This window comes from Eimeria tenella, genomic scaffold (genome assembly GCF_000499545.2).
Source record: "Eimeria tenella Houghton genomic scaffold, Eth_scaff27, whole genome shotgun sequence".
Classification (NCBI taxonomy): Eukaryota; Apicomplexa; class Conoidasida; order Eucoccidiorida; family Eimeriidae; genus Eimeria; species Eimeria tenella.
The window spans coordinates 261,424-333,512 of NW_013542574.1; the positions used below are offsets into that span (position 1 = coordinate 261,424).

Genomic DNA, 72,089 nt, shown 5'->3' on the forward strand with positions numbered 1-72,089 from the left:
TGCGGTCAGATGTCGGTTTTGTGATTGATACCGTTCGCAGACAACAGGTTTCACGTTGTTGCCATCCTCGCAGTATCAAGAGAGATGTGAAATCTAACAGCGCAGCGGGTAGTCCCCATCACTTTCCGGCAGAGAGTACGGCGTGCATTCTACACGTGATAGTTTCTGAATGTGCCCGATAAATAGAATTGTTGCATGCCTCAAAGCTTATATCATCTACAAAATCGACACCTAAGCGCTTGCCCCTTGTACAGAGAGACGTGAAGTCTAACAAAGAACTAGTTACTTCCCATCCCTCTATGGCAGAAATCCGGCCGGGACGTTTACCAGCGAAAGCTTTTAAATATGCCAGGGCATTAAGATGCTGCTATTTGTGGGCGCTGTGTTCCCCGTGTTGGTGTCAATGTATGGCGGTTAGCAAAACACGAGAATCCCGCGTTAACGGCGATGCTTGCCTGTTGTGTATACCTAGTGGCAATTGCTTTACACAAGCAGCCTCCCACACAATTATAATGGTGGTTTTGTCGTGCGTCTGTGTAGTTTGACTCTAGCATTGCAGAATAGGGGCGCATACCTGCACAAAGCATTGTGGTCTCACAGGACACAGCTGAACCGACGAAAGGTAGGTAAAGGCACGGTCGCATATTTCTTCGTATGTAAACGCGTTGATGTCAAATCCCGTCGGAAGATACACATATCAAAAGACGGATGCGGGTAACATGCAGTCAGTATGTTGCGCCATGCACTTGCTGTCCATTTTACGGTTAGAACTAGATGCTTCTTTTACGTATCGAAATAACTGCAGTTGGATTCCTGGCTGCTGCACGAAGAGAGCATCGAGAGTAAACGAGTCAGGCTTTCGTGTAGAAGTGAAAAAGCGCGTAATGCGGAAACCGTTATGCTGACATTTATCTGTGAGCAGAGAGTACGCCGCTGAGGCATTGCTTGTGCTGCCTGAACTGTCTTCCCTGAGTCAACTAGCTACAAGCAGTTGCACTATACCGCAGCATTAGCATACAGGTTTGACTGCACAGCGATTAAAGGCACTAGCTTCTCCGATGGAGTACAATTATTTCTTTTTGTTTAGCACTAACTCCACTCGCAGGACAGACGCCCATCTGCCATTAGTAAGGTCCTCTTTTTCATTTGGCGCGACTGCGTAGTTCGGGCTTTGTAGTTTTGGCATGATATGCGTACAGAGCGGAGAAGAGTCATCGTGCGCGCTATAGAACCAAAGCACTTTGGAAGAGCGATGGAATGTGATCTTCCACTAAAACATGTGTAGAAGTGCGTTTCCTGCTTATACACACTGGATGCGCCCTCTTGCGTTTTGCAGACAGTGCGTAGCTGAGTACTTGTTTCTGTGGTCTAAATGTTTCCTCGGGATTCCGAAAGCTACATGGATTTGCATATCGGCTGCAATGTGTAGGGATTCACAAGCGTGTTCTGCTGAATATATGCATATATCTGCATGTTATTCACGGCGAGCTACTAATGTCCAGCGATTTTATCTCTTTATGTTCCAATTCAGGTCTACAGCGCAGATAAGCAACCTGTTCTATGTAGGTTCTCCCAGGTATCGAGGTGATAGGGATTGTATCGTCTCGATGGCCATGATGCAGACGCCCGCCACTATATAATGTGATTTGCGCACGAGATGATCTGCAAAGCAACGGAAAATACGTTTTGCAGGAAACGGGTAAGTATGGCAGGCCCAGCGCGTCCTTATTAGGGTTCACACAAAATGTTCAGATTGAAAGAATGAAAGAATGCGGCAAAATATTTTCTTTAGTTTTTCGTTTTCTAGCAGACCCCTCCACATCGAACAGAGCTTGTAAAGAACCGGTAATTACAAGATGTGGTCTTCGTTGTGCGGCTTGCACAAACTGAGAAGCCGAAAAATGTCACTCCAGAGGGTTTTTGATGCAAAAGGCTGGGAGGCTGCAAGTGCAGATAGCTGGAGAAGCTGGGAAAATTCATTTCCCGCGCCTTGGTCATACTGAGTGCTACAGTCATATTCTTGCTTTTTGAGATAAGCTTAAGTTCTTCTTTGTCTGGTGTACTATTTCAGCACTATTTGTAGAAAAAAAACGATAGTGAGGAATGAGGGATCGTGCGTGCGCATCCGCCTGAGGCTACGCCTGGGAAGCTATGAGAGTTGCGTGTAGATCACCACATTTCCAGCTTGCAGTGGGGGTCTGTTCGTACTGCGTCACATACTGCAGGAATTACAATGCCCCATTACATTATGGCCCCATGACAAGCCTCATATTTTCGTGGATAGCAAGTGCGCACAAAGTATTTCATAACGTTCAAGAACATTGGCATCATTTTACGTGTGAATGGTATTTTGAATCGTTTGCTCGCAGAACACACGAAAAGACATTTCCTGCGGCAAATCACAAATCTCTCCAGCAATCAAGAATCATGCGCAGGCTGTGCGGGCGATGAGCAAACGAGATTGTGCTTTTCTTTCGTGCACGTTTCCTGACATATACATCAGGTACCAGAGCACCGCAGCTCTCAAAGATCACCATGGGACAACGCTGAGAAGTATACAGATGGTACGCGTGGACTACCTGCGACTCTGCTTGACTGCTAATTAAAACTAGAGGGACATTATTTCCGTGGCACGTTGGTAGGATTACGCCGGAGCAGTTCATAGGGGCTGACTTGCGCCGGTGAACATAACTTATGCGGGACCCTTGTGGCAAGGCGAGACGAGAAAATAGAGGAAGGTACGTGCAATAAAGATAGTGAGCTTCTACAACAACAGATCCTTTCCAAGACAAATCATTTTGGTATGCAACTAAAGAAGCTTCAGCACTGAACAAGCTGCTCTGGCATAAAAGAACTTGTTCGGGGCTTTCTCATGGAATAGGCACTTCAAAGCAAGGAACGTTTTGGCCTGACAAGGCAAAACATTTCTGGAACAAAGCAGTGCTGGACTCAGCACGAAGAGGTACATGTGGTGCATTCAGGCTGAGTCATAGCTAAAATACCTGGCCTGGTGTTCTACTTAGCAGCCTTTTAGACAGACTTTTGGACAAATAATTTGCCTTCAGGGTGTTTGTGGTGCATCCGAATGCTGTCACAGGATGTATGAATGTACTTTGAACACCCGTAACTCGCTGTTTTACAGGGCAAGCAGCTTTAAAAAGGAATGAATGGAATTCACAACTTCACAAATCCCAGCATGCTGCACTCAACTTTACCATGGAAGCCCAGGCAGTGAGCAACGCCACGAATGTGGGCACACCGTCGTTTGGAGGTGAGATACTGAAGAAAACAATCCAGTTGGTTCCGTTAGGCTCGATTACCACAGGTTGTATGTCGTTTGTGTGTGTCTTTAATTGTTACACTGAAGTCTGGAATTAAAATTGTTCGAATCAATCAAAATTCAAAAAAATCAAATTTGTTGAAGGGATTTAACAGAACCCGGGAAGAAGAAAAATGCACCAAATGGGCACGCAAGGCAGCAGGCCTTCAACACGTATGTCACCCACAGGAGTGCAGCGGGAGCTACTTACTAGGAATACAAGGCTTGCAGCACAGAAAAAACGGGTTTCCATGTCTTAGATTGGTTATATAAATAACGACTGGCTAGTGTGGGCGGAAAATGAGTAGCATTTAAACCCACTGGCATTTTGGGGTTTTCACAATTCCAGTGGGAGTTGCACACAGGATTTGCACTGCGTCGTCGGTAAAAAGGTATATTTCGTTGACATATAGTCAGAGCCTCTGTTCTCTCCTGATCTTGTCCAGTATCTTGGTTCCTTTTCACTAAAAGCAGTAGAGCGTAGTGTACTCCTCCCTTTATCGCAGAATGTGCGGTCGACCACTCGAAATGATACCCCAAATATTTTTTTTTCATAACGCTGGAGTAGAAAAACTCGATTCACGACAAGGAATTCGCTGTAAGTATTGCTGGATTGTGCAAGGGTGAAAGCCACTCAGGTGCGTCGCAAATTTTGACCAGTGCAGTGCTTTATTAGTTGTTCAGATCACATTAAGCAGAGATCCGTTGATTCATTACAGTTCATTACAGTCTGGAAATCATAACATAGAGTCTGGATTTTCAGTGGTGAAAAAATTCCGTCCGGATAGCAAGTGAGAAATCGCGTTTAACATGAAGACCACTGGAGTTGAAGCTGGCAAGGGATACACAACTAACACTAGCAGGTGACATTGAGAATAGCTTAAGCGCATATTTCGCCTTTTTGATGGTTTGTGGCAATACACTTCTCCGGCATCCATATTGCGCCCCAAAGTAATTCGGGCGCTAATATACGTGCATGACATAGTGAAACGTTGTCATGCAAGAAGCCGTCCGGGTTGCTTTGCGCTGAGTCCTGGAAATGACTCAGGGCGTAAGATACGATTTACGTGCATTCAGCACATGACTGACGCTGGCCAGAGCTACGACGTTTCGCTGCTAGCACGGACTTTGCTTCCAAAGTCTTGGTGCTACGCAACACTATTGACGTTGCGCATAGGTGTCGGCGTGGTGCAAAAAGTATTGTTATAACTGCTATCGCTTCTCTTTTGCCCCGATATCTTGTGTCTCCGCTACGCTTACGTAATGACGAAGATTATTTGGTTTTTTTTCTTGGAAACATCTTTAAGGGTTTGTCAAGCTCTTTGGTACAATATGTAAAGATTCCTATTGAATCCTATTTTCAGTGCAATGGGTGCGTTCTTTTGTGAGAACTACATGGCCCTTCGGAGGCCCTTGCTGCAAAAGGATGTGAGCTACTGAGACCCTATTATTTACTAAAATAGAGGCCTGGCTACAAACCAACATTTCGAAATGTACGTACGAGGAAAACTGTCTTTCGTTTCATCTCTCTGCCACTACAAAATATGCAGTTTTGAATAATGCTGGCTCCCGCTGGGATAATGCAAGGCAGCTGGTATCTATGTATTATTTCTTGCAGCTTGTACGCATTTGCTCATGCAGTGTTGGATGAGCACCCACTTACTCAGCTACAATTGCAGAACTGCCAGCCGAAAATGTCAGAACTCCGTGCATGATTGCTTTATCTTTCTTTAATCTTCGGAGAATGCGCCGCGGATTTGGCCAGCCTAACACTCGATCGCTTCATAAATTGTTCATATGCCGTGCCTATCCTCAGGATGTGGGTTGCAAAGCCGAAAGTGGGTTTTGGGCCTCGCAGACGGGCTTGAAGCTGCGGCAAAGTATGACAGTAACTTTGTTTTTCTCAACGGGAGCGTATCTTAGTGTTTCCGATGGAAAATTATGAATATCTTAGAAAGTAGGAACGCCTTGCTCTGTTCAGTCTGGTCAAGTCCCCTATGCGCGGTTCGTGCCTAGGCACGAGTTTAGGACCTGATGAGCTTGAGAAGAAGTGTTTTCTTCTATTCTCAAGATGGTGCGGCCAAACGTCCTTCAAAGAAAGGCAGCGAAATTGTGAATAGGAGGACTGAAGTAGTGGAACTGCTTTCGCCAGTCATGGCTAGGCTCGCTTGGGCATTGTGAATGGTTTCACAGGAGAATTGCCCATGCGTAGAGAGTGCGTGTGGTAATTAGGTTATGTTATGCCTGTCTCCATCTTCTTCCAACTTGCAAGTTATTCTGTGCAAAAATCAACCAGCCTGGCTGCCGGTTGCTTCAGAAATTGATGCTTGCCGCACCACAATGCGCAGAGAGTGTGGATTTGAGTTGCAAAGGCCTTTGCGGACAACCCGTGCCACATATTGAAATGTGATAGGCCCTGAATAACCATTTGCGCTACTCACTCATGCCAGGTCTCAAAAGTCAGTGGGTCTCTAATACGTAATTCTGGCAAAGTTTCCAAGTGCGCAGCTAGTAGGCATCCCCATCACTCCTGTATCTCGTAGATATGCGCTGTGAATTTGATGAATTGTAGAAAGGGCCTTTTGTCCACAGAAAGGGAGACGAATTGTCGGCGGCAAAGTTTGAAAGAAATTCGAAAAGACTGGCTTGTGCACGTGTGTGCATGGACTTCCTTCAATACAGAAGGCCATGAAATTACACACCTGAGAACATCGAAGTGGTGAACTTTGCAGGACGGGCAGCAAACGCGTCGCGCTTTTACAGCTCAAGGTGTCACGTATCATTAGCATGTTCTTTGCAGGTTCTGCATTTTCCGATTGCATGGCGAAATGAAGCTAGGCGCCAAAAACTCATTGGTAGAGTCTTCAATGCAACATTTCAATCACGTTCCATAATCTTAAGCAACTGTTGCAGACAGAGCAACAGGACGACACTCAGTTATAGTGTACAGATGCAGCGAAGTGAATTTTGATGCAGGGAGTGAATTCTGATGCAGGGAGCGAGTTTACAGTCCCAAAAACACATGCTTGTGTTTTCGATACACGCTCTACAGCATTAAGCAATTGCTCGTTTGGTACTGCGGAAGAAGAAATGCATGTGACGGAGAGGCATTGTTACCCATGTACACATCCTAAAGCCCTCGACAGGTTGTTCCTGTACGACTGCCGTGGCATGCATTGCTCTTAGGCCTTGAGGAAATTATGGAATCTTGCGACTATTTGTTGACGCACGTGGTGATTCTCGCAGGCCGTGAGTATTGAGCTTTAAATCTTCTTTTCAATTACTGCCTTGCAAAGCAGCGGAGCACTGAAAAAATTCCGGATTCGAGAAATGGTGTTGATGTTCCAGGAAACAGCACACGCTGCAGATGGTGAGTGCGCACAAACAAAAGCCGCTTTGGTCCACTTGTGACTCAGTACTTTTTTGGGGGGGACTTACGCAGTTGGCTTCAAATATATTTATCGTCGCAGATGCTCTTTATCACGCCATAGTTTGTAAGCGTGCACTAACCACAGATAAAGCGTTTACCATTTTCTAGTTTGTTTCCGCACCGTTGATTTGTACATGTTTGCGTGAAACGTCACATTAGATGGCAAACTGCATTGCCCTGCCCCAAGACAACTCGCTACGGCTGTTGCAGTGTCTCTGCTTATATGCATTCCCAGCCTCAGTGTCCAGAGAGTTACATTCACGTTTGCGGTTGCTCGCAGCTTGTCAAACCTACAGCAATATGCGATGTAACAAGGGATGCAGGATGTGCGTTCGTAGTGCGGCGAAAAGTGTTTTCATCCAGTCTAAAATTCCACGCATCGACAAAAGTAACTAAAGAGTGCAGTTACTTGGCCGACGTGCACGGCTCAAGTATTTTCCACTTTTCAAAGATCAGAAACTAGAGCAGCTTCTCTAACGTCTCACTATTGCAGATAGGAGCGCACATGCAGAGCCGCAACATCAGGCAAAGTACCAAACACAAAGGTGCAGCAAACTGTTGAAGCAATAGCTACACATTTTCGCCCGAAACGCTCTATTACTGGAGCTTCTCTTTACACGGAGTGACCCGCTGCGTTTGGATTATGAAAGACATGGTTTATTCTCAAGAAATGTAACGGACTAAGCGAGTATGCAATTACCCAAAAATCAAGTTCCCACAGCAGTCAGGTGTAATCCAACAGCACCAAGAATGCGTGGCAGAATTCTTGAAGTCCCTTTGCTTCACTGTTAAGAGTACTCAGGCGTTGCAGACCATTCGCTCAATGTTGACATTATTCGTCAGTTTTAACTCATCAGAAGTCAGCAAGCGCCCTTACAGATGCAAGATGATAGTCAGCTGCAGTGTTTGGCGCCTCTGTAGTGCTGTGTTTGGGCAACAAACTACCAATGGAGCAGGGGGTGTGTACCGCTACTCTGATGAGGCAGGAAAGTTGTGTCGAAAGGTGTGCTGCCGTTACAATTACTAAGGAAATTTTCCAACGGCTGAGAGTCGAAGAGCAGCGGGGCCAAAACTAGACATTTTTTTTCACGGTGAGCAACCGCGGATTCTATTATGACCAGCACAGGATTCATAGTTTCAAATCTTGTCAGTTCACATCAGGCTGCACACGTTTATCATGAGCCTTCGCTCAGGCAAATATTGTGCTCGAAGCGCAGCCTTGGAGTCATCAAACCAGAAAGGCTGCCAAGCCCCCTCAAAGAACAGGTTGAGATTCTCACTGGGATGAAGCAGTGCAGAGATGCACTGTGCAAGAGGTGAGCCGCCGCTGAAGTTACGGGAGTCAATAGAGCAACTGGTGAATTGAGCTCTCTTTAGCCGCTATAATACGGTGCTCCACACCTTAAGTTCATCCTGGTTTATGGCCTAAACGTAAGGTGAATAAATTGCCTCCGCATGTAGACAAGGGAGCCACGCCGATGTCTTGGGATGAAATGCGAGCCTTCACGAAATGATTCAGACAAATGCTCAGTAACACTACAGAGCAATAGAGTTGAGGCACCCAAGCGGATTGTGAGATCATATACCACTGCATTTTTGTAGCCTCAAGATACTCTTACCATTTCCGCGTGCGATGCTCTTCCTGTAATACTTCCACTCAAACCTTTGGATACTCGAGGGAATATACTATAGTTGCGTGCACCAGTAGTGACTGGAGACTTGGCGTGGCTCACAAAGTTGCATGGCAGCAATGCGCTGCGCACGTTTTAACTACCATGTTCCCATTTTCACGGTGTATGATTACCCATTGGCACTACAAACCGCACAGTGCAGCACAAAAACAGTTGTTTGCGGACATGCTAGTAGCAGAGCAAAAGAACAATGTACACGCAAAGGTTGAGAGAATCATGCTGTGAAGGAAATGAATGCCTGTCGAGCTTGAAATAATCTCACTATCATTTTTCCATAGCCTACGAACCCGAAGATATGCAAAAAAATGTGCCAAAGGCAGAAGCTAGATTGAAGGAGCGTAGGTTTAGTATGAAAACGATTTTATTGAGTAAACGAGTTGGCGCGGCGCTGGCACTCAAAGTAAACGCTTACCACGTAGTAAGACGGATTCGAAATTATCACTTAATCTTTCAGCAGATTGTCATGCACTTTACGAAAGGGGCTTTTTCGGTGTGAAATGGGCTTGTCGAATGTATGCCTTAAAATTCGGTTTCGGTGCCCTGGTGAAGGCCAAAACAAGTAGCGTAGAGCACCTCCAAAAAGTTAAAATAAACAGTCTAGAAATGTTATCACCAAAATATGTTTGCACAAATCCCGGAGAGACTGATTTCAGACAACCGAATCTATATTGTCGGAAATCAGCAAGTAAGCCACATTACAGTGGCGACTCACAATGCGCACAATAGGGTAACTACGGCGACAAAAAGAAAGTTGGGCTTAATTTTGAATTTAATAGTCTGCTTACGTCTTCACTGCGGGCGTTGCGGACCACCGAAAAGAGACAGTGCTTAGTATGTGTCTTCCAAGGCAGCAAGACAGCCAGCTGCGGCTGCTTGTGAAGTCAATTAGTTCAACGCACTAATGTCGAAATGACGGAGTGCTGCTCAATGTACAACGCAGCTGGCGCATCGTTTTAGAGTGTCGACGAACCCGCATTATCAACGGCAAATGCGTATTTGTTGACACGTTGTCGTCGGCCCCTGATAAATAGCCCCAAAAAATGCGTTGACCACATTCCCTGTTGCTACACGAACTACTTGAGTTGGATCTCTTGGGCTCGCATTATAGAAAGTATGCTACATGTGTCTTTGTAGTTTTTTCAGCATGGTCCAAATGAACGTCGGGTCGTGAGGTGTGCGTAAGGTAGCAGAAAGCGCATCTACCACGAACTGTTTGTTTGTCTACATCCGGAAAAAAACACTTGCTGATCTGATACAATGAGTGCAAAACATGCTGCAGGCGCGTACCCAAACTCTTGTTTCCCCGCAGTGCAGTGTTCGTCAATGTCAGAACATCACTTGTATTTTTCGTAGTTTGCAATACGAAAAAAGCCCTGTCAATCAACATCGGACCTGCACAAAAATGCATTTTCTGTAAGGTGGCTGCGCCAATGTCTTCCGCAAACGCAAAAGAATCGTGGCGCATACTCCATCAAAAAAAATGCACTATGTATGTGAATTCCAACTTCTTAAGTTGGGTGACTGCGAGAAGTTTGAACGCAGCGTTGCCACCGGGCACAATAACTGTTGCACTGTCTCGAACAGTTGGTAGCTCCTCACGGACATGGCAAATGCTAGCAAGATGACAATATCACTGGAGTGGCTAGTGGGTGTGCGGTGCGCGTCCTGCCAGTACGGGTAAAGCGCAAAGTACGTGCGTGCGTGTGACATTCATGATTTCCGTGGTATGTCGCGTTCATGCACAGGCGCTTTGTGTTTTTCAGTGTCAAAACACCACAGTTGCGTCCTTTACCGTTTTCATGTGGGAAAAATATTTTCCAGTCAACATCGGACCCTGCAGCACTGCAGAAATTGCGTTTCTTCTGTGGAAGATGCCATGAATGCCTTGCAAGGAAAGGCGTCGCAAAGCATACCGCAGCGGAGGCTCTGATGAGCTATGATGTAATGTGCTTTCAAACAGGCACACGAATTTTCGCAGCGTCTCCGCAACCCACATATGCACTAGACGGAGGACTGCCGGCGGATGTTTAGACAATATGTAGTTCTTCGCGTAGCTCTGACTGTTTTGTATCGTTGTTGTCTAGTTTTGTCGAGAAATGCCGTCCAAGACACTGCCACCCAAGCACCTTTTATGCGCGGTTTCTGAACCCTGACCAAAAGTACGCTGGGTTTTGCTGGGCTCTTGCGGCACTGTGTTAGCTTTCGTGCTGTAGTACTGGCTCTGTGCAACTCCAGTTAGAGTGATATGGGGAGCCCTAAGTCAGATGAATGAGCGTCTTTGCCCTCTAGGCGCGGTGCGAAGGCCGTCAAAGCTCACGACTAGCAAATTGTATAGTGGACTTTGCGTGCAGCGAACACGCCGTGTACCACTTGACGTGCATGCTTAAAAGGCTACAAAAAGGCGCCTATATCAAACGCAATTCCTTCAGGAACGCCAATAATGAATTGTGCTGTCAAGGAACAAGGGGCAGCGCACAACATGTTGCGCTGTTCCCCTCGTTCGTTTTGCTTGGACGTTGGCTGCAGTGCTGAAATCACCTTGCTTAACGCTCGCAGTATGCGTCTGCAGACATTAGCACTACAAGCCACGAACTGTAGATGGGGGCTAGGGGCACATGCTAAGGCTACAAAGTGCGTGGCGCCTCACGAGTATGCGCATCTACACACTAGACAAAACTTGCAGGTGGTGCGTTGCCTTTGACACCTATGGCTCCCCAACCACCACAGAGGAGTATGCGGATAGTAGGCGGATACGACTGCGGCTGCCTTGCAAGCAAATCGATGCATGTGCTTTGGCGCGATCAGAGCTTTCAAATGCTGTTACTGAGTTGTTGTCCTGCAGAGCTAGACATATCGCTGTGCTTTCTTCAGAGTTGCACTTGCTTTCGACACTGTGCAACGTTGGTGCAGCCTGTTGCGTGCGAAAGAGTTTATGTCCTTGGCCTTTTGCGAAAGTGATTGTAGGCTCTGAGTAGAACGAATGCAATTACGATCAAAGTTGCACGCATTGAAAGCGGCCCTTTCGTTGCACTCGAGCTTTTGCCTTGTATCGATGAGTTTCGCTAGGAAGATGACAGATCCTTGTCGCCTGCGCCGGTGATGAACTAATGCCCGACACCAGCTTTTGGAGGTGCACGACATAGGAAGACAAAGTTTGAAGGGTTGTTTTGGCTTCTTGGCACGTGCTATATTTTTTCCGGATCGCTTGCTCCAGTGCTGCTAACGTGCTGTAGAATCATTGGATTCGAACTTTTTTCAGACAGTTCTTCTTGTGCACTATGCGTGGCATGGGAACTATGGCCTGTGAAATGCTCGACTTGCAAGGCCTTCGCTTTGTTAACCCTTCGGAGACGCCAGCTGTTCGCGACCCAGCGGTAAGTGTGATTCAAGCGAGTTGCGTACGTGTGCCACGATCGTTTTAAAATGCTGCTTTTTCATTCGGCGCTCGTCACGTCTTTTTCCCAAAACTTTGCAGTTCAGCGCCTCAGCGTTCAGAGCGCTGCGTCGTGGTTTTGGTTATTAAAGTATGCTATGAATGTGACAACGTCCTGAGGATTCTCTCACTGAGCGTGCAGAAGTCTTAAGCAGCTGCGCCCATGATGTGGTTACCTTGTTTTGAATCACTGCAACAGCTCTTGTGTGGAAATGGTCTGATAGAAGAGCAGCACAAGGCCGCCACGTATCTAAAAGACACGTGGCGGTCTTGTGGCACTCTAAAACATCAAAGGAAACCGCGCATCAGTCCGGCCAATGAGATGGCCAAACTGATAATGGGCGCAGCATCAAAACGTAGCCTGTTCGATTACTCGTCGTCACACTTCACACAATCTCGTTGCCGAGAGTAGAGCGCCGCCCAATATGAACAGAGGTGTTGCCTGCTTTTGTAGACGTGATACAAAGAGAGTTGAGTCACAGTGTTGCCTGCTTTTATACACGTGATACAGAGAGAGTTGAGCCACAGACCTTGACTTCAAGCACGGATATTAGCTCAAGAGAGAAACGTGACGTGCAGGTGGTGCGTTGCCTTTGGTTATCGAGTAGAGCCGTGCGCCTGGGAGTCTCGCGTTGTTGGCATGGTGGACGTGCGCAATTCGGTCCCAAAATTGTTATGATGCGACAGCTTGCGGTTGCCGGCATATTTTGAAAATTTTGTGCTTCTGTCTGCAGCTGCTGGAGTGCTGTTCTGCGCAGCATGGCTAGTTGTGCTGTCCCTCCACGACGTTTTCTTTGCTTGCAACTTTGTGCAAAACGTGCAGAGTTTGGAGCTTGCAATACCGCGATTCTAGATGAATTCTCTCATGCGTGACCAGCTTTCTCAATACGACAACAGCAATATGGCCAATGGCGAACGCATCCGGAGTGGTGCCTCTGCGCCACTCCAACACGTGATTGCTATCGACAGTACTTCGTAAGAAAATCACGGATGCGCGTGGCCTCCGCCGGCGGTCGACACATGTACGAAAGGAACATTCGGAGTGGCAAGGCCAACACGCGACGCTCAGAAATCCACTTTCCCTCCAGGTTGGCTGCCTAGCGCACTGAGTGTCTGGTGGATATTTTCGCTTGTGGCATGGCCGACTTCTGCCGCATTATTCTTGTGGAAATACCTCAGACGACTACGCCTCGCAACGCGTAGCTTCAATACTGACCGCCACGTGCATGATTAATTTTTTTCTGAATAGTTGCTTCCACATTATTATCGGCCAGCGGTATTTGGAAGCCACGAACGACGACGTTTGCAGTCTTTGTTGCTACTTTGGCGGTCAACGGTCACTCTGCGTGCATTGTTAGTTAGCAGCTGACGTTCTGACGAAGTGTTTTGGCTGCATGACACACGGAACTGGCTGGGTGCGAGTGGCCAGCATGCTCTCGTTGTTGGCGGAGTCGCGCGTGAAAGCAGCGGTCGAGGAATGCATGCAATGCAACTGGCTGTCCTGTTTGGATGCTGTTTGCGGCGTCGGTGTGGTGGTGTGAGCGAGATGCAGTTTGGCGTTTTGCGGCCAAGTGCAAATGGCTGTGCAGGCCCAACAGGGACGTGCAGAAGTGTTTGCTTTAGCTCACCGTGTGCGCATCCGCATGCGGGTGTGACCCATTCAGGCGAGGTGTTTCGGTAAAGAGGAGATGAGGACAGCGAAGCTTGACCATCTTCGAGGATGTGCACCGCAGGTGAACGTGATGCTGCATCGCGCATGGCTGTTGGACCGCCAGTGCTTCCAAATACTGCGCGAGCTTGCGAAAATGCACAACCACGTAGGACGTGTGTCTCGGCGAGCGAGGTTTCGAATTGTGTATTCTGCATAGCCACGATGGATCCCAGAACTCCCAGAACAGGTAGACTAGTCAATCGGTGGTCATAATTCGTATCGAACCGTGATGACAGAAGTTGCTCTGTGCACGTTTAGCAGCTCGCAAAGCTCCTCACGAGTGCCTCTCTAAATCTGGCGCCTGTGAAGGCGTTCGCCACTGACCACATTCGGTTGAGTTCGTCGTCCCGTGCGAGCGCCTTGTCAGCGTGTGGTTGAGACTGAGAATCGCAACCCCGACAGACTTGTCTTGTCGCTGGTGCGGGAGAGTGTGTCGTAGGCGTGGGAAAGCAGCCGAATTCGCGAGTTCGTGTTGAAGGTTTGCACGCTAGTTGGCTAGCAGACTGGCTTTGTGGAGACGGTGACAGGCATGCCAGTGCGAAGGGGAATTGTGCTGGGTACACCGGGGTGGTGAAATAACCTAGTGTTCAGCTGACGAGTCTGCCCAAGGACGACGGCCCACCACGGCAGAGCAGCCACTTTGTCAGTGGTTCATAGTTAATGAGGGTCGTTGTGGAGAGCAAAGTCCCTGAATTCTGTCGACAAGCAGTTCATTGCCCTCAGCAAACGTAGTGCTGACAAGCCAGCGCTGTCCGCGGTCACTGCGAGTGCATTGCAGTGCCACATAAAGGAGAGCAAACGCGCCGTGCCTTCATCGAGATATGTACATATATATATATATGTATCAATCTTGATATGCGTATGCATCAATATTCACATACGTTGGTTGGCTTAAAAGTGCTATTCTGTGCAGCTGGTGCTTGGGCGACTGACTGAATCGGCAGGCAGCCGCGCATTGGCCAGCGATGCTTCAGCAGACGGTGGGTCGCAGAGGGCCTCTGCAGCAGCGGGAGACGTGACTTGGATGCTCGATGCTCCCCCGAATAGTTGCTTCCGCCTTGTTGTCGGCCAGCGGTATTTGGAAGCCACGAACGACGACGCTTGCAGTCTTTGTTGCTACTTTGGCGGTCAACGGGCACTCTGCGTGCATTGTTAGTTAGCAGCTGACGTTCTGACGAAGTGTTTTGGCTGCATGACACACCGAACTGGCTGGGTGCGAGTGGCCAGCATGCTCTCGTTGTTGGCGGAGTCGCGCGTGAAAGCAGCGGTCGAGGAATGCATGCAGTGCAACTGGCTGTCCTGTTTGGATGCTGTTTGCGGCGTCGGTGTGGTGGTGTGAGCGAGATGCAGTTTGGCGTTTTGCGGCCAAGTGCAAATGGCTGTGCAGGCCCAACAGGGACGTGCAGAAGTGTTTGCTTTAGCTCACCGTGTGCGCATCCGCATGCGGGTGTGACCCATTCAGGCGAGGTGTTTCGGTAAAGAGGAGATGAGGACAGCGAAGCTTGACCATCTTCGAGGATGTGCACCGCAGGTGAACGTGATGCTGCATCGCGCATGGCTGTTGGACCGCCAGTGCTTCCAAATACTGCGCGAGCTTGAAAATGCACAACCACGTAGGAAGTGTGTCTCGGCGAGCGGTGTTTCGAATTGTGTATTTTGCATAGCCGCGATGGATCCCAGAACTCCCAGAACAGGTAGACTAGTCAACCGGTGGTCATAATTCGTATCGAACCGTGATGACAGAAGTTGCTCTGTGCACGTTTAGCAGCTCGCAAAGCTCCTCACGAGTGCCTCTCTAAATCTGGCGCCTGTGAGGGCGTTCGCCACTGACCACATTCGGTTGAGTTCGTCGTCCCGTGCGAGCGCCTTGTCAGCGTGTGGTTGAGACTGAGAATCGCACCCCCGACAGACTTGTCTTGTCGCTGGTGCGGGAGAGTGTGTCGTAGGCGTGGGAAAGCAGCCGAATTCGCGAGTTCGTGTTGAAGGTTTGCACGCTAGTTGGCTAGCAGACTGGCTTTGTGGAGACGGTGACAGGCATGCCAGTGCGAAGGGGGAATGGTGCTGGGTACATGGCAGAGCAGGCACTTTGTCAGTGGTTCATAGTTAATGAGGGTCGTTGTGGAGAGCAAAGTCCCTGAATTCTGTCGACAAGCAGTTCATTGCCCTCAGCAAACGTAGTGCTGACAAGCCAGCGCTGTCCGCGGTCACTGCGACTGCATTGCAGTGCCACATAAAGGAGAGCAAACGCGCCGTGCCTTCATCGAGATATGTACATATATATTTGTATCAATGTTGATATGCGTATGCATCAATATTCACATACGTTGGTTGGCTTAAAAGTGCTATTCTGTGCAGCTGGTGCTTGGGCGACTGACTGAATCGGCAGGCAGCCGCGCATTGGCCAGCGATGCTTCAGAAGAAGGTGGGTCGCAGAGGGCCTCTGCAGCAGCGGGAGACGTGACTTGGATGCTCGATGCTCCCCCGAATAGTTGCTTCCGCCTTGTTGTCGGCCAGCGGTATTTGGAAGCCACGAACGACGACGCTTGCAGTCTTTGTTGCTACTTTGGCGGTTAACGGGCACTCTGCGTGCATTGTTAGTTAGCAGCTGACGTTCTGACGAAGTGTTTTGGCTGCATGACACACGGAACTGGCTGGGTGCGAGTGGCCAGCATGCTCTCGTTGTTGGCGGAGTCGCGCGTGAAAGCAGCGGTCGAGGAATGCATGCAGTGCAACTGGCTGTCCTGTTTGGATGCTGTTTGCGGCGTCGGTGTCGTGGTGTGAGCGAGATGCAGTTTGGCGTTTTGCGGCCAAGTGCAAATGGCTGTGCAGGCCCAACAGGGACGTGCAGAAGTGTTTGCTTTAGCTCACCGTGTGCGCATCCGCCTGCGGGTGTGACCCATTCAGGCGAGGTGTTTCGGTAAAGAGGAGATGAGGACAGCGAAGCTTGACCATCTTCGAGGATGTGCACCGCAGGTGAACGTGATGCTGCATCGCGCGTGGCTGTTGGACCGCCAGTGCTTCCAAATACTGCGCGAGCTTGCGAAAATGCACAACCACGTAGGAAGTGTGTCTCGGCGAGCGAGGTTTCGAATTGTGTATTTTGCATAGCCGCGATGGATCCCAGAACTCCCAGAACAGGTAGACTAGTCAATCGGTGGTCATAATTCGTATCGAACCGTGATGACAGAAGTTGCTCTGTGCACGTTTAGCAGCTCGCAAAGCTCCTCACGAGTGCCTCTCTAAATCTGGCGCCTGTGAAGGCGTTCGCCACTGACCACATTCGGTTGAGTTCGTCGTCCCGTGCGAGCGCCTTGTCAGCGTGTAGTTGAGACTGAGAATCGCACCCCCGACAGACTTGTCTTGTCGCTGGTGCGGGAGAGTGTGTCGTAGGCGTGGGAAAGCAGCCGAATTCGCGAGTTCGTGTTGAAGATTTGCACGCTAGTTGGCTAGCAGACTGGCTTTTTGGAGACGGTGACAGGCATGCCAGTGCGAAGAGGAATGGTGCTGGGTACATCGGGGTGGTGAAATAACCTAGTGTTCAGCTGACGAGTCTGCCCAAGGACGACGGCCCACCACGGCAGAGCAGCCACTTTGTCAGTGGTTCATAGTTAATGAGGGTCGTTGTGGAGAGCAAAGTCCCTGAATTCTGTCGACAAGCAGTTCATTGCCCTCAGCAAACGTAGTGCTGACAAGCCAGCGCTGTCCGCGGTCACTGCGAGTGCATTGCAGTGCCACATAAAGGAGAGCAAACGCGCCGTGCCTTCATCGAGATATGTACATATATATTTGTATCAATCTTGATATGCGTATGCATCAATATTCACATACGTTGGTTGGCTTAAAAGTGCTATTCTGTGGAGTTGGTGCTTGGGCGACTGACTGAATCGGCAGGCAGCCGCGCATTGGCCAGCGATGCTTCAGAAGAAGGTGGGTCGCAGAGGGCCTCTGCAGCAGCGGGAGACGTGACTTGGATGCTCGATGCTCCCCCGAATAGTTGCTTCCGCCTTGTTGTCGGCCAGCGGTATTTGGAAGCCACGAACGACGACGCTTGCAGTCTTTGTTGCTACTTTGGCGGTCAACGGGCACTCTGCGTGCATTGTTAGTTAGCAGCTGACGTTCTGACGAAGTGTTTTGGCTGCATGACACACGGAACTGGCTGGGTGCGAGTGGCCAGCATGCTCTCGTTGTTGGCGGAGTCGCGCGTGAAAGCAGCGGTCGAGGAATGCATGCAATGCAACTGGCTGTCCTGTTTGGATGCTGTTTGCGGCGTCGGTGTGGTGGTGTGAGCGAGATGCAGTTTGGCGTTTTGCGGCCAAGTGCAAATGGCTGTGCAGGCCCAACAGGGACGTGCAGAAGTGTTTGCTTTAGCTCACCGTGTGCGCATCCGCATGCGGGTGTGACCCATTCAGGCGAGGTGTTTCGGTAAAGAGGAGATGAGGACAGCGAAGCTTGACCATCTTCGAGGATGTGCACCGCAGGTGAACGTGACGCTGCATCGCGCGTGGCTGTTGGACCGCCAGTGCTTCCAAATACTGCGCGAGCTTGCGAAAATGCACAACCACGTAGGAAGTGTGTCTCGGCGAGCGAGGTTTCGAATTGTGTATTTTGCATAGCCACGATGGATCCCAGAACTCCCAGAACAGGTAGACTAGTCAATCGGTGGTCATAATTCGTATCGAACCGTGATGACAGAAGTTGCTCTGTGCACGTTTAGCAGCTCGCAAAGCTCCTCACGAGTGCCTCTCTAAATCTGGCGCCTGTGAAGGCGTTCGCCACTGACCACATTCGGTTGAGTTCGTCGTCCCGTGCGAGCGCCTTGTCAGCGTGTAGTTGAGACTGAGAATCGCACCCCCGACAGACTTGTCTTGTCGCTGGTGCGGGAGAGTGTGTCGTAGGCGTGGGAAAGCAGCCGAATTCGCGAGTTCGTGTTGAAGATTTGCACGCTAGTTGGCTAGCAGACTGGCTTTGTGGAGACGGTGACAGGCATGCCAGTGCGAAGGGGAATTGTGCTGGGTACACCGGGGTGGTGAAATAACCTAGTGTTCAGCTGACGAGTCTGCCCAAGGACGACGGCCCACCACGGCAGAGCAGCCACTTTGTCAGTGGTTCATAGTTAATGAGGGTCGTTGTGGAGAGCAAAGTCCCTGAATTCTGTCGACAAGCAGTTCATTGCTCTCAGCAAACGTAGTGCTGACAAGCCAGCGCTGTCCGCGGTCACTGCGAGTGCATTGCAGTGCCACATAAAGGAGAGCAAACGCGCCGTGCCTTCATCGAGATATGTACATATATATTTGTATCAATGTTGATATGCGTATGCATCAATATTCACATACGTTGGTTGGCTTAAAAGTGCTATTCTGTGGAGTTGGTGCTTGGGCGACTGACTGAATCGGCAGGCAGCCGCGCATTGGCCAGCGATGCTTCAGAAGAAGGTGGGTCGCAGAGGGCCTCTGCAGCAGCGGGAGACGTGACTTGGATGCTCGATGCTCCCCCGAATAGTTGCTTCCGCCTTGTTGTCGGCCAGCGGTATTTGGAAGCCACGAACGACGACGCTTGCAGTCTTTGTTGCTACTTTGGCGGTCAACGGGCACTCTGCGTGCATTGTTAGTTAGCAGCTGACGTTCTGACGAAGTGTTTTGGCTGCATGACACACGGAACTGGCTGGGTGCGAGTGGCCAGCATGCTCTCGTTGTTGGCGGAGTCGCGCGTGAAAGCAGCGGTCGAGGAATGCATGCAATGCAACTGGCTGTCCTGTTTGGATGCTGTTTGCGGCGTCGGTGTGGTGGTGTGAGCGAGATGCAGTTTGGCGTTTTGCGGCCAAGTGCAAATGGCTGTGCAGGCCCAACAGGGACGTGCAGAAGTGTTTGCTTTAGCTCACCGTGTGCGCATCCGCCTGCGGGTGTGACCCATTCAGGCGAGGTGTTTCGGTAAAGAGGAGATGAGGACAGCGAAGCTTGACCATCTTCGAGGATGTGCACCGCAGGTGAACGTGACGCTGCATCGCGCGTGGCTGTTGGACCGCCAGTGCTTCCAAATACTGCGCGAGCTTGCGAAAATGCACAACCACGTAGGAAGTGTGTCTCGGCGAGCGAGGTTTCGAATTGTGTATTTTGCATAGCCATGATGGATCCCAGAACTCCCAGAACAGGTAGACTAGTCAATCGGTGGTCATAATTCGTATCGAACCGTGATGACAGAAGTTGCTCTGTGCACGTTTAGCAGCTCGCAAAGCTCCTCACGAGTGCCTCTCTAAATCTGGCGCCTGTGAAGGCGTTCGCCACTGACCACATTCGGTTGAGTTCGTCGTCCCGTGCGAGCGCCTTGTCAGCGTGTAGTTGAGACTGAGAATCGCACCCCCGACAGACTTGTCTTGTCGCTGGTGCGGGAGAGTGTGTCGTAGGCGTGGGAAAGCAGCCGAATTCGCGAGTTCGTGTTGAAGATTTGCACGCTAGTTGGCTAGCAGACTGGCTTTGTGGAGACGGTGACAGGCATGCCAGTGCGAAGGGGAATTGTGCTGGGTACACCGGGGTGGTGAAATAACCTAGTGTTCAGCTGACGAGTCTGCCCAAGGACGACGGCCCACCACGGCAGAGCAGCCACTTTGTCAGTGGTTCATAGTTAATGAGGGTCGTTGTGGAGAGCAAAGTCCCTGAATTCTGTCGACAAGCAGTTCATTGCTCTCAGCAAACGTAGTGCTGACAAGCCAGCGCTGTCCGCGGTCACTGCGAGTGCATTGCAGTGCCACATAAAGGAGAGCAAACGCGCCGTGCCTTCATCGAGATATGTACATATATATTTGTATCAATGTTGATATGCGTATGCATCAATATTCACATACGTTGGTTGGCTTAAAAGTGCTATTCTGTGGAGTTGGTGCTTGGGCGACTGACCTAATCGGCAGGCAGCCGCGCATTGGCCAGCGATGCTTCAGAAGAAGGTGGGTCGCAGAGGGCCTCTGCAGCAGCGGGAGACGTGACTTGGATGCTCGATGCTCCCCCGAATAGTTGCTTCCGCCTTGTTGTCGGCCAGCGGTATTTGGAAGCCACGAACGACGACGCTTGCAGTCTTTGTTGCTACTTTGGCGGTCAACGGGCACTCTGCGTGCATTGTTAGTTAGCAGCTGACGTTCTGACGAAGTGTTTTGGCTGCATGACACACGGAACTGGCTGGGTGCGAGTGGCCAGCATGCTCTCGTTGTTGGCGGAGTCGCGCGTGAAAGCAGCGGTCGAGGAATGCATGCAATGCAACTGGCTGTCCTGTTTGGATGCTGTTTGCGGCGCCGGTGTGGTGGTGTGAGCGAGATGCAGTTTGGCGTTTTGCGGCCAAGTGCAAATGGCTGTGCAGGCCCAACAGGGATGTGCAGAAGTGTTTGCTTTAGCTCACCGTGTGCGCATCCGCCTGCGGGTGTGACCCATTCAGGCGAGGTGTTTCGGTAAAGAGGAGATGAGGACAGCGAAGCTTGACCATCTTCGAGGATGTGCACCGCAGGTGAACGTGATGCTGCATCGCGCATGGCTGTTGGACCGCCAGTGCTTCCAAATACTGCGCGAGCTTGCGAAAATGCACAACCACGTAGGAAGTGTGTCTCGGCGAGCGGTGTTTCGAATTGTGTATTTTGCATAGCCACGATGGATCCCAGAACTCCCAGAACAGGTAGACTAGTCAATCGGTGGTCATAATTCGTATCGAACCGTGATGACAGAAGTTGCTCTGTGCACGTTTAGCAGCTCGCAAAGCTCCTCACGAGTGCCTCTCTAAATCTGGCGCCTGTGAAGGCGTTCGCCACTGACCACATTCGGTTGAGTTCGTCGTCCCGTGCGAGCGCCTTGTCAGCGTGTAGTTGAGACTGAGAATCGCAACCCCGACAGACTTGTCTTGTCGCTGGTGCGGGAGAGTGTGTCGTAGGCGTGGGAAAGCAGCCGAATTCGCGAGTTCGTGTTGAAGGTTTGCACGCTAGTTGGCTAGCAGACTGGCTTTGTGGAGACGGTGACAGGCATGCCAGTGCGAAGGGGAATTGTGCTGGGTACACCGGGGTGGTGAAATAACCTAGTGTTCAGCTGACGAGTCTGCCCAAGGACGACGGCCCACCACGGCAGAGCAGCCACTTTGTCAGTGGTTCATAGTTAATGAGGGTCGTTGTGGAGAGCAAAGTCCCTGAATTCTGTCGACAAGCAGTTCATTGCCCTCAGCAAACGTAGTGCTGACAAGCCAGCGCTGTCCGCGGTCACTGCGAGTGCATTGCAGTGCCACATAAAGGAGAGCAAACGCGCCGTGCCTTCATCGAGATATGTACATATATATTTGTGTCAATCTTGATATGCGTATGCATCAATATTCACATACGTTGGTTGGCTTAAAAGTGCTATTCTGTGGAGTTGGTGCTTGGGCGACTGACTGAATCGGCAGGCAGCCGCGCATTGGCCAGCGATGCTTCAGAAGAAGGTGGGTCGCAGAGGGCCTCTGCAGCAGCGGGAGACGTGACTTGGATGCTCGATGCTCCCCCGAATAGTTGCTTCCGCCTTGTTGTCGGCCAGCGGTATTTGGAAGCCACGAACGACGACGCTTGCAGTCTTTGTTGCTACTTTGGCGGTCAACGGGCACTCTGCGTGCATTGTTAGTTAGCAGCTGACGTTCTGACGAAGTGTTTTGGCTGCATGACACACGGAACTGGCTGGGTGCGAGTGGCCAGCATGCTCTCGTTGTTGGCGGAGTCGCGCGTGAAAGCAGCGGTCGAGGAATGCATGCAATGCAACTGGCTGTCCTGTTTGGATGCTGTTTGCGGCGCCGGTGTGGTGGTGTGAGCGAGATGCAGTTTGGCGTTTTGCGGCCAAGTGCAAATGGCTGTGCAGGCCCAACAGGGACGTGCAGAAGTGTTTGCTTTAGCTCACCGTGTGCGCATCCGCCTGCGGGTGTGACCCATTCAGGCGAGGTGTTTCGGTAAAGAGGAGATGAGGACAGCGAAGCTTGACCATCTTCGAGGATGTGCACCGCAGGTGAACGTGATGCTGCATCGCGCATGGCTGTTGGACCGCCAGTGCTTCCAAATACTGCGCGAGCTTGCGAAAATGCACAACCACGTAGGAAGTGTGTCTCGGCGAGCGAGGTTTCGAATTGTGTATTTTGCATAGCCGCGATGGATCCCAGAACTCCCAGAACAGGTAGACTAGTCAATCGGTGGTCATAATTCGTATCGAACCGTGATGACAGAAGTTGCTCTGTGCACGTTTAGCAGCTCGCAAAGCTCCTCACGAGTGCCTCTCTAAATCTGGCGCCTGTGAAGGCGTTCGCCACTGACCACATTCGGTTGAGTTCGTCGTCCCGTGCGAGCGCCTTGTCAGCGTGTAGTTGAGACTGAGAATCGCACCCCCGACAGACTTGTCTTGTCGCTGGTGCGGGAGAGTGTGTCGTAGGCGTGGGAAAGCAGCCGAATTCGCGAGTTCGTGTTGAAGGTTTGCACGCTAGTTGGCTAGCAGACTGGCTTTGTGGAGACGGTGACAGGCATGCCAGTGCGAAGGGGAATGGTGCTGGGTGCACCGGGGTGGTGAAATAACCTAGTGTTCAGCTGACGAGTCTGCCCAAGGACAACGGCCCACCACGGCAGAGCAGCCACTTTGTCAGTGGTTCATAGTTAATGCGGGTCGTTGTGGAGAGCAAAGTCCCTGAATTCTGTCGACAAGCAGTTCATTGCCCTCAGCAAACGTAGTGCTGACAAGCCAGCGCTGTCCGCGGTCACTGCGAGTGCATTGCAGTGCCACATAAAGGAGAGCAAACGCGCCGTGCCTTCATCGAGATATGTACATATATATATGTATCAATCTTGATATGCGTATGCATCAATATTCACATACGTTGGTTGGCTTAAAAGTGCTATTCTGTGCAGCTGGTGCTTGGGCGACTGACCTAATCGGCAGGCAGCCGCGCATTGGCCAGCGACGCTTCAGAAGAAGGTGGGTCGCAGAGGGCCTCTGCAGCAGCGGGAGACGTGACTTGGATGCTCGATGCTCCCCCGAATAGTTGCTTCCGCCTTGTTGTCGGCCAGCGGTATTTGGAAGCCACGAACGACGACGCTTGCAGTCTTTGTTGCTACTTTGGCGGTCAACGGGCACTCTGCGTGCATTGTTAGTTAGCAGCTGACGTTCTGACGAAGTGTTTTGGCTGCATGACACACGGAACTGGCTGGGTGCGAGTGGCCAGCATGCTCTCGTTGTTGGCGGAGTCGCGCGTGAAAGCAGCGGTCGAGGACTGCATGCAATGCAACTGGCTGTCCTGTTTGGATGCTGTTTGCGGCGTCGGTGTGGTGGTGTGAGCGAGATGCAGTTTGGCGTTTTGCGGCCAAGTGCAAATGGCTGTGCAGGCCCAACAGGGACGTGCAGAAGTGTTTGCTTTAGCTCACCGTGTGCGCATCCGCCTGCGGGTGTGACCCATTCAGGCGAGGTGTTTCGGTAAAGAGGAGATGAGGACAGCGAAGCTTGACCATCTTCGAGGATGTGCACCGCAGGTGAACGTGACGCTGCATCGCGCGTGGCTGTTGGACCGCCAGTGCTTCCAAATACTGCGCGAGCTTGCGAAAATGCACAACCACGTAGGAAGTGTGTCTCGGCGAGCGAGGTTTCGAATTGTGTATTTTGCATAGCCGCGATGGATCCCAGAACTCCCAGAACAGGTAGACTAGTCAACCGGTGGTCATAATTCGTATCGAACCGTGATGACAGAAGTTGCTCTGTGCACGTTTAGCAGCTCGCAAAGCTCCTCACGAGTGCCTCTCTAAATCTGGCGCCTGTGAAGGCGTTCGCCACTGACCACATTCGGTTGAGTTCGTCGTCCCGTGCGAGCGCCTTGTCAGCGTGTAGTTGAGACTGAGAATCGCACCCCCGACAGACTTGTCTTGTCGCTGGTGCGGGAGAGTGTGTCGTAGGCGTGGGAAAGCAGCCGAATTCGCGAGTTCGTGTTGAAGGTTTGCACGCTAGTTGGCTAGCAGACTGGCTTTTTGGAGACGGTGACAGGCATGCCAGTGCGAAGAGGAATGGTGCTGGGTACATCGGGGTGGTGAAATAACCTAGTGTTCAGCTGACGAGTCTGCCCAAGGACGACGGCCCACCACGGCAGAGCAGCCACTTTGTCAGTGGTTCATAGTTAATGAGGGTCGTTGTGGAGAGCAAAGTCCCTGAATTCTGTCGACAAGCAGTTCATTGCCCTCAGCAAACGTAGTGCTGACAAGCCAGCGCTGTCCGCGGTCACTGCGACTGCATTGCAGTGCCACATAAAGGAGAGCAAACGCGCCGTGCCTTCATCGAGATATGTACATATATATTTGTATCAATCTTGATATGCGTATGCATCAATATTCACATACGTTGGTTGGCTTAAAAGTGCTATTCTGTGGAGTTGGTGCTTGGGCGACTGACTGAATCGGCAGGCAGCCGCGCATTGGCCAGCGATGCTTCAGAAGAAGGTGGGTCGCAGAGGGCCTCTGCAGCAGCGGGAGACGTGACTTGGATGCTCGATGCTCCCCCGAATAGTTGCTTCCGCCTTGTTGTCGGCCAGCGGTATTTGGAAGCCACGAACGACGACGCTTGCAGTCTTTGTTGCTACTTTGGCGGTCAACGGGCACTCTGCGTGCATTGTTAGTTAGCAGCTGACGTTCTGACGAAGTGTTTTGGCTGCATGACACACGGAACTGGCTGGGTGCGAGTGGCCAGCATGCTCTCGTTGTTGGCGGAGTCGCGCGTGAAAGCAGCGGTCGAGGAATGCATGCAATGCAACTGGCTGTCCTGTTTGGATGCTGTTTGCGGCGCCGGTGTGGTGGTGTGAGCGAGATGCAGTTTGGCGTTTTGCGGCCAAGTGCAAATGGCTGTGCAGGCCCAACAGGGACGTGCAGAAGTGTTTGCTTTAGCTCACCGTGTGCGCATCCGCCTGCGGGTGTGACCCATTCAGGCGAGGTGTTTCGGTAAAGAGGAGATGAGGACAGCGAAGCTTGACCATCTTCGAGGATGTGCACCGCAGGTGAACGTGACGCTGCATCGCGCATGGCTGTTGGACCGCCAGTGCTTCCAAATACTGCGCGAGCTTGCGAAAATGCACAACCACGTAGGAAGTATCTCTCGGCAAGCGGTGTTTCGAATTGTGTATTTTGCATAGCCACGATGGATCCCAGAACTCCCAGAACAGGTAGACTAGTCAATCGGTGGTCATAATTCGTATCGAACCGTGATGACAGAAGTTGCTCTGTGCACGTTTAGCAGCTCGCAAAGCTCCTCACGAGTGCCTCTCTAAATCTGGCGCCTGTGAAGGCGTTCGCCACTGACCACATTCGGTTGAGTTCGTCGTCCCGTGCGAGCGCCTTGTCAGCGTGTGGTTGAGACTGAGAATCGCACCCCCGACAGACTTGTCTTGTCGCTGGTGCGGGAGAGTGTGTCGTAGGCGTGGGAAAGCAGCCGAATTCGCGAGTTCGTGTTGAAGGTTTGCACGCTAGTTGGCTAGCAGACTGGCTTTGTGGAGACGGTGACAGGCATGCCAGTGCGAAGGGGAATTGTGCTGGGTACACCGGGGTGGTAAAATAACCTAGTGTTCAGCTGACGAGTCTGCCCAAGGACGACGGCCCACCACGGCAGAGCAGGCACTTTGTCAGTGGTTCATAGTTAATGAGGGTCGTTGTGGAGAGCAAAGTCCCTGAATTCTGTCGACAAGCAGTTCATTGCTCTCAGCAAACGTAGTGCTGACAAGCCAGCGCTGTCCGCGGTCACTGCGAGTGCATTGCAGTGCCACATAAAGGAGAGCAAACGCGCCGTGCCTTCATCGAGATATGTGCATATATATATGTATCAATCTTGATATGCGTATGCATCAATATTCACATACGTTGGTTGGCTTAAAAGTGCTATTCTGTGGAGTTGGTGCTTGGGCGACTGACCTAATCGGCAGGCAGCCGCGCATTGGCCAGCGATGCTTCAGAAGAAGGTGGGTCGCAGAGGGCCTCTGCAGCAGCGGGAGACGTGACTTGGATGCTCGATGCTCCCCCGAATAGTTGCTTCCGCCTTGTTGTCGGCCAGCGGTATTTGGAAGCCACGAACGACGACGCTTGCAGTCTTTGTTGCTACTTTGGCGGTCAACGGGCACTCTGCGTGCATTGTTAGTTAGCAGCTGACGTTCTGACGAAGTGTTTTGGCTGCATGACACACGGAACTGGCTGGGTGCGAGTGGCCAGCATGCTCTCGTTGTTGGCGGAGTCGCGCGTGAAAGCAGCGGTCGAGGACTGCATGCAATGCAACTGGCTGTCCTGTTTGGATGCTGTTTGCGGCGTCGGTGTGGTGGTGTGAGCGAGATGCAGTTTGGCGTTTTGCGGCCAAGTGCAAATGGCTGTGCAGGCCCAACAGGGACGTGCAGAAGTGTTTGCTTTAGCTCACCGTGTGCGCATCCGCCTGCGGGTGTGACCCATTCAGGCGAGGTGTTTCGGTAAAGAGGAGATGAGGACAGCGAAGCTTGACCATCTTCGAGGATGTGCACCGCAGGTGAACGTGATGCTGCATCGCGCATGGCTGTTGGACCGCCAGTGCTTCCAAATACTGCGCGAGCTTGCGAAAATGCACAACCACGTAGGAAGTGTGTCTCGGCGAGCGAGGTTTCGAATTGTGTATTTTGCATAGCCGCGATGGATCCCAGAACTCCCAGAACAGGTAGACTAGTCAATCGGTGGTCATAATTCGTATCGAACCGTGATGACAGAAGTTGCTCTGTGCACGTTTAGCAGCTCGCAAAGCTCCTCACGAGTGCCTCTCTAAATCTGGCGCCTGTGAAGGCGTTCGCCACTGACCACATTCGGTTGAGTTCGTCGTCCCGTGCGAGCGCCTTGTCAGCGTGTGGTTGAGACTGAGAATCGCACCCCCGACAGACTTGTCTTGTCGCTGGTGCGGGAGAGTGTGTCGTAGGCGTGGGAAAGCAGCCGAATTCGCGAGTTCGTGTTGAAGGTTTGCACGCTAGTTGGCTAGCAGACTGGCTTTGTGGAGACGGTGACAGGCATGCCAGGGCGAAGGGGAATGGTGCTGGGTACACCGGGGTGGTGAAATAACCTAGTGTTCAGCTGACGAGTCTGCCCAAGGACAACGGCCCACCACGGCAGAGCAGCCACTTTGTCAGTGGTTCATAGTTAATGCGGGTCGTTGTGGAGAGCAAAGTCCCTGAATTCCGTCGACAAGCAGTTCATTGCCCTCAGCAAACGTAGTGCTGACAAGCCAGCGCTGTCCGCGGTCACTGCGAGTGCATTGCAGTGCCACATAAAGGAGAGCAAACGCGCCGTGCCTTCATCGAGATATGTACATATATATTTGTATCAATCTTGATATGCGTATGCATCAATATTCACATACGTTGGTTGGCTTAAAAGTGCTATTCTGTGCAGCTGGTGCTTGGGCGACTGACTGAATCGGCAGGCAGCCGCGCATTGGCCAGCGATGCTTCAGCAGACGGTGGGTCGCAGAGGGCCTCTGCAGCAGCGGGAGACGTGACTTGGATGCTCGATGCTCCCCCGAATAGTTGCTTCCGCCTTGTTGTCGGCCAGCGGTATTTGGAAGCCACGAACGACGACGCTTGCAGTCTTTGTTGCTACTTTGGCGGTTAACGGGCACTCTGCGTGCATTGTTAGTTAGCAGCTGACGTTCTGACGAAGTGTTTTGGCTGCATGACACACGGAACTGGCTGGGTGCGAGTGGCCAGCATGCTCTCGTTGTTGGCGGAGTCGCGCGTGAAAGCAGCGGTCGAGGAATGCATGCAATGCAACTGGCTGTCCTGTTTGGATGCTGTTTGCGGCGCCGGTGTGGTGGTGTGAGCGAGATGCAGTTTGGCGTTTTGCGGCCAAGTGCAAATGGCTGTGCAGGCCCAACAGGGACGTGCAGAAGTGTTTGCTTTAGCTCACCGTGTGCGCATCCGCATGCGGGTGTGACCCATTCAGGCGAGGTGTTTCGGTAAAGAGGAGATGAGGACAGCGAAGCTTGACCATCTTCGAGGATGTGCACCGCAGGTGAACGTGACGCTGCATCGCGCGTGGCTGTTGGACCGCCAGTGCTTCCAAATACTGCGCGAGCTTGCGAAAATGCACAACCACGTAGGAAGTGTGTCTCGGCGAGCGAGGTTTCGAATTGTGTATTTTGCATAGCCACGATGGATCCCAGAACTCCCAGAACAGGTAGACTAGTCAACCGGTGGTCATAATTCGTATCGAACCGTGATGACAGAAGTTGCTCTGTGCACGTTTAGCAGCTCGCAAAGCTCCTCACGAGTGCCTCTCTAAATCTGGCGCCTGTGAAGGCGTTCGCCACTGACCACATTCGGTTGAGTTCGTCGTCCCGTGCGAGCGCCTTGTCAGCGTGTGGTTGAGACTGAGAATCGCACCCCCGACAGACTTGTCTTGTCGCTGGTGCGGGAGAGTGTGTCGTAGGCGTGGGAAAGCAGCCGAATTCGCGAGTTCGTGTTGAAGGTTTGCACGCTAGTTGGCTAGCAGACTGGCTTTTTGGAGACGGTGACAGGCATGCCAGTGCGAAGAGGAATGGTGCTGGGTACATCGGGGTGGTGAAATAACCTAGTGTTCAGCTGACGAGTCTGCCCAAGGACGACGGCCCACCACGGCAGAGCAGCCACTTTGTCAGTGGTTCATAGTTAATGAGGGTCGTTGTGGAGAGCAAAGTCCCTGAATTCTGTCGACAAGCAGTTCATTGCCCTCAGCAAACGTAGTGCTGACAAGCCAGCGCTGTCCGCGGTCACTGCGACTGCATTGCAGTGCCACATAAAGGAGAGCAAACGCGCCGTGCCTTCATCGAGATATGTACATATATATTTGTATCAATGTTGATATGCGTATGCATCAATATTCACATACGTTGGTTGGCTTAAAAGTGCTATTCTGTGCAGCTGGTGCTTGGGCGACTGACCTAATCGGCAGGCAGCCGCGCATTGGCCAGCGATGCTTCAGAAGAAGGTGGGTCGCAGAGGGCCTCTGCAGCAGCGGGAGACGTGACTTGGATGCTCGATGCTCCCCCGAATAGTTGCTTCCGCCTTGTTGTCGGCCAGCGGTATTTGGAAGCCACGAACGACGACGCTTGCAGTCTTTGTTGCTACTTTGGCGGTTAACGGGCACTCTGCGTGCATTGTTAGTTAGCAGCTGACGTTCTGACGAAGTGTTTTGGCTGCATGACACACGGAACTGGCTGGGTGCGAGTGGCCAGCATGCTCTCGTTGTTGGCGGAGTCGCGCGTGAAAGCAGCGGTCGAGGAATGCATGCAATGCAACTGGCTGTCCTGTTTGGATGCTGTTTGCGGCGTCGGTGTGGTGGTGTGAGCGAGATGCAGTTTGGCGTTTTGCGGCCAAGTGCAAATGGCTGTGCAGGCCCAACAGGGACGTGCAGAAGTGTTTGCTTTAGCTCACCGTGTGCGCATCCGCCTGCGGGTGTGACCCATTCAGGCGAGGTGTTTCGGTAAAGAGGAGATGAGGACAGCGAAGCTTGACCATCTTCGAGGATGTGCACCGCAGGTGAACGTGATGCTGCATCGCGCGTGGCTGTTGGACCGCCAGTGCTTCCAAATACTGCGCGAGCTTGCGAAAATGCACAACCACGTAGGAAGTGTGTCTCGGCGAGCGAGGTTTCGAATTGTGTATTTTGCATAGCCGCGATGGATCCCAGAACTCCCAGAACAGGTAGACTAGTCAACCGGTGGTCATAATTCGTATCGAACCGTGATGACAGAAGTTGCTCTGTGCACGTTTAGCAGCTCGCAAAGCTCCTCACGAGTGCCTCTCTAAATCTGGCGCCTGTGAGGGCGTTCGCCACTGACCACATTCGGTTGAGTTCGTCGTCCCGTGCGAGCGCCTTGTCAGCGTGTAGTTGAGACTGAGAATCGCACCCCCGACAGACTTGTCTTGTCGCTGGTGCGGGAGAGTGTGTCGTAGGCGTGGGAAAGCAGCCGAATTCGCGAGTTCGTGTTGAAGGTTTGCACGCTAGTTGGCTAGCAGACTGGCTTTTTGGAGACGGTGACAGGCATGCCAGTGCGAAGGGGAATGGTGCTGGGTACATCGGGGTGGTGAAATAACCTAGTGTTCAGCTGACGAGTCTGCCCAAGGACGACGGCCCACCACGGCAGAGCAGCCACTTTGTCAGTGGTTCATAGTTAATGAGGGTCGTTGTGGAGAGCAAAGTCCCTGAATTCTGTCGACAAGCAGTTCATTGCCCTCAGCAAACGTAGTGCTGACACGCCAGCGCTGGCTGGGGTTACCACAATTGCATCGCAGTGCGTCGTGCAAGGAGAGGATTTGCTAGATGGACATACAGATCTGTTGGTTGTCTCCAAAGTGCTATTGTGTGGAGTTCGTCCTTGGGCCAATAACTGAAGCGATAGCGACGTATTTGAAACTGGCCAATTCAGAAGCCGGTGCGTTGCAGACGGCTTCTACAGCGCGAGCGGAATGTGATTTGACTTTTCGCGGCCAAATGCAAATGCTTGCACAGACCCAACATGGGCATGCGGAGCTGTTTGCTTCAGTTCACCGTGTGCGCATTTGCATGCGGGTGTAACCGATTTTCGCGAGCTGTCAGGATGGGGAGGAGATGAGGGCACTGAGACTTGAGCTGCTTCCAGGATGTGCGCCGCCATGACCGTGACACTGCAGCGCACATGGCTCTTGGACTGCCAATGCTCTTGAGTGCTGCACGACCTTGACGAAATGCACTACGACCTAGGAAGTGTTTTTCGGCAAACAAGGTTTCAAATCGTGTACTTTGGATAGCCTTAATGGGCCCCAACACAAGTGAACTAGTCAACCGCTCTTCACTATTCATAACGCACGTGCTACCATAAGTTGCGCGGTGCACGCACAGCAGCTCGCAAAGCTCCGCTCTAGTGACCCTCAAGGTCTGGCGCTTGTGAAGGAGGTTGGCAGTGCCACTGACCACAGTCGTCCACCTGTGCGACCTGTTTTTTTGGCGTGCGGTTTAGACTCGGAATCGCACATCCAACACACTGGTTGTGTCGCTGCTAAGAGAGAGTGTCGCAGGCTTGGCAAAACAGGCGTATAAGAGATTTTAACCATGGTAGTGTTACTTCATTCCAGTCCCAGTGTGATGGCATACATGTCCGTCTCCTTTGGATCAGAAAAATTGCGAGGATGACGTTTGTTGTGTCTGCGCAGATTTTACGGTCTGCACACCGCACAATCGTCTCAGTATATATGGGTAAGCCGATACGCAAGAAATATCGTATTCCCGATGGATCCGTCTGCATTTTTTTGCGTGTTTTGTTTGTATTCTGCGGTCACGTGTGTGATGATCCATTATGTGTATCACCTTTATGTATTACCTTTTTGCTTAAATGTTTCCAATAACAAAGGGCCCAAACTGCTGACAAAGGTTGCCAATAGGAATCCCTTCACTCTACCACAAAGGGTTCATCAGTGGGCATTCTGTATTTCTCAGTCTTGAAATGCAAAGTATCACAGAGGTGCAAAGTTCCGTGCAGTTGCTTGCTGTATGCTGTACCTTTTCATCTGTGCATGTTTTCACAATACGAATCACTTGGTTCTCGCTATACAGATTGTGAACCCGACCTTAGCACGAGAAGGAGTGCATTATGGCGCCTTGTATTCAAATAATTTGTTGAGCACGAAATTTTCTGCAGCTCACATACTGCACTATCTGGCTGCAGTGTCCAAATCTCAACACGATGCCTTCTCATTGGCTAGTGATGGCTGATGTGGCGAGGAACTGGCTCAATGGCTCGGTTATTTTCAGTAGTCCTTAATTTGCTCCAGTTGCCTCAAGGGCAAATGTAACGATTACTTCACTTGTTTGTAATAGCTTTCATGCAGGACTGTAAATATCGTGAGAACGCTGAGTTCTAGAGCAGCCTGCTGAGTGACAACGACAAGGCCACCTATAGTTTTACATATAAATTTCAAGCCTCAGCACACTAGCACAGAAAGGCTGTAGAAGACATTTTTTTATCGGCTGTTCAAATGTGCAGCAGCATCTCCGTAGCGGAGTGTTCCGGTACGCGGTTACGCGCTTGTTGTATGTGGGTGTACTTTAATTCGTTAGTTCAGTTTGATTCACTCTTGCCGTTCCTGGCTACTCCACTATCGGTTCAACTATGTAGGGCAGAAACGTGTGCACTGCCAGAGGAAACCTATTTTAGCAAGTACTTGCTGCGGGAAGAAGTGTCTAGTCAGGCGTTAGCATACAGCTTTCTTCTTTGCGGGACACAGTCGCCGAGAACTCACAAGTATATCCAAGCAGTAAGTGCGTCTGTTCTCTGTTCACACCAAAAGTCTCCAGGAACTCACAAGTACATCGAAACATAAAGTGCGTCTGCTCTCTGTCCGCAACAACCTTTAGCACCAGCGCAGAGCCGCTGGTGGGACATCACTTCTGCGTGGCTGGCATGCCCCAAACAGTGATGAAATGAGATATATAATAAAAGATTAAGAGCGAGCTCAAACGTGTAATAGCGCTGCGATAAATGAACCTCCGACGCCAAATATTGAATGGCTGTTGTAGACTCTTGAAATTCTTTTCTTACTACCGCAAGGTCGTACGTTAAGTGCGTGAAATGAACAATTTACGGCGAAGGGCTTTACTCTCAGATAATGGTAACCTAATCCCATACCTGAAACGTTCGTGCTTCCAAATCGTGGGACAACGGATTTCAAAGAAAGATCGCTCCGCCTTGGCTGACTGGCCAGTTGGGCCTCCAACAATCTGTACTAATCTGTCTTTTGTGCACTGAAGCGTTTGCTTTCCAGTCCAGGTCGATGTTGTGTCTCCGTTCCGTTAAGGAAAGTAGCTAAAACTGAACAGCTCATGCAGCCATTTGCAAAGAAGCTGTCTTCTATGTCACTACTTTAAAAGCCAGGTGTAATTTTTGCCTTTCAAACGTTGCTAGCTTTATTTTGAACAGTAGATTATTAGCAACTGTTGATTCCTGCGGAGGTGTGAAAATGACCCTCGCATCGTGGACACTGCAGTAGGCTTGGGTCAAGGCAGTCGTACTGAGAAGAAAGGTCCAATCAAAGCGTCAGATACGCTTTGATTGGATCTTGCCCTGAGCGTGGCACCACTTGACCCAAGCCTACTGCAGTTACAGCACACGATGTATCGCCGATGTGAAACCGATTAACGTTTAAGCAGCACCTTAGAGCTGCGCAGAGACATGCAGCTTAGCATAGTATGGACCAATACTTATTGTGCAAAAGCAAGCTGGCAAAAGGGTAGTTTATGAATAACGTGGGTAATTCAAAACCGCCGCCTGAATATTAATCCTGGAGGATTAACATTCAGTAGACGAGTTCAACGAAGATGGAGTGCCAGCCGCATTGTTACAGCATAAACTACTGAAAACGGAACGGAGCTCCTTACCTTGGTTGAGCGTGCGTTGCTAAGCTGTCTTCTTATGACCTTAGTATTCTTCAGAAACCTTTCAGGCAGCACTAATTAGCGTTTTTGATGAGATTATTCCATGCGCTGCGTAGGACTACCACAGGCATTGAATGCAGCGTCATCGGAGTTGACAATGGGCGGTGGTGAATATTTATCATTGAACCCACTCGACGTACCAGCACTGTTCACGTCGGATTATTAATGCTGATACTAGACTTACATCTAAATACCCAACTCAACGATGCCGCTTTTAATGGTGATCCAGTATTATATCAACATGTGCTAGTAAGTGAAAAAGGGCTGTTAGCTCTTCGGTAGAGCGCGCCCACTTCATTTCTCACGATATCGAATTTATAGTTGTCTCGTGTTGCTCTTCCTTTGTGTTCATGCTTTTGACACAGCAAGCCATGGTGTGCGGCTCCCGTGCTATGCTGCAGCTTCTCAGATTTCAGGATTTGTGGTTTTGCAAGTAAGGGTTCGCAGTTAAGCCACGGCAAGCGCGTGCCTGCCTTTAAAGCCGCCTTGCTGATTTGGATTCGCGGCTTGCAAGCTTGGGTGTACTGCCGGCGAGCTGGGCTTACAACCGATGTGTTTATCCACCGGTGGTTCTTCGTGAAAGCTAGGTGGTTCTTCGACCAAAAACTGTATGCCCTGAGCGCTAGACCTTCGCACCATTTACCGCCCAAGCAGCTCTGCTAACCCGTACAACCTGAAGTCTTGCACCGCCGTAGGGCTGGACAACACGCCAATAGCGCAGGCTACATCTTGCATAAAGTGCCCTCCGCTGGTTAGCATCACAGGTGTTTCTCGCACCTTATATGAGAATAGAGCTTCGACTAGTCTATTCTGAGCTCACCCCACAGGACCTCGCCTTGGCCAAGTTTTTTGCTCTCCTGCCTTTGCGTCTAAACCTGCCAGACCGAGTCGTCAATGAGTCACAGATACCAATGAGTCACAGATACCTAGAAAAATGTTTGTTATTCCTTCCGCCTAAGAATCATGCATTGATTTGATGTCCAATATTCAGTCCTAATTGTCATTACATAGGCCACTTCCTGCATTCTTGTCGTTTTGCGTGGCTGCCTACCAAAGGAATGCGTTTCTGCAATTCTCGGAGCTGTTTTCTTCCGTTCGCAACGAACGAATCCTTTCCAATTGTTGCTGATTCATATGCACTAAGGGCAGGAACTCATATTCCCTGTGCGCGCAGTCCCGATTTTCCTCGCGGAGCAGCAATGCTACCGTAGTGGAGGAGGACGTCCCGTAATGATTCTTTATTAGCCCCGACTAAGCTCGAGGGGTTTTGTCGAACAATGATTCGAGAAATGTTATTTATGGACTGGTTTGCCATTCATAGAAGAAGGGAAGGCAGTTCTCTTTCATAAAAAATTCACGCTGTAGCACTGCACAGCGTGCACAGCGAGGAACGAGACCTTATACAGGCATGGTCATCGCTTCCAGGCCAGCAGTGAAGAATGCCATGGCGAGTCACGCCAGGATAGTCTTTTGCTGTCGAACAGCCGTGGCCAGCGGGTCATACTCTAAAAGTACTATTGGGTCTAGACACAAATCCAAATAGGATCGTTCATGAAATCTTCCACAAGGCAAGTTGAAACCGTCAAGGTTTTAATGACGCTCATGCCCAAGGGCGGAGGGCCACAACCTGATTCCGATAATATGGTGCACTCAGAAGTTAAGCCCGCCAGGTTTAAAACATTTGGACAATGGCTTGGCATGCGGGCAAAGCTGCGTTGGCCTCGCCAACAGAGCTTGCTCTCCTTAGAGTTGTCCTGAGCACCCCGTGCGTAATTGTCCCCTGTCAAGACGTCTATAAACACGCAGGAAACATAATTATGATTAAGATTTGAGACCTACGGTTTTGGCCTTAACGCTTCGTGGGTCTGACTGTAGTTGTCGACGACACTGTGCGAATTGTCTTGTGGTTGCGTTTGATGATGTCTAAACGTACTGCTTTTGCCTAGGCCCCTTCATAAGACCTGTCCAGCTGCATAACTACAATTATGTGGATGTATCTTGTTGTTCTAAGCCAGGGGGCCACATGAAGGCCTACTACGTATGCATTGTTCAGTACAACAGTGTGACGCCGCGTCTGCCTTCAATCAATGCAGAGCACAGGGACTTCCCAACTGTTAGCTCCACAGGCAAAGGATTCAAGCGTTTACATATAGTGCACTGTTAGCTGCTATGCAATGATTACAAGAGGTTTTCAGCTCTATGTGGCCATTCTTTTCAGTATTTTCCATTAACAATGTGGGCGCACTGCGAAGCTTGCCTCCTCAATTGATCACTTCCCAACTGTGGGTCGTCTGTGCCTGCCCAACCCTCTCATGCTATATCAGGAAGCACTGTAGAAGTTACATGCATGAAAACGTGTTAAAATATATTTAACAGAACAATTTCAATCTCTCGCGTTGGGTTTTCGGAGATTCCGTAGATTCAGGCGCTATCAACAAATGCACTGTGCGTACGGGATAGTGGCCTTGCGCCATCATTGCCATTCAGCACGTTGAATACATCTGCAGCAATTTTATCGTCTAGTTTGCTTCTGCAAGTTAAGTTTGTTACAGTGCAACGGAAGGACAGTACTATGCAGTGGCTCATCTGCGAAGCAACGCTACTTCCTAAAAAGGAGAAACATGAAATGCGAAGTGGAATTACGACCAACTGTGGCGCAACGATCATGGCCTGAAGAAAATATTTGTTGATTGATCGAAGAACAGCTTAAAACACGTAAGTGATATTATACAGGCCAGCATTAACTATATGAACTCACGATCGGAAACGTGTCTGAGCTGCCTACTCTGTTGCCCGCTCACTTCAGCGCCGAACAGTGTTCGGCTGACATGCGCTTCATCAGCTGGGGAACAAATCTGTTTCAGCTACTACAGAAACTTCACGAAGATACTTCAGCACGAATTTTTGCTTTTAAAAGGGATGCAAGTGCAAAGTTCCTCCCAGAATGCTAGCGTCCTCGTTGAAAAAACTATGCTCTCGACAACTGTTCGCCCTCTTTGCGTCACTGGGGGTGATTGTAGTGGCCGATTTCCACAAAGCTGAAGCCGCAGTCCTTCCATACTCAATCGACTCTCCTACAAACGATGAGGCAGCTGCTCAGCTCAGGGACACCACCAAATACGTTGGTGGGCGCCCGCATCACGCTTCACACCTCACGATGCTTTCTATCCTAGCAGCCGTTTTTGCCGTGGGCTTTGCTATGATGTTCTGTTTCAAGTCACTTGAGGCTCAGAACAGCGGGGATAATTACAGTTTGATAACGCGGCGGCTCGCTATGGGCAACGGGGGCTCAAACTCTGTGAGTCTGGCGATCAGCGCAGGTGAGGCATGTCAGCTAGCATGTACTACATGATAGGGCGGCTTACCATATTTTTATGCAGCTGTCTCAAGGAGCTAACCGCTAGATCATAAGACTGGGTATCCGTCGGCGGTCCGGCTGCATTCATCTCTCAATCCTGGTTCTACGGAATCACGCCAATAGCTCTGCAAGGTAGTGGCCTCTGTAAGATGGAAACCTAAGACTTGGTACTTTTGCATGAAAAGCCGCCGAATGGCCACCTTGTTTGAGTTCATCAGAGGGTATGGGAACAATGCCAAATTATGACAGAAACCCGGCCATGCCAAGTTCTTTCTGCGTTTGTCCTGCACTGCGTAGCTTTTGTGCCCTCTTTGGAACCGTACATTTGTTCTTGGACATTTAGGAGAGCAATTCATTTATGCCCACCTCGACGTATCCAATGTATGCATCCAGTTGCGCCTTCTACGACTTCTGAGCTGTTCCTCTTGTGCTGTAAAGAGCCTGCGCATGCTGTGTTTCCGCATGCATGCTGCTAAATTTCCAGCAACTCAAGTTGTTCAGTGTTGCGGCAACTACGATAATTTCTCAGTTCAGCATCAACCAATGGCACGTGCTACTTACGGGGCGAGCGCTCCACTGCTGACTTCTTTCATTTTGAACAGGGACTCTTCTGCACGAGAAGGTCTAGTGTCTTATCGTCGTTCACCCATGATTTCGGTGACTGTGGAACCCATAGTGTACAAGTTCACTGATAGAAATGTGAGGTGATGATAGGATGTAGCGAGTTGTTGGAGTGACACATGAACCTACTGTTGAACCCTTGAACTACGGCTGGTCGGGCACGTTCACTGCTAACACTCTTTTGCGTCAACAGCAAAGCACAGATAAAATTCCTTACATACAAGTACATATTTAATTGTGGCCAGGTGGGGTGAGTAAAACTGGTCCGCTATGTATGTTGCTGTGAATGCGAATCTGACCTTGAAGCGAGTCCGCACCTTCTGAAGAGACCATGTCTTTGGCAATGCTTAAGAGCACAGCAGGACAAATGTTTTAGCTAGTTGGGTTGTCTCTAAAACATGCGACGTCTGAGAAGCTCTGTTGCTTCGTGTTGGGTAAGACAGCCCAGCCTGATAAGCATGGCGCAACTGCACCTACTGTGGCTTTTACCGGCCGTCGAACAGCTGGCTTGTTCGAGCGGTTGAGAATTACTGCTGTTTTATAGCGGTTTTTGGCGCCGATAGTGAGAATTATTTTCTTTCGCCACATGTAGAACGTGCGCTTCTAGTCTTTTTCGGACACTATGCCTCAATTCTCTTAGCACGGACAAGTAGAGGAGAATTTCTGAGAGCTCTTTTATGAGATACTCAGTAACAGTGCACTGTCAAGCCTTGCTTGCACTATGTGCATTTGGTGTCATTTTCCAAGCATTAGTCCAAATGTTTTATCGGGTTTCTACGCGTGAGAACCACCACTAAAGGAGGAATACCCATCGGAGTATTCGAATTTCGAAGTTGTGCGTTAACTGTATGTGGCTTTTCGCGACTCCTTGACGGACTACACGACGCTGCTGGACCAGCAGGCGGCTGAAATTTCGAAGGGTGGATCTCATTTCTTAACGCCGAAATTCCAGTCTCATGTCTTGTGCTTAGTTTTACGATACTGAAAGATACACATTCGTGGCATGGCGCCTGCCGTGTTCGCTAGCATTGTCCACTACATTGGATATGCATTTGCCGGCCTGGTGAAAGATGATCGCATGTAACCAAAATGAAGATCATGTGCTTCTTCATGCAATCTGCTTCAGCGTGGCTTCAAAAGTTTTGCGTTACACTTGCGCCCATGAACAAGCGCATTCCCGTGCGAGCCTTCGATAGCAACTGCTGCTGAGCATAGCATTTGGTTCAGTTATCCAACGTGCATACATACGGTTGTTTTATTGCTCTGTAGCGAGTAACGTAATTGTTCAAAGGCGCTCAGCTGCAGCCACAACAATTTGACTGCAGGCTGCTGGCTACTTGTGAAGTGCAGTTAGAGCAGCCTTTCCACGCAGCACTACAAGAATCACTGAACGAAGTCCACAGAGTAAGCTTAGCATTAAGGCAAAAATCGCCTAAGAGATGCTGCCTACAGGAATATCCGTGCTATTGTGTTGGTAGACGTAAGTGTAACGCATTATTATTATTATTATATATACGCAAATACCTATAATGAGCAAATGTATGTATCTATTTGATAATTCATATGTATGTACATAAACGTAACCTATGTCCGTGCGTACCTACATTGTATATATTGTGCATATCTATACTCACATACACGTATGTAAATATATTCAGCTTTTCATCGGCAACCTTTGGATATATTTGTGGCGTGTAATGCAGGTGGCGTCTGCTTGCGCTCTGAGTAAGTGCTGCCATGGAGCGTTGCACCTCAGTTGCACCTCACGGTGTAAATTATAGACAATACGAATTTCGGGCCGCTGCAAACCGTGCAAAATTCCACGCTCTGCTTGGCCAACCTATGCTAAACCACAGTAAGCCGTTCGTAGGTGCAGTGCACCTCTAAAAATTGCAACACGTTTATCACGGCCAAAAATGCAATGCATTCAGAGCGAACACAAACTAATTTGTTGGCCAATCGGTATCACTAACTAGTATTTTGGTGCTCTGTGCGACTGAGGATTCACTTTCAAGAGTAGATTGGGTTTAATTATGACTTGTCGTTCTATTTCCGAGCCGCATCACGCAAACCTGTGCTGGGTGAAAAAGGATTATGTAATTCTTGGGCGTTTGCAACGCGCTGCTGTAGAACGAGGTAGGCAAGAGGCTTTGCGTGGCAAAACTCAGTTAGTGGTTCCCAGAACAGTTCCTATACGGCTCGCCCAGCCTGTACGTTACGGAGCACGATGAACGTGCAATGACACGAACTCCAGAGATGATTAATCAGTCAGACGCGCAACGTACTGCACTTTCGATTTAACGTGACAGTTTACGCACTTTCGACCAAACTGCAGACTCGCTGGAAGTAACGAGTATTTGCGTGGAATGCGTACGGTGGAGATAGTGGACATAGTTACCGTCTTTTCACGCTGCACGCAGGCCGAACACACTGGCTGCCTGCTTAAGATGAAAGATATGGCCTTCATTGCCAGAACGCTGCATGCACGTTGAAATTGAAGGAGCCAGACACAGCATTCCCAACCATGCAGTTTCAGCTTTCAGTGGACTGCCAGGCGCTCGATAGACGATTCATGGAGCACTCCGTCTTGACCGCAAAAATGCTGCACACGCGCACTTTAAAACATAAAGGGAAGAGGCGCAATGTACGCGATGTACAGCATTTCCAACGATGTAGTTTTAGTTTTCAGTTTATTCCATGTGATGTACGGTTCTGGGCTCGTTCCAATTGCGACCCTGGGGACCTATTGCTTGGCCTAATGTGAGCACACTGCATGGTGAACCGCTGGTATTGCTTCATGTGCATTTCCAAAGAGCCATGAGTTCCAGTTCTGCTTTTTGTTATTTGCCCGACCCATGCTTCTGCGGCATGCAACAGAAACTCAAAGCAATCTTGCTGGTGCGCATCTGCAGCCATAGTCTGCAGCATCTTGGCTCTCCATGTCACAAATGCACGTGGCATATGGTGGCAGCAACATTAGAACGCACCCCTTAAAGTGGAATTAAGAAAGATCGGAATGATTCTAAGCTGAAGTATCGCTGAATCGCCTCTCCCTCACTGCGCCACAGGGAAACACAGGTTGCATAAGTGATTTAATGGTGCTCTCTTCGTTGCTGTCCGTGACGTAGAGACTTTTCCGAACGCATTGGCTGCGTTGAAATCCCTTCTCGATATATCTGCAAACATTGTCGCACTTGTCATTCGAGCCACGGGAAGTTTTAACCCCCCTTAGTGTACTACGTAGACGCTGTTTGGCGTTTCGTAGGCCTGCTGAAAGTGAATCGCATTTGGAGTCACCAGAAGCGCTTTTGGACACTGCTTGCAAACGTAGCACCGGTCGTTGTGCAGGCATTTGCTGCGGTGTGGCGCAAATGCCTGTGAGCAGCTTGGGTGGTCGAGGATACTTGTGTGTTGTGTGCGTGAGGATGAGAAACTGGATGCCTTCGTGGAGTTTGAGCAACGCCGGCGTGTGTGAGTGAAGCTTCCGTGAGAAGAAGCGGAGACAGGCGCGTTTTGTCAGTGAGAAATTTAGACATGAGTTCTAAGGTACGCACCGCACAGTCGCGTGGCTGGGCAGTCAGATGTGTCGAGACACCTTGGAGCCACGTTTGGAAAGCGTGCATGGTTGGAATGGCTGAAAGACCTGTTGGTTTTGCAGGAGGTGTGTCAGGTTCCACACACCAAACGGTGGAAGAGTTGGGCTGGCGCAGATGGAAGAACAACAAATTCCTGAGACTGGCGAATCGATTTCACCCTGCAGAAGATGTGTTCGACACGCTGTTTGGAGCTCTCAACTTGCTGGGAGGAAATCGCATCCGGAGTCACCAGAAGCGCTTTTGGCGATTGCATACATTAGGAGCAGCGGCCTTTGGAGACGCATTCGCTGCGGCGTAGGGCAAATTCCTGTGAGCATTAGGAGTGGCCGACGGTACTCTTGTGTATCGTGGGTGGACATGAGGTCTTATTTGCTTTCGTGGAGGTGTAGCAACGCTGCCCAACACGCGCAAGGCTTTGCTGCTAATATGGAGGGATATGCGCCATTTGTCTGCGAGCATTTTGGACGTGCGCTGCAAGCTACGCACCGCACAGATGCGGGGCTGCGCAATCAGACGTGTGCAGACAGCTTGCAGCTCAGATTGGAGAGCGTGTAGGGTTGATAGAGCTGAAGGGTCTCTTGGTTTTGCAGGAAGTGTGTCAAGTTGCATACACTAGGCACTGGGGGAACTGAGGAGACGCAGATGGGAGAACAGCGAAAACCTGATGATCCCGTCGCAATGCTCACCGGTCCGCACGTGTTTCTCCGTTGCAAGAATGATGAATAATTTTGGCACAGCAGAGGGCGTGCTGGAGACGCTGCTTGGAGTTATAAGGCTATTCTGAGAGGGAATTGTATTCAAAGACACCAGAAGTGTTTAAGGATGTTAGATGCAAATGGAGCAGTGGCGTTCGTGGATGCACCTGCTGCCGTGTAGCGAAAATGCCTGTGAGCAGCTTGAGTTGTCGGCGATGCACTTGTGTCTCATTGACGGTCTTGCTGTCCTATTTGCTTGCGTGGAAGTTTAGCAACTCTGGAATGCTTGCGCGAAGCTTCGGTGCGAAAACGCAGAGACAGGCGCCTTTTGTCAATGAGCAGGGACAAGCTTCGCATGCCACAGACGAGTGGCTGCGCGATATCGTGTGTGTTGCGAGTTAAGAACTGTTTTGGCGTGTGTGGAAGAGGGGGCGCCTATTGGGTGTGGAAGCAGGAAGCCTGCTGTCCGTTTAGAAGGTGCGTCAGGTCAGCGGCACGGAATGGGTGCATGGCTGTTGACTGGAAATGTTTGCGAGCAGCACGTTCTGTGCTTGAGTAGCTGCTGGTGTGGTCATTAAGACGCAGCTGTGGAGGGCGCATTTGGCGCATTTGCGTATCCCCGTTGCAAGAGTGGCGGATTATTTTGGCGCGGCGGAGGGCGTGTTGGAGACGCTGTTTGGCGTTTCGTAGGCCTGCTGAAAGTGAATCGCATTTGGAGTCACCAGAAGCGCTTTTGGACACTGCTTGCAAATGAAACACCCGCGAATGTATCTGCTGATATGTGGAGCAAGTGGCTGTTAGCAGTTGTCGTGTTCAATGATGCTGTTGTGGCTTAGCTCGGAGAAAATTTTTTTTTCTTCCTTTGAAACGTAGCAAAACTACGCTGTATTCACAAAGTTTAGATGTGGAACCTCCAACTAAATCTTTGTTGCCTAGCAGGATTTGTAGTATCCACCGTAATACGTATCAATAAACAGAGAAACGTGTATGTGCGGCGCTTGATTTGCTGGGGTCCTGCGCGACATGCGAAAAAATGTGCAGGGCAACGGCACACAGCCTGCGTCACCTCCACTGTAGAATTAGATGCGTAAGTCATGCTGCTCCACAGTAGAGGCTTAAAAACCAATGAAGGTCATCTTTGTATGGAAGGGAATTGTTGTGCGCACATTCAGACTTTCGACGTCAGTGAAACGAGCTATTTTTTACTACACCTTTGACATGATCTGAAGAGGCAACAAGCAGTATCTTGTAATGGTAGGGCAGGCTCGAGCTGCGGTACCTGGCTTTGTTTGGAATTATTTTTGGGCTACTGTGGCGATAATGTAAGTATCTCCAACGCTGATTTATAACCGCACCTGTACACTTGTCCACTGTGATGTTATCGAGGCAACAGGTGTCACGTGGACCTTGTGCAGGACAAAGGTAAAACATAAATCATAAAATGCAAGCTAAATGGTGAAGACGCGAAACTAGAAAAGCTGGCATTCAAAGAAACTTGCATCAGATTCAGTGCTGCTGGCCACATTCGGTGAGCATATGCGTATGTAGTTATTTCTCTGACCTGCCAAGCATAAGCTCCTACAACGCATAATGTGCCAAAACGCTAGATTTTTTCAATTCGTGGGAAATATGCGCTTAAGCAGTGTGAGCATTATAAATGATCTTGTGTCTACAAATCCGAGCGTTTTACTATGTTTTCTGCGATAAAGGAATTGCCTGACAAGTAAGACGAATGAGTACACAATAAGAGCAGCATCTCGGCCTCTGGTATGACACATTCATAGCTGTTTTTCCTTTTGCTACGGTTTGTACGAAGATGCCGGCTTATCAACGCTTCGTGGTGCTGCGGTAGCATTGCTAGCTGGGAAGGCTGCCGACTTGTAGGACCTTTGTTTCGCATGTGACATAGATTCACGTTATGTATGCGTCCCAACTTGCGCCCGCGTGACACAGCAGCGTTTATTTATGGAGTGAAAATCTTGGCTCTGCGTGGAGGCCGTCTGCGCAGTATTGTAGTTTTGTTTACTCGATGAGCTTTGAAACGGCATGACCAGAGTTGCGGTTAGAGAGTGACACTTCTCTTTTTTTCCTCATATTAAACGAGCGAACATAGTTTCGTTGGTTGCACTATCTGCACATTTTATGTATTGAACAGTCACAGTATACAGTACTAATATTGTTGAATAGTTTGTGAGTTAGACGCGTCACATCCGGTACTCGGAAATTAAGTACATAAAGTGCTGCAAGAAGAAAACTTATCTCTTGCTTTTTGACGGTTGGTTGTGGCGAACTGATGATTTTGGACGGTTCATGCGGTTGCGTCGGGGCTTGTGAAATCAAGTGGGTACGTTTTGCGCAGATCGTCATTTTAAAATTTAAGCACCAGCTCACACCCTGCCATTTCTATATGCTGCAGACTGCCATCTCCGCGGTCCTCAGCAAGGCCTACACCGAACAGCGGCCTGCCGCTGCTGCTTCCGCTGCCACCGGGGGAACCAAAAGAAGCACTCCGACCTCTTCAGACCTGCAGGAAATGTTAAAGAGGCAGTCGCTGCGCCTGGCGCCCCTTGCTGGTGCTTGCCGGCTGCGGCAGTCTCCGGAGCAGCAGCTGCAGCGGCAGTTGCTGCTACCGCTGCCGCCGCTGCTGACAGACGCTGTGGAGGACAGCAGCGAAAAAGCAGGCTTGCAGTTTGGCGCCTAGACTCGACACTCTGTGAATGTTGCAGTAAAAGGCTTGTACAACTAGAATGCGGTTATAGAGACCTCGTTACCCGTACAACGAGGGGAACTTGGCCCGAGAAAACTTAGTGCTGTGCTGCTGCTGCTTCATTGATGAAGCCATCTTGAAGGTCTAAATATTATATCTGTGAAGATGGTGCGTTTTCTAGATAAAAGTAATTAACATCAAGAAAGCGCTTAGCATGATAAAAGCATTTAGTTGACGTGTAAGTGAGGGTTCTAGAGCCGGTGTATTCTGTCTCCGCTTTCACATTAACCCTAATCATTGGCGCTCAAATTTTGCGTAATAGCTCATGAAGCGTAACTTCACTAGGGGCTTACGCATGCTGTTGTGCAGCAGCGCAGCGCTAAAGCTGCATGATTTACGCTGTACGTACATGCATGTACTGTATGCTATACATGCATGCATCTGTAACATACGTACAACCAGACGTGAATGGCGGCTGATCAATTCTTTCACGGGTTTTATCGTGGCACTTTACGTGTTACCACACATTGCAGTGCCTGCACGAACGAAAGCAGGTCTGGTCGTGTCCCCTTAAAGCCTACAATACAAAGTAATCACCAAAAGATCCCTCATGAGACACGCATCGTGATGTGGAAGAAGTCTTGTTTGATTGCTTCTGGGGACGTTGCCTTTCACCAGCATGTGAGCAGCCGGGTGATTGTTGCAGAGCCAGGGACTCCGAATCAAGGCACTGCGGACGCGATAGATACATTTGCATGAATTGGTCCAACGCATGGCGACGGCACTTTAATCAACAGAGTGCGAGCAGCCCCCATTACTGGGCTAATCTATGGTTGATGCAACAGGTGACTGGAAAAAATAATGACTCATGTTCAAGAGTGTCAACATCAGCACCTTTTACCGGGCTTATGCCGGCAAATAGAATTTTGTATTCCATTCGATATTGTTCTTGGGTATCTTTGTGGTCGCCGCCATATGTGGCGTTAGGCCTGAAACATTAACGATCAGGACGTGCGTAAACGGTGGTCACCGAAGCGTTGATGCCGGTGTGCATCTCACGGGCACTCGCCAGCCGGCTGGCCCTAGATGCGTTCGCGTTTGCCAACGATTCTGTACATTGTTTTTTTGCCTCGGGGAAGGAGACGGCAGAGGCCGCGTCGTGCTACAGATCTGCACGTGGCATCATCTCTTCCTAAGGCCTTCACATCTCCGTGCTGTGTAACAGACAGCAAAGTGCCGTCGCTTGCACGATAAATTTACACACTATCGCAAATCAAATGCTTCTGATGATTGCACTCATGCGAAAAATGCAATTGCTAAGCGGTGAACTCGGTGAGCATATGCAGAGGCGCTGCAGTGCTGTGTAGTGATAGCTCTTATACTGCGACCATTTGCCGGCATTGCACAGTATCTGTCAAGAAAAAGCAGAATTTGCAAGACATTAACGTTTTTGGTTCTCATATAGCTAGTGGGTGTAGTCGCTTTGCAGAGAACGCAACGATCGTTAGGCCGGCTGTTGGTCGTCTGTGCGGAAGTGCGCAACTGGCGAACTTCCCGTGTTATGACCAATGACACTCGATAGGAACAGACTATGCATTGCATGTGCAATGCATGTGCATTGCAAGCGTTTAAGCGTGATTCATCGAAAGGCATGGAAAGCTGCGTGAACCGTGTATGCACCAATATGGATAATTGGCAAGGAATATATTAGTAACCGTGCCGCGGGGTGCAGCAAGTCACTCGTGGTGAAAGTTTTTGCATGGGTTGCATTGCTGTCTGATTAGCAAACTACTGCGCTTCCTTAACTCGATCACTGCATTGGCGCCGTATGCAGTTTTTCTCCTAAAGGGAGTGCGGTGCAGGGATTGCACTAGAAAGCCCGGACAGAGGGAGAGTAGCAGCAATTTATCATTGGATATGGTTAGCGATGACCTGCGAACCTTACTAACAACTACACCACTTGGTACAGTAACTCAATTGGAGCAGTATGGCTGCTGCGTGGTTTCTGCTGGTCTCGAGCCGGATACATAATGGCATCATATCTTACGTGCAGCCTGTGAGCCACAAAATTCGCTTCCTTCATCTGAACTTGCCGAATACTTGCAGTGTAACAGCTGGTCTTTTGAATTGCGTGTCTCTGCATAATAAAAAGCCCGCTTCCAAAGCTGCGTGAGAAGAAATGCACACAAGCATGTTGGCGCAGGCTCAAGACGTGTCTATGCAAACGGCATGGTTGTTTTGCATAACTAACATAACTGCCTGTTACTGCAAGCTGCGGAGCCTTTAAAAGGCAAAAGTGAACTCAAGCCGTGACTGTTGTGTTGTACACATTTTCAGTGCACATGCCTCCGGTGTATCAGTATGCTTTGTAATTTGCGCTTGAACCATGATCGTGACAATTTAAGCTCATCTTTAAGGATGTATGTTTATCTTCATATATTTGGTATAAAGGACACGAATTTCATGCAAAGTGTCTTTGTGTATTCATCTGCTTATGAAGTCTCAGCACATAGATATTGTACTGGCTTCGTTCGAATGGTAATTCACAGCTGCAGAAGTAGCCGTCATACAGCCGTTCTAGATGCCCTGACAGATGTTTTTGTGCGCAACGTGCACTAACATTTGGGGCTTTTTGGTGCCTAAAAGAAGTGCCACTGACGCGAACATAGCTGCAGTAGCTTGAACACGGTGTTGTGAAGAAGGCAGGATTTGCTGGTAAGACTTTGAATTGTGTGAGAAATCAGCACTGTTTCGTATGCGTACATTGCGTCTGGCTCACACATAAATCAGCAGGCGTCGTCAAGCAGGACTCTCTGATGACTTTGTGCTGCCTCGAGCACAATATGAAGATTTGTCAGGATGTTCGTGCAGCATAAGCTGTTTGGAAAATTGTCACATTACGAATGCATCAGAAGAAACTACCAATCGAGTTGTATGGATGCAACGTGGAACCGTGTGACGGTGAGATATCAGCATTTGCTGCGCCCACAAACATTTTGGTAATGCGTTCATGCCCCAGCTTACACTCCACAAAACGCAACAGCGTAGAAGCTTAACTGGACATGTTCGCGTCGGCTATACGCCAAGGCAGAAAATACAAGCCATTCCACTAGTGATATTTTACGACTCTTGTCGCCCCGGCGCGATGAGCGCTTATGTGGTACATATTTGCCATTCCGTGCATTAAAGGCCTAGCACTGCCCTGCAGCATCACATGTTGGGCGTTTTGAACACAAAACAACACTTAACATAACTTTATCGCGTGCGAATCTTTTTATGACACCAAGTTTCGATAGGCGAACGCCGAGACAGTCACTCGATGAAAGAAAGTGAGCTAATCACTGCACATATTAGCATGGCAAATTCGCGTAAAATGCATGTTTTTTCGTAGAATGATACGATTTCGCCATCGCGGGCAAATTAACAAGTGAGCCGCTAAACATATGAAAAACCTTGCTTTGCTGAAAACAATAAAGGGATCTCGTGTGGGAATGCAAGCCATCGTAAACCCTCTGCTAGGATGAAGTTCCACTGACACTGGGCGCTTCGATGAATACTAAAAAGAGCAACCCGTTAAAAGTGCCCAAGCATTACGGCACGTCAAAATGGCAAGCATACTCCGTAGCGGTCTTCGCAACCTTTTTGCGCCCTCGTGCTATATTTGCGCCAGCATATTACTGGCACCAGCATTCCTTTTTTATTTGTGCTTGGGCTTTAAGGAGGTACGTTCTAAGCATTAACTATAAAATGCTGGCGTCATTGCGTAGGCGTGGCAATGATTACTTGTATATCCAGGCAGGGGTAGTCTCACGTTTCAAATATTCGTTTGTGGCTCAAAAATAATTCGTTTCCGGCAAAAAGCTGCCCACGCGAAACAGCTTCAGCAAATCGTAGAACTGCCCGTGGATGGCCCTGCATATTTGCAGCAGCGGCAGCAGCAGCAGCAAATGGTACATGGCTCCTGTGATAGATTAAACCTCAACGACTCGCCGAGAGTATGACTGCTCCACTTCAAGAGACGAGAACTCGATGAAAGATGTAATCATAAACCAAAGAAACTCATCTTGTATTGAGGCCGCGGGCAGAGAGTGCGTCGATTGCGTTACCTCTGAGATTATACGAAAGCACGCGCAACCATGAACTGTATATATCTATGCTGAGCAGTGCCGCCGTTGCACTAAACAAGATTTGCACACTATAGCACATAATCTGGACTCTGGGTCGGCTGCAACCCCAAGCTGGCGTTAATTGTCATATTTAGGAAATGGGCGAGAGAAATGAGAGTGGCGCAACACAGCATGCGCTCCATGTAGCGCAAAGCCACAGCACAAAACGTTAAAATGTGAACCTAGCGTTCTGTCTCTAAGTGCGCTGCTAATGCGGGGTGCTACGTATTCCTAGTGCTTTGTTTGTGACGGAGAAGCACTCTACTATGAGCGCGAACAGCGATCTTGTTTATTAAAGCCAGCGCGAATCACTTTAGTTTAGCGGTGTTCCGACGCACTGAAACGCCTTCGTATGTTCGGATGTGACTCGGATGCTGCACTCTGGCACCCGTTGCAATGTTGCGAATGCACATATCATTCACATCGCTGGCTGAACACGCACGGAGATACACCACCAATACACTTCTCGCACACAGCACTTTGGCGAAGTAGTGCACTTCTGCATGTGCTTAGATGGAGCATGAGGCGAACATCGTAGACGTGAACGTTCGCGCACTTGCAGATGGTGTGTGGGATGCGATGTGTCAGGCACTCACAAGGGGAACAGCGCGTGCCGCTTCTATTCCTTGCCGTTGTGTTGTAAATACGTTCGCAGGCAGGCAGCGTAGTCAATGCAGGAGACTTATACAGAGGCAGTCTTCTTGGAAGTAAATACAAGTGAGGTCGTTTACTTTCAAGCAGTAGTATTGGCAACGCAAATAGCAACCATTTACGGCATGCGTTGTTTCATGCACTCGGCTTGAGTGCATGAGTGGTAGCCGTCTCAAAGGCTGTGATGCCTCGTTGGGTTGGCTGCTACTGTGGCCATTGTGGAACTGTGTTGCTTATCTACGTGCTGGTTGGGTGGTGGGTAAGTGTGAGCAAATGTGCAAATGTTGATTTCATGAACCTCATCAATAGCCTGTGCCCTTGGGTGTTAGGTCTGAAGGCAGATGCGCCTCGTTTAGCAGTTGCGCGTGAGACATATGGGAAGGATTTGTGGAATTTTTTCAACTGCTTTCTTAGCGCCATAAATCTGGCTGAGTGGACGTTGAGTGAGAAAGTAGTAGGAGAAACGTGTTCGATTCCAGGCGGTGGGTCATGTGGCAGATAATGTAACGTACTTTTCGAGATGAAATGCGCCCAAGTAACAAAAAATTCGCATTGATAGCGCCACCTAAAATACGGCGCGCGAAAGGCATCGAGTAGTTGGGCCTATGAACACACGTTAAAAACGGAATCAACTTTCATCTCATTTGTTTGGGTTATGCATGCGTGTAAGCTGCTTCTATTCGCAACATATTCTATAGGCAAAAGCAAAATGCTTTATCTCAGGAACAGGTTATCGAATATAGCAGGGTCTATAGTGACGAGATTATCGCAGGCAGTTTGAAAATTTGTCGTAGCCACTACTATTGAACGTTCCCTGAGCATTACACGCCGAATGCATCGTGAATGCATTCGTGCAGGCCCACGATTGCAGAGTGTGCGTTGCATTACTTGATGGATTTGACTTGGTTTACCAAGAAATACGATTATACACATTTATCCTGACGTTATCGAGCTCTGTCGCTGCCGCTCTCTCGAATTGCGTTTTTGAACTGCGGTGGAATAACACGATGAGCGCACGCGTAGTTCTGAGCCTCAGCTTTACTCTCACCACGCGGTGGTGTCTGGACTCTCTCTTTCACCTTCTTTTATTCGAATGGTAGTTTGGGGTATGTGCAGGGATGCGACCTAGCTTCTTCGTAACACTTCTAGACTACGCTGTCGTGTGCCGGTTCTATCCATCTATACGAAAAAAGGCAGCTTACTGTCGACAAAGGATATAACATTCTCAGCATGCACGAAATAGCACCACGCATGCTTGCGTGGTTTTTGCAGAGGCGTTCGAAGCTTCTGTTGCCTGCTTTGGCCAAAGAGCATTTACGCACGCAATCAAGGTGTCATTTGTTGATAAAATGGGTGGGCTGACAGAAGCATGAGGAACGCATGATATTTGCCCCAAAACAGTGACTCTACGCGACTAAACGCGATGAAACGACTACACATACGATGTCGGAAGGTCATTAATTCCTGCTATTACTTAAGTGAAGGTCTTACATGCAAACGTCGGCTAAACCACAAAATGTGGGCACCCGATCCGCTGTGTTGTGGCCTCATACATACAAAAGCTACTCAGGCCGATGCAATAGGGATAAGAACATTTGTTTCGCGCACATTGCAAATAAGTTGATTAAGTTGATTTTAAGCGCTCACGAAGCACTCCACCAAAGGTGTCCAAAATACCATTTTATTGCGAAGCTAGGAGGCATCACAGTTTTGCAATACAACTACTATACTGTTGTAGCGTCGGGTTAAGTACCATAGACTAAAGCGTTTGGACTTAGAAACCCCTCATGCAGAGTTCTTCAAGTTCTCACAAAAAATGTTACTGTGGTGTCTATCGTAATGTGGAAAACGACTGAGTAATACCTACTGAAAAGCAGCTGCACAGGACAAGAAACACACACACATTTTACCCCGCATAATGCTTTTGTGGGGCATTCCACATCCCTAGGTGAGGCGTGAACTGGGCATTTTCGACATGAAAGCTTGACGGCCTGCAGTTGGTGCGCGAAAGGCAGTATATCCGAAATCTATCAGCTTCTTCTTACGTGTTGTTGCATGCTGAACAAGCCACGCAAAGTGTATATGAGCACGTCCGTGAAATGCTCACCAGTCATAGGACGCAAATGCAGCCTACAAAAGTTCAGGCCCTGTAGGTGTCAGGGCCACAAAGTTTCGCGTTCGCTCACCAACAAGTAAAGTGTGCAAACGTCGACACTATCTGCAGAATTTTTGTATCATACGGTCGTGCAGCAATAATTGAAGCGCCCCTGTTGAAAGGGATCAATCACTTCTGCAGGACACGGCGGTGCCAGGGAGTGCGTTACTTCCCGCAGCACGAGCAAATGAAACTGATGAGAGCCCACAAACAACAGTGGGAAAGCTTATCATTCAGGAGATTATTTGAGCTGTACGAAATGCTGGTGATTTTGTTGATGGGCTGAAGGCGTGACCTCATATGTTGAAGTGTCTCGCGATATCTAGCGTTAAATGCTATTGAGGTGAAATATCAAACTGTTTTGGTCTGGCGCATTAGTATTTCAAACAGGAAACGCGGGTAATAAAAGCTTCAACACGCATAGCTGCACTGTGCACTATACAGAGTAATGTGCTACGGCTTGGCGAAGTGCCTTATGAGTTGATCACAAAAAAACATGAAAGTTAAGAAGTGTGCGAAGGATCTTAAGGTACAGCGATCAGTTCTGTTGCTTACCTCACCACGCATGTCTGATTGCCAAAAGACGGTTGCACTCCCGGAGATTCAGTTAGCGTAGTGATTAATGCATGCCAGATCAACTCGAGAGACGCTATAAATATTCTTCCGAGTGTTCGCCTGAAGCGCCACTTAGGCTCATGCATGGGGATATCATCTTGGGAATCTGCATCGCATGAACATCAAAGCCAAGTCGCGAAACATCCTGAAACGTTAACACGGAAATGTGGAGACAAAAAATAAAGATGGGGAAAAGATGAATGCATGGTGTGCGAACAGTATGGCCGATGCTCGGTGGGTCCCCAGGGCTGTTTACTGCAGCAAGTGTGTTATTGGCATGAGCTGTGCATAAAGAACGTCCGCTTCGTCATGCGCGTGGTGCCCGCAAGAATGCCATTGCAGGTTCAGTAGCGAGGGCGCGTTGAGACGTTGCTAGAGTTTCCAGCAGGTTGTGCGACCTTGAGGTGCTGCGCTGCAGCTCAGGTTTCGCCCTCGTATATTTAAGGGTGTATGAGTTCATGGGTTCGTTGTTTCGCGCGTTGCTGTTGTTTGCCTTGAAGCGTGCGTTTGAGCTGTCGCAGCTTGTTTCATATTTGGGCGAAGTTTAACTTTTACGCGGCGCATTCCAGAGCTTTGCATGCGGTGCGCTGACGCACAGGTTTCAGGAAAAATCAAGGCAACAGTGTGAAGCTTCAGTGCGAGTGGTAGTGTTTTGTGCTTGACGACGTGGGTGTGATGCGGCAGAGGAGGGAGGTTTGTGGGCATGAAGTTGATGGCGTATAGTGGTGGTTGGGGGTTGGGCGTGAGAGGAGGCGCTTTGTTGCCTGTGTGTGCAGACGTCCGCGAGTAGAAGATGTGATGGGCAGGGCTGCGTTAAAGCTGCGTGGAGCGGCAGTTTACTGTCGTGTTCGATGCAGCAAGTGCGTTTGTATGTTGAGACAAATGAACTGTCAAGAAGGTATTTTTTGACATCCGCGTGACGCCGCGAAGAACGTCCTGTGTAGATCAGGTGGAGAACTTTGAGGCGGGTGTGTTGTGCGCCTGAGGATGATGTCACGTTTCTCGGCTCTGCAGTGACGCGACACAGCGTGATATCTGTCCTTTTGCTGTCCTTCGCACTGATGCAATGTAGCGCAACAGGGATGTGCGAAAAATACTGATGCATTTTTGATTTAGAGAGTGCGTCCCTGGAATAGGAACGGTGTGCATTTTTTAGCGTCCAAATGCACATCTAGGCGTTGCACTGGAGAGAGCCACGCGCAGTGGTTTGGGGGATGTGCCTTACAAGTCGACAACAAAGTATGGTTGGGGGCTTGTCGACGTGCCAGGAAGCCGGCGAAGCACTGCACTGTAGACTGTTTCGTGCGTCAGGAATTAAGTGTTCCGGAAACCGTTTTTGTTTGTTTGTGCACATGACGTTGGTGATATGCGTGAGGAATAAGACAGAGGCTTGTGAGAAGGAATAGCGCGACAGTGCTGAGACGTCGATGAGGAGTGTGAGGAAGAAGACAGCGTGGTATTAAAGGGATGTGTGGCGAATTTCGGGCTGGTTCACAGTGTTGTCTGTTGCAGAAAGTGCGTTGTATGGGTCTGCGGTCTGGATGTGAGGTGTGTGTGTTTCGTCATGAGCATGGCGCATTGGACGGGAGCGCCGTTGCTGCTCCTGCATCGGAAGCGCGTGGAGGCGCTTCTAGAGTTCGCAGCAGGTTGAGTGACCTGGAGATGCTGCGCGGTAGCTCAGGTCCCGTCTTTGTACATTGTAGGGCGCTTTGGCTCATGGGTTTGTGGTTAGGTGCGTTGGTGTTGTTTGCCTTGGGGAATGCGTTTGTGTTGTTGCAGCGTTTTCATATTTGGGCAAAGTTTGACGTTCACGCGCTGGATCCAAGAGCTTTAGGTGGGGTGCGCTGACGCAGAGGTTTGAAGAAAAGGCGCGACAATGGAGTGAAGCTTCGGAGGGGGCCGGAAAACGCATGGTGCAGTGCGAGTGGTAGTGTTTTGTGCTTGACGACGTGGGTGTGATGCGGCAGAGGAGGGAGGTTTGTGGGCATGAAGTTGATGGCGTATAGTGGTGGTTGGGGGTTGGGCGTGAGAGGAGGCGCTTTGTTGCCTGTGTGTGCAGACGTCCGCGAGTAGAAGATGTGATGGGCAGGGTTGCGTTGAAGCTGTGGGGAGCGGCAGTTTACTGTCGTGTTCGATGTAGCAAGTGCGTATGTATGTTGAGACGCATGCACTGTCAAGAAGGTTTTCTTCGACATGCGGGTGACGCTGCGAGGAGCCAGACGCGCAGTGGTTTTGGTGGTGTGCGTTAGGAGTCGACGACAAAGTATGGTTAGGCGTTTGCAGACGTGTCAGGAAGGTGGGGAAGCAGTGCGGTGTAAACTGTTTGGTGTTTCAGGAAGTGGGTCAAGTGTTCCGGAAAGCGTTTTTGTTTGTTTGTGGACATGGCGTTGGTGGTATGCGTGGGGCAGGAGACAGAGGCTTGTGAGTAGGCCTGGCGCGACAGTGCTGAGACGTGCGTGAGGAATGAGGGGAAGAGGGCAGCATGGTATTCAAGGGGTGTGTGGTGAATGTTTGGTCGCGGCTCGCAGTGTTGTTTGGTGCAGCCGGTGCGTCGGATGAGTTTCCGTGTTGGGTATCATGAGTGCGCGTTTGGTCTTGAGCGTGGTGCACGGGAGAATGCCACTGCAGGTGCCGCATGTCGCCGCACGGACCGTCTAATGTTTACTAGGTGGAGGACTTTGAGTGGGGTGTGTAGTGGTGCGCCTGGCGACGACATCACTGTTGTCGGCATTGGAATGACGCCATACCGCGTGATATCTGTCTTTTTGCTGTTCTCCGCATTGTTGCGTTGCGTCAGTTTGCAACAAGTGCAGGTGTATATGTGCGTCAGGACGTAGTTTCAAAATTGGTGTGCGTTCATTGTCTTTATTGGAGTACAGTGTCGAATTTCTCCGTCTCGATAAAAATGGCTCCAGGATGTATGCTTTTTTTGCTAACCCGTATCATTTGGTGTAGCGAATTATCTGACCGGAAGGTTCTTTGCAGTGACTCATGGATTTAACGGTGCGATTTTCTGCTTTGACTACAATATATTCTCCACACGAGTGTGGCTTGTTGATAGCAGTGTATGGCGTATTAAACACAGGTTGTGGTACCTAATGCTGCCATTTAACAAAGTATAGTCATCATGCGAGGAGAATAGTGCAGCAGCTAGTCACAAGTGTATTCTGCATTTCGCAGGGCTTATCATTGTAAAGCGCTACATCATACTTGCGCACTCTACAATGCACGAACCCACGCAGTCATGCCCAATACTTTCTTGGGCTGTCCCTCAGGCGCACTCAAAACTTCAGTAATGGAACAGTCATTTCCAAGATATTTTCGCATGATTGTGAGCAGAGCTCTATAAAGAATTGGAGATGGTTGCTCGCTTATTGGAGCTCCTGTTACTGCATTTTTACTGACTTCGTCCACCTTTTATAATTTTTAGTGATATGTGAGCCGCATCATGGTGTGCCTTTGTTCGCACTGCTGCGTGAATTGATGTTGCAGGGAAGCATGAAAATAGTTCTAAGAGGAGCCCAGAAACAGCACTGATCACATGTCGTTTTTGATTCAACAGCTTGTATGTTTTGACATATCGCTGTGGCACTGTCGTTTACTCTTGTCTAATACAAACCCTAAGTTCCTGCTGCGCCTAATTGTTTTGAGCATCGAAAGTAAACAATACTGTGTCAAAAGCAAACAGCGTCTCCCACAAACCATTGGCTGTATCTGGTTCTTTGTGAAGAGCTGCGCATTGCGAGTTTGGCGCTTGCTCGAACATTTTATACTTTTTCATTAAGTGGAATAACACAGTAAGAGCCGCTTGTAGCTTCACAGCTCTTTTTTTAGTTGCTTAACGTTTTAGCCAAGACGTAGAAATTCATCCGTTAAAGCGGTCACATCTTTGCGCTTTTGAACATATTATTTTGTTGGTCCACGTAAAATTAAGTTTTTCTTTGATTTTGTGTTTGCTTTGTTCTGCTTGTTCATGCATATCTGCTGCATAATAGAGCACTTCACAAGACGCCGAAGCTGGATACATGAGGAAGCATGGCTGCTGCACAGTAGACCTGCCTCAGTCGTTTGATCACTGGCAGCTTGTGGGTTTGTAGCGTTAGAAGACATCGAATGATAACAAACTGTATGAGGCTGTTCTTTGAGCTTTGCACTCCAGGCACTCCAGGAAGCCCTTCTCCTTCCCAATTTACCGACTGCGTCGATGCGTAAGTGCAGAAAATAGTTGTAACCACTTGGAATGAGCTGTCAGTGTCATTTTGAATCATAGAAGCAGAAAGTAGCTGCTCAATGCTCAAGAAAGTGGGCATAACTATTGCTGAGGACTCCATTGAAATGTACTGTCAGCAATCGCACATCCCTTCAAGAGAGCGTCCGATTTTTATAAACACGCTGGCTACCCGGTAAACTGCTTTGATCAATTGATATAGCTCAATAGTAAAGCAGTTACTTGCCACAGAACACGCATTGGTGACCCACATTAGCAAAAAGCTACAGAAGAATATCACGACAAGATACTTTTTCAATTATGGGAACATGCTTTAGAAAGCCGTCATGTTCAGAGAGCAAACTGCAGGCGTTTGCAGACGCATTTGGACGCTGGTGAATTGGCCGTTTTTTAATGTCTTGTATAGGTTGTTCACGCAGGAGAATACACCGATGCACAAAAGGCTTTAAAATGCCGTGCACACCCGTCTTTTTGGTGAATCATTTTTGCAAACAAAAGCAGTTTTAGTTCTTATATTTTTCCTGAAAAAGTCGCGTTTGTTGTTTTCGTTCTCAATATTTTCATGGCTAATGTATCTTCCTTAATTAAGGATCAAATTTTCAAGGCGACCAATGGACAATTATATTAGAGCTTCGGAGTTGTGCTGCATTAGATCGACACCTAATCGGGTTCTTTAGGAGCGGAAAATATGAACATATCTTTTTGTCATGTTAACTAGCCCACTAGCTAACGCTACCACAACGTTCAGGAAGTGCGCTAAATGCCTCTTCCAGAAGCATTATTTCGCTTTGCGCAAAGCACGTAACAGGAGTTTGAACTTATTATCTAAAATATGGTCTGCTCGGATGCAACATATTTTCCTAGCTCTACACAAACCAAAATCTTGCCACCTGCAGAGGCTTTTTGCATGCCAGTAATAACTGGCAACGCCATCGAGATATCTGCATGCGCAGCTTGCAGTGTAGTGGCCGCTGTTTGGCGCCTGTAGAGAGAAAAGAAACGCACCTCTGTGCACTGTTGCTGGAGTTATATAAGCCCACGGTCTTATGAGTGACAAGCGAATGTTAAATTCATTTGCTTTGTTTCAGACGCTACCAAATCTGCCTCGCGTTTTTGCATGTAAACTAATGCTGACTGAGGAAAACGTTTGGCTGGGTGCTCGGGTAGAGGATGGTGCTCCTGGAAGCGCTGCAACTAGCTTTCTTTGTATCGAGGATGCCCAGATTGTAAGCTTATGTCTACGGGCAAAGCATTAACTCCATTCATAGCCTGCTTTTTGGGGCCTTTTCTACCGCCGGTTATGCGTACTACTCAGGCGGGATACTTAACGCGTTAGCTGAATACGCAGACTGACAGGATGCATTCCTGAGAACTAGAAGAAGGCTGCAGCCCCTCTCCGCACGGTTAGTTCTAACGCCGGCTGGCATCTTGCATGCAGTGCAAGACGTTTCTTTAATCTCACATTTAGCGCCTACAATGTGGTTGTCATTTGTGCCCAGTAGCTATGCTGTGCGCAGTGAAAGTGACCTTAGTCATTCTGTCAACACATTGTAGCTGTAAAAGGTGCGCCAGTGTTTCTTCGGCATTCCAGATGCAGATTGACACTTTATCAAATGCATGGGGAGTTTGCTTGAGTTTCCTGCGATCAGGTTTTGCCGTTAATAAGAGAACGCTGGACAATGCTTGGATTCACAGCTGACGTCACTGGCGGGCGGATTCGCAGCGCAACACATTGTTGCGTCACAGTGCGCTACGCTTATTTTTTCTTTCCTGTGACTGATTTAGCGCCATCGTGTTTTTATCGTTTGTTATAGGCAAATGGCGCATGCTGCGAGCGAACGTGAGCAGAATGACGTCGTTCCTTGCTCGCGTGAGTGTAGTGACTTCACTGTTGCCACGCGAATGCAGCACAATAGCTTGTACGTCGAAAACCCAGCTGGCATCCCTGTTTTGTAAACTCCTTTTTCTTTGTATGTTTCAGCCGTCTCCATGCATACCTAATGGACCGAAAAGCATGCAAGCAAAACGACGAGACTACTTTTAGGAAGGCGGCCAATGCAGTATTCATGATGACAGGGCGTAGTATTCATGATGAAAAGGTGTAAAAGCCACAGATCGGCGTTTAACAGATATTGAAGACTTCAGAGGGAACCACGTCCCATTTCTAACAGTTAAAGAAAGTGCGTAAACAGAGTAAATATCCCTGTAAGGATGCCTGCAAGCATTTTACTCGAGTCTTCCGCTCAGGCATGCGATTAGTTCCTATGGATGCCATTTGCTTCGACCTTTTCTAATCACCTACAGATAAAACATTTTGAAAACAAAGATAGCGTCACCGCACCTTTAATGCTTTCTGGGTTGTTATGTGTAGAAAAAAAAAGAAAAGGTAACTATATCTCTCTTGTTGCGTGGTAAATGCGTTAATGGCATGAATGAGTAAATGCGGATACCGATAGCAACTCGACATACGGAGTTGCATCCTAAACGTCACTATGAATTCAACGTGCAAACGCTCTGTGTCACACATTCCATCACACACACCCTGAGTACATCGCTCATTCGCAGCATTTTCGATATTTCCTCTGTGCGGAAGTTGCGAACGTTAATCTCTTCTTTATTACTAAAATGTTTTGTTGATTATTTTGCGTGACTTGGAGAAGCGTTGTGTGAAACCAAATTTTTTTGTGTTAAAAGTGTAAGTACACAGGAGCGTAGAACGTTGTGCCGCTTTATTCGTCATCTGATGTTTCTTGGCTGCATTGATATGCTCATGCGTAAATTGAGCATATTGGCAAGCATCAAGATAATGCTTTTTAAATGTAACGCCGACACGTTATCCTGCGATACAGGACAGTTAGATACGGACAATATTAACGATATTTGCTGACGTAGATGCCTCTTTTGTCTTTACAGTGCTGCGCTGATTGCTACAGGAAGTGCGCTTGATGCAGGCATGTTTAATAAGCCACTGGCGTCAAACAAAAATTCAAAGGATTCCTACGAAGTTTTGTTGGCACACTTTTTCACTTTGCGTTCGTTTCCTTGACATTCACTGCTCGCGAATCAAACAAGATCAGTTTTAATGTTGCCACTAGTGTGCATGACACCGCGAGTTTATGTGCATGACTAGAATTGCGCTTCCCTGTAGAGTTCATGAGAAAATAGGGCACTGCGTTTCCTTCTCGTGTATCCGTTGGTATTTGGTTGGACTATCAGGTGCAAGACTTTCGCTTCCTGCCAAAACAGATCCCAGACTGCATAAACGAAGATATACTGGGAACACATGTCGTGGGTTAACAAACATAACGAAACTCGCAGGCTGTACGCCCGACTGCAGAATTTGCGTCAGCATTTGTTCAAACGATGATGTTTTCAGTTTCTTCCTATTCTTTGGCTCAATTGCAAGCTGAAAGAGTTTTCCGCATACCCAAGCAGTGTTGCACATTTTTGCCAGGCAAACAGCGGCTAACTCCGTTTCATTTTGCGGTCTATGCCCCTCTGTCGTGTTTCAGACTTGCGTACGTAGGGCGTGAGTCTTCTTATAAAGCCAAAATTTTCCTTTCATATATTACTGTACAAGTGTGGAAAAAAGCGCATGACAATTGCATTTGTCTCAAGCTATGCTGACCACCTGGGTTCATGCGTGTTCTTGGAACAGCATATGGGCGTGTAGCTATACCTGACGATGCGCTTAATATCGGTTTTACATGCAGGTCGACACAATTTGCCCATTTTTTGATGGACGAATTGATGACGTATTGAACAGCAGTTCCGCGATGTTGCATTCTCACAAAATTTCACGAACAGTTGGGTGTTATCTGATGCCGCATTTCTTGCACAAGTAAATGCTCACTCACACCAGATTTCATGGGCGGCAAAACGCCGATTCCACGAATGAGCAAACTCATGTAATCGCGTTCTTTGCATTTGTAAATTCAAACGTCCACACGAACACTGTTTAGGGCCCCCACCGCAGCAGGTCAAGCTTTGTCCCGCATTTCTAGAGCGTACGCCTGCTTCCACAGAAGACATGCTTGACTCTAAGTCATTATCGATTTCTTTAGAGAGTTTCAAATGAGTGAAATTGGATCAACTATGGAAAGAGAACACTTTGGATGTCATCTTTTCAAAATACGTGGAATTCATGAAATTTGAGCTTGTATATCAAGGTAGATGCTTGGGATGCTCTGCTGTTAGGTTCTTCAGCCATACGAATAAGTGCTAAACGCCACGCAGCTCAACGCCAACTTCCTACCAAGAAAGCTTGCAATCTGCCCGGCAGCTCAGCGTATGATATTGTGTGTTGCGCTTTTCCCAACATAAAAAAGAATATCAGGTCCCTCCATGTATGCCTACTGCACAATTTTGTGTCCAGTGGCTTCTTAAAAACTTGCAGCCGAGTTGCATGAAAACAGTTTGTCTCGGTTGTGTAGACAACATCAGCCCTAATTATACATTGGGTCAGGCCTGAAGCGCACGATGCTCAGCTCAGCAACACTGTCTAGCCGTTGTGCACATGGTAGAAAGAAGTCAGCAAGCGTTTTGTCTCGCTCCAGAACGTGCGGCGCTTCAGCAAAGGTCACGCTGTTCCTAAACGCCAACTTCTAAGCACGGCGTTAGAACTCACACTAGGTTCACCGCGACGCTGGGGATGACATGCCGTCTCCAAGCGTTTGTGATATTCTATGAGCTAGTGTTGTGGGGACGGAACTAAACACTGCATTTGCGCGTTTTAGGGGGGTTACAAAATTTCCAATTGCACCAGATAGTCTGTTCGACCTTGCGAATTTGCGTGCCCAGTGACGAATGGTTTTTGAAATTGGGAGCACACGATAAATCCGCTTTCGGAGCTTGTCTGCAGACTAAGGAGCACAAAGCCGCCAAAGGCGACCCAGCACAGATGCGGGCGTGTCGCAATGCAACGACGGAGCAGGTCTAATGTGACTAGAGCCGTTCAAATGAGACGAGAGACCTTGGATGACGCAATGATTTGCTGCAGGGAGTACGTCTGCTCTTCGCAACTTCGCAAAGCTCGTGCCTTGGCAGCACCCAACGAACAGCATTTTGCAGTGTTGCTTTTTAGTGAACAATAGCAGTTGAGCATTCTCCATACTTAGGCGATTGCAACCCGGTTTTGAACGTTCGCTGTCACCTACAGAAATGCAGCAAAAAGGTTCTGAAACAACGACTGCAGACCGTCAAGCTTGAGAGGAAGGAATTTTTGCGTTTTTAGCCCTGCTTCAGATTATATTAGAACGGAACAGCAGGCATGTTCGGCTAGTTGATGGAACAAGACCGATGGAAGGGTACGAGCGTTCGTGTGTGTGATGCTTTGTGTTTTTGAATTTGCCCCTTATAAATGAATGCAAAGTTTGGTTTCTATGAAGTGGAGGGTGTATGAGAGCTTTTGGTTAGAGTGCTCTTGCGCCAGCTTTCATTGTGTGCGTCTGTGTGTTTTGCTTCTAATGTCTTTGGGATGATTTTACTTCTTTGCTTTTCTTCGTATCACACCAAACCCAAAAGAAGAAGAGAAATCAACTTGGTCACTTGCAATTTGGGAACCGTTCAGTGTGCGAAGAGAAGCTGCACACACCATGAGTATAGGCTATCCAGCGGCATTCAAACACTACGAAATATGCGACGTGCATCACAATTGTGTACTCCAGCCAGTATGTTATAACAAAACGCTACGTGCAGCATGCATCATGCATTGAGTTTCGCCTTCAATTCTGCCTGAACAAAAGGTTCTGTGGGACCGCCTTCTAATTTTTGCGTGGCCCTGCAGCCCGCGCAAATTCTTGCCAAATCTTGGACATCGCCGAAATCGGCGAGCGCAACAGTCAGCAGGCCAGTGCATTCTTTGCCTGAGCAAGAATAGAGCTGCGCTAGAGGGGATTTATAGAGCAAACCTCCCAGGGAAATACTTCGTTGATCATACTTGTCACACAAAGGAGGACCCAGAAACCAAAAGAAAAATTTCCTTGCAAGCAAATCGCGCGATGCCTCGTCCCTCAAGCTTTTCTGAGAATTTCGGGCTATGCAGAATTCGACTCTACAAAATCACATATGACTGCCTCCTATGACTGCTGAAGGCTGAAATGCTTCGTGCCTCGAGAGTTACAGATCCCGGGAAAACTTCCTACGGTATCGATCGCAGTAGAGACGAGGTTGAAAATACTGCATCATTTGGTTTATGCGCCATTTCCGCCTTTTTCGGCTGAACCTACAGCTAAGAAACTAAAAAAAATTTTAAAAGCGTTTCGCATTAAATAATAGAGTTTTGTTGACTTGCGCTGGACAGAAAGATGCCTTAGGCAACGAAACACGAGCATACCAGGAACTCCCGTGCATAAAATGGAGTTTTGCAGGTGCCCAAAACCAAATCAACAGAACGTCCGCATGCACAGCTGCACCCCGAATGGTTATGCCACTATATGCAGACCGTTGGCACATGCTGCTGCAATCTAAAGCCAGTGAGTTCCACAAACCGAATACATCGTACAAGTACGTGCACTGCAGACATATATTTGGCTTTGAGGGCATGGCTTATGCCCTTAACAGCATCGTTCGACTAGGAAAACGTCTGCCATCTGTCCAGAAATCGCGTCCAGGCCTGAAATTAAAACCTTCAGTATGGCGCTTCAAGAGTTGCGCCGCGCCGTATATAGAGAAGTGAACATCATTTTGCTGCACAGCTGTCTGCACGACACTTCACGCACACTGAACACCGTTTGCGCTAGCTTCAACATTGTGTTCCCGTTATATCTGGCCACAAATTGGCCATGGCCATGAAATTAAAAGTTAAAGAGCGTGGAATTGTACGCGTTTCGCCACGCTTCACAGGGAACATTCAACAGCACTTAGATCCTGCTAGACACTGCAGACCCTCTGATCATGGTTTGTGTGAGCGTAGACACTAATTGTATTCATATCTTGTCACAAAATAACCATAGCGATGGACTGACTAAAGATTTAGTCAAAGGCAGCGCTTGCTACATTACGTAACGTAAATTGTATTTTAGCATTATCTACACTACTTACACAAAAAACAAATTGTCATGATTTGTTTTTTTGTGTCAATATATGAAAAAATAATAAAGCGCTGCTGACTAGAAGGCATCCTATTGCAATGCTTACGATTTTGTGTTTCAACATGCACGCGTAAAGGTGTGCATGATGCCATCCACGAGAATTTGTTGTCACTATGGTTGGCTGCAAACGCTAGATTCAATCTTTCCTACACTCCGCACACGCCATGTGTGGCGCTGCAGCAGACACATCCACTGCTGGCATAGGATTAGCATGACTAGATTCACGGCATGGAAGCAAGCTTAAAAGCAGTAACCGCGTGGCGCAGCACGTTTGCTGGACGTCTTCAGGCGAAAACGCTGTACTGGGCGTTTTCGGACTCGACAAGGTGCTCTGCTTGTCGCACTGCAAGACGCGAAGAGGTACACATTAACTAGTTATCTCCGTCACCCCGCCATGGTGAACATGCATTAGCATCAACTACCGCATTTCCAGGTCGTGCGCGTTCTGGTGACAATTCTGATTTCGTGCAATGTAGTCTCAAGGCTACATAGCATTTTATTTGACAAACATATATAGATTACTGAACTCGAGCCATACTGTTTGCAAAGAAGATATTGAGCTGAGTTCAGTAGGAGAACGGGTTCTAAGGGACATGTGAACTAGAAACGTGATCCTATACTTGACTAATTTTGCGCTTAAACACCGTTATGCGTGCACTAGGATGCATAGAAAGTCTGTGCTTGCCAAAACATTGCCTCAGCTCCGCTTCGTCGCAAACCTGTTTGGGGGAGCATCAGCCATGATGCGACTATCCATGCTCAGACGTTCAGCAAGGAGTCCAGAAAGTCTTGCCTGCATAGTCTCAATCAACGGGTTTTGTGGACTTTCATTCCTGCGGTACACTACCATCTGGAATTCGTAATATTGTCTGTGCACATCGATGGTTGATGCACATTTATCATTATATGCCGCATATTTGTAAGTTGCCTACAGGTTACTTGCAACCGGAACACGCACACAAAAATCCAGGATACACATGCTGCAGCGGCTTTCAAAATCTGCTTAGGCAATTTATCTCATGAGAACGCTAGTTGGGTTGCTGTGATGTACCTGTCTTTGTGACACAGGTGGCGCGTGACTCACCAAAAGCCCACGTACTTTTTTTTAGCATTTACCGACGTTTCCAATCTCCCGCGACATGCAACGCACTACGTTCGGCGTCTCCAGAAATGCAGAGCATCTGGTTGACCGTTGCCAAATGCAGACCAAATGGCGCAAATGCAGTACGCAACAACCACACTCGGAAATAACCTTCAAGACAAGTCAATGACAGGCCGAGTACACCATTACTGCAGCTCCGAATCTGCAATGTCAGACCTACCTGCATGCGCCGACACCATGAACAGATTCGTTGCACTCCTAAGGCTTTGACACGAGAACGAGCATATTGCATGCAAGTTAGTTTGGGAAGAGCACGGACTGGCTCTTGCTTTGCTGCTGCTTGCAGCAGACAACGGCAACACCTTTTCCGGGTTGCTTATTGAGCAAAAACTACCTGATGCTGCACTGTGCGGGGCAAAGGGCCAAGTACACAAGGCTGTAGATGCAGAGAGTCGCCGCAAAGGTCTCAAGGGTTGAAGCGCGCAGGAGTTTGAGGCGAAGGCAAGTCTTCGTCGGGCCGAGTACACGTTCGCTGCGCGCTGCAAGGTGGAAGAACCCAGCAGCTCGAGCTGCAGCCACGCGAACTGGTTGTCAGCTGGCAATGCTGCCTGGTTGCTCCACTGCAATCGTTTAGCACGAAAGGTCTGTTGCATCACAGTGCCGTGCAGTGGCCGGCATCGTGAATTCTGCAGTTGTATGCATGATGTATGTATGTGTGCGAAGGAGAAATTTTCGCCACTTTGCATTGGAGCCCTGCGGTAAGGTTCCGCGTCTGCTGGCTCGTTCTTTAGCTGCATATCTTCATACTGCATGATGTCTTGTTTGGTCGAGCTTCTATGCATTTGCAGTGACAGAAATCTGCGTTCAAAGGCATATCGCTTGTCCTTTGCGGTGAAGTTTTGATGCAACCACCCTTGTGATGCACGCGACGTATCTGCACGCCAAGGGCGCAATATTTCCATCTGCATGGACCAGTAGGCAATGCAACGCTAGCTTTATTGCTCTGCTGGGGTTTCCATGCAGATGGTGCGTCCCCGTTTAGCCACTGGCATAACGCATAGCGCAGTCCACCTTAGGAAGAATTGCCAAAATTGGAGTATGCGAGTCAGTGCATTTGGCATCTAGAGTAACACTGAAAACAGCACAGCAAACTTGCGGTGGTGTGCACCTATACGTTGACAAGCAGCGCACTCAGTGACACGTCGCACTGTGCCAAAGGCTTGCTAGGTTGATTTCGGACGTTGCGTCAAAGACAGATGAGTGCTGTAATATTGTGGACTTCTACGTGTTCTGTGCTTCCCGTCTTTTTTAGCTGCTGCGGGCAACCAGTCACGATACTCCAGCTTGCCGTCTTCCGTGCACACGTTCCTCTATAAGGCTGTAGGCTTTGTTTGCTTTTGGTGATGCAGCCTTCCTTTTATAGTTTGCCCCTGTAGGAAGGACTGGTGAAGGTGACATAGCCTTTGGCATTGCATGGCCAGTTAATGTATCTAGAGAAATCATATCCACATATAAGCAAACACCGTGCAGCAGCCGTTTACGCAATGAAGAGGTGCCTACAGCTGATAAGGAGGCACCAAGGTGAAGTTACTAGCCATGCGGCATTACTGCAGCAGCTCTCGGAACACGCAGAAGAAACCTGACGACAATTGCTGCCATTCAGACCGAGGAGCAAGCTTTTTTGCAGTCTATGCGCTTGTTTGCGATTTGGGGGGATTTACAGGAAGTAGGCTAATTACAAGCTCTGGAGCACTCGATTGTGCTTTGCAATTTCTGCTGTTTCTCAGATTTTTAAAGCATCAGCGTCGAACACTCTTGCAAGTTTGACGTAGCTGGAGGCTCGGAGCATGTTGCTAACCCGAAGTCAATGAAATACCGTGGGGCACGGTTTCGTGTTTGAAAGGACTGCTTTGCTTGCAAGTCACCTGTGCTGGCATGAACGACGAGACGCGATCGACATACGTCGTGCCCAGGCTCGTGAGCTTTCTAGTCAGTGAAGCACTGAGAGGCTTGGTTGGCACTACGGCGGCTAGTCTGGAAGGTGCCAGGCTTGGTTAGTGCTACAGCCAAAGCTTTGCAACGGCACGTGTTGCACAACAAGCAGCTCGCTTTCAGGGTACGTCCGGTGGGACGAACATCTGAAGGTGTATATTTAGAAACAAGAAACCATGTTCACAAAGTTATACGGACATAGGGCTGCTGCACAGGTTTCTTGAATGGGACGGCGCGCGATTGACGCACCGGCGTGCCGACCATGGGTTGAGTATTTGCTAGCTTCTGCTGCAGTTTAGGGAAATGAGCCAATCAAACATCTAATAAGATTTATGTAAGCACTGTTTACTGCATAGAATCACGATAAATATCTTCTGTAACCGTGCACTGTCACGGCCAGCACCTTGTGCTAAGCGTCACACATATCAGTGTATCGTTGACACTGCAAGCTGGAACAACTCAACGACACACCAAACACAACATGCACTGCACCACAGACAAGTATGACTTGCGACCGAATACTCTGGCCAGCACTCTTTTTCACTGGAATGAAAGGTAAACCTGTGAGATGGAAGTTGCTTGTCACCTACGTTTACTTTACGCGGCACAGCCCTTTTAGTGGGTCGGTCGGGCATCCAGTACTTTCTGTATGCCTACAATAGAACATCGCACTGTTGCGTGGCTACTACTAAATATTTTGTGGGATTCTGTGGATGTATATAGTTTTGTGATGGGTGGAGTCTAGTAAAGCATGCGGGAGTGACGCTAAACATGACGTTTCTCATAACATGTTTGCATCTGCTGTTCCCTCACTTGCTGCATGCGCTGGCAAGACATGCAATTTTCCCACCTGCTAGCGCTGGCTTAGCGGTAAAGAAGCTGCTCTCAGGCCGACAGCTTAAAGGGAGCAGCAAACGATAGAGGAACCTGGTAGCGCGAGCCATCGAAAGTCGAGCCTCTTTTCTGATAACTGCCTTACCCAGTTGGTCCGTTTACTGAGAAGAAAACACCTTTCGCACTTCCACACTGCGCCCTTTGTAGCAGCGCTTTCGAGTGCGTCATCCGTAAAGGGGTTTTTCGAATAACAGATGACGACGGACATAAATTGCCTGCAATCCGAGGAGACCCTGGTTGCTTCAGCAAGTGTGTGAGTCATTGCGGCTAACCCGTTCCGAAGCGCCTGCGTCTTACAATTAGAGACATTCAGTTCCTAAAATTGTCCAGTTCTTATAATTGTTATCCTTACAAATCACCAGTGCTGGCAGGGGCAGCAACCTGCGAGTAAAATACATGGGGGTTTCCTCAGCGCGTACGTCCACACATCAGAATAGTCGTCAGAATAGTCCTCATTTTTTACCTGTATTAATTCCACTTGTATAAGTAGCTTGCTTAGGAAGACGACAGTCAATTTGGGAATTGCCCGGCCCGGTCCGGTCCACAGCCAGCATTTTGTAATGGCACGCGATGCACGACAAGTAGCGCGTTTTCACGGTGCACCTCGCAAGACAAGTAACTACATGAGGGTGCACTGTGAAGAAGAAAGAACCAGTTTCGGAAAGTCCTAGGGAAATTTTAACGCTATGTAGGTTTATTGTGCTGGAGAGGGTCCGACTGACACACGGATGTATGTATCGTGTGGAGAGCATTCGTTTGCTCTCTCCTGCGGTGGAGAGACGTCACTCAGCTGGTGGTGTCAGCTGGTGGATAAAATTATCCCTGCTAACGGTGTAAGCGGGTGGATCGAACCAATCGGGCTAACGGTGTGAGCAGGTCAATGGGGCTGTAAAGATGAAAGCAGGTGGATGGAGCCGACGCAGCCAACGGTGTAAGCAATGGGATTGAACCAACCTAGCTAGAGGTGTGAGCAGGAGCATGGAGCTGTTGGCTGACACTGTTGGTCCCCTCAGCAAGTGCGCTCGCTTACCGCACAATAATGCGCCCCTTCAAAGTGCACTGCTATAATCAACACTTGGTGCTAACCAGCCTCTCGTAATCTCTTATGGGCTTTTTAACAGAGAACTTTGGTTTGTAAGCATAAGCAATCGCACAGCACACAGTGCACAGCACTGGCGAGAGAACTGAGACCCATGGAGTGGTAGTAACTTGCCATTTATGTTGACGTCCGGCGGCGCGGCGACTTAAGTAGGTCAACGAAAGAGTCAAAATTTTTCGGCAGCGCGCATTCAGGCAGTGCTACGGAGGTTTATGCCTATCTTGGTGCTTTTGAGCAGTACTTTTGTACTAAACATATCTTGTTCTGTAGCGCTTTTGCATCTGCTGTTCCCCCCTTCGTCACATGTGCAGTATTAGCAAATGGAACAAAGGATTTTCTCGCTTGTAAGGAAATAAAAACACGGAATACCGAGCACAACTTTTTGAGAGTTTGCATGCATTAGAACACCAAGCAGAAGAAGACCATTGTGCATTAGGAGCGTGCCACTTTGAGCATTCATCTAGAGCACTAACACTCACCACAAATTAGTTTGCTAAATCTTCGGGCCGCTGGGCGTTCTTTTGCGCAGTTGTATCATACTCCTTTTTGAGCATGCTACTATAATCCAGAGAATTTCTGGAAGGGCATGTTTCTGAGCTGCACCTCGTTTGGAGAGCTTTGGAGCACGCTGGCCATACATGGACTGGGGTGCTTCTGTGTCACGTGTCCTTTGCGGCTGCTGCTGGTTTCGACAGATGGGAATCCACTTACTAGTCCTGTTCATACAGCGATACGTAGCTCAACACCATCCGTTTCTATCCGCCGTTTCGAACCGTTTGCAATGCTTTCTATGGTACCCGATGGCAATCGGCTCATCGAGGCGCCTGTATTTTGCTACAGCATATCGTAACTACTGATTAGAGCTATCTAGGACGAGTATTCATAGCCAGCTAAAGTACATGCTGTGTGCCCAACTTCTAGAGAGTACGGTGACTGAGATGCATTGGCAAATGCTGGGCCTCTTCTACCTTGCAGCAAAGTCGCCATTTCACTCTTTGTTGAAAAATAGACGACTCTATTCGACCAAGCTTTTGTCCCCACATTCCTAAGTTTCGGAACACAAGCTCCTTCTTGCTACCGACTAATGTGAAATTGCATGCTACTAGGGGATGCATAGTTTCATGCGGTGGTGTAGGATTTCCCCAAACATTAAATCTAGGCTGCCCGACAGTTTACCGTAGTATATTTGTAAGCTTACGCCCACTCTTTTGAGATATGGCCACATAAGAACAACGAGCTACCTATTTTTAGCTGCGCGTGGAAGGCATGCGTTGACTCTATAGAGCCAAGGCGCTCCGATACTTTCTGAAAGTGCACAATGCTTCCACAGTTTGAAGTAGGCTCAGTTTATATACGGGTTTGACACACCCACACCATTAGTCAGCATGTGTCACTCACAGATAATAATAATATCACGACGATTTTATTCCAAAGAAAATACATGTTATGAACTCGGCATATGTTTCAATTACGAAACAATTACAAACAAGAGTATGCCAGATGTGGCGCGAGCCGAAAGTGGAAAAAGAAACTACAACCTTCATTTCAGACACATACACCCTACCTGATCAAAAAGGCCATTTTTTAGCTCTGACGTTTCCAACATCAAATGCGCACTTTAATGAGCGTCCCGATATTGATATAACATGCAAGAGATTTTCGCCTGTGGAAAAGCCCACAGATGTGCTGAAGTGAAGCGGTGACGGCCGATAACCACTCCGTGCTTTTGCCGGCACTGGAGTCATTATTCCATTTATTATTATTATTATGCTCAAAATTCTGTATAAACATGCATGCATTCTCTAGAGCTTTAAGCTCTGCTGCTCCCATATTTACGGTCTCCATTATATTGGCCTTTATTTGCGTGCGCCTGACCCTTAATATACCTACCGGCAGGCCACATGATTAACCTTGGCATGAATTTCATATGTTCGTGTCACATGCTAGGCGTCACGCAGCGCACAATTTGGCGCCTTGACATACTGGTGTGACATACTGGTGTAGCCTTTCCGCAGATTCCCGCGGAAAGGTGACACCAGTACGTCAAAGCTTTCACTGTTGCTGCACCAGCTTGTAAAGTATGTTGCCTCCTCACATAGTATCCTAGCTACGTTTCTTCAGTCCTTTCAAGCCTACCGACTGAATGTGCTTGATGCAGCCTTCTAACAAGACTTGCCCATTTTAATAATTCAATCTGTGTTTCTATTTGTAAAAGCGCTCACTGAATACAATGATACGTTCTAAACAAAACAGACCGACAACATTGTGATAAAAAGCCTCTATCGTGCCTGTCATTGGCTATTTTTTGTGGACAGGATGAGCCCAACTTTCTAGATGAATTAACAAGTGTAGAAGCTTATTCGTGTTCAGAAGTGAAGAGTTGCGAAGGGGCGTGTGTCCTCGAAGTTTAGTTCTTCGGTGGCCAAGTTGGAATGCGACAACTAAAACTCCTACGGAATGGCGCTAATGGCCTGACTACGCAGATAAACATCATACGGTGTGCAATGCTCAGTATGCCGGAGCAATGTGCTACCAATTTACCTTATAGAGAAGCAATGGCTCAAGCGCAATGACTCCATATGAAAGAGTTGTTCCAATACGCAATAAAATATTCTTCTTCTTGCACCGCTCAGTCAAGCCCTTCAGCCCGAATATCTGTAGCTACCGCCTCACCCATCAAACCGTCGAAGCGTTAGTAGGACTGTTTTCTTCATAGACTTTGGGGATTCAGTCTGTTATGCACGTGACGCATGCTACTCGCGGCTTTAGGGTGCAGGCTTTAGGCATTTAGCCTTATGCTGTAGGTCTTAGGCTATTTACTCTCGAGTGTAGGACTTTAGCGTTCAGGCTTTAGGGTTTGACGCCTAGAGCTTTTCACGCCTTTGAAGCCTAGACTTCACGGTTCAGCATGTTGGGTTTCTGCATGAGGATTCAGGCACCAGGCATTAGGTAATCGCACTCTGACGTCAGGGTATTTACGGCTACGGCTTTAGGGTATTAGAGCTGAGTATGGGGTTTGAGGAACGGGCTACGGTGTACGCTTTAAGGCTCGGGATTTTGCATTTTAGTGTTTACGCTTTAGCGCT

At 49.0% G+C, this 72,089-nt stretch overlaps 1 protein-coding gene across 1 annotated transcript; it reads left to right on the forward strand.

Moving 5' to 3' along the window:
- Positions 1-36,977: 36,977 nt before the first annotated feature.
- ETH_00012000 (uncharacterized protein) lies at positions 36,978-37,353 on the forward strand (the record flags this gene model as incomplete). The annotated part of the gene is made up of 1 exon (XM_013375354.1): positions 36,978-37,353. A coding segment is annotated over one exon (376 nt), but the record flags the coding sequence as incomplete, so codon positions are not given.
- Positions 37,354-72,089: the final 34,736 nt, after the last annotated feature.